General features: G+C 35.9%; 2 protein-coding genes across 2 annotated transcripts; both read left to right on the top strand.

Moving 5' to 3' along the window:
• The first annotated feature begins 5,419 nt into the window (after positions 1-5,419).
• LOC140855812 (cuscuta receptor 1-like) lies at positions 5,420-6,067 on the top strand. The gene has a single exon (XM_073252721.1). The coding sequence runs from the start codon at positions 5,420-5,422 to the stop codon at positions 6,065-6,067; it is 648 nt and encodes a 215-aa protein (XP_073108822.1).
• A 37,305-nt stretch (positions 6,068-43,372) lies between these two features.
• Positions 43,373-63,796, top strand: LOC114913573 (uncharacterized). The gene is made up of 8 exons (XM_073252719.1): positions 43,373-43,818; positions 43,937-44,083; positions 58,806-58,952; positions 59,530-59,676; positions 59,879-60,025; positions 60,242-60,388; positions 60,605-60,699; positions 61,747-63,796. Exons 1-8 carry the CDS (start codon positions 43,434-43,436, stop codon positions 63,793-63,795), a joined length of 3,264 nt encoding a protein of 1,087 aa, XP_073108820.1. The 5' UTR covers positions 43,373-43,433; the 3' UTR covers position 63,796.
• Positions 63,797-72,089: the final 8,293 nt, after the last annotated feature.

Here is a 72,089-nt window from a genome sequence, read left to right as displayed (position 1 = left end):
CCACCTCCCCTTTCTCTCCTTGCTGGATCGAGCCCCCCATGTGCCACCTCCTAGTTCTTCCCCCACCCCTCCCCTTGCCGAATCGGGACCCCCATTGCCTCCTCCTTCTCCCCTTATCCCTCCCCTTGTTGGACCGGACTTGCAGCAGCCTTTTCCTTCTCTCCCCACCCCACTCTTTGCAGGATTAGATCGCTCACCGTCTTCCCCTTCTCCTCCTGCCCCTCCCTTTGTTGGACATGACTTGTAGCCCACCTCCTTCCTTCGGAGTGCCTAGCTATCGGAGCATTGTGCCGCTGGATCCACACCATCGCACTGTGAATATTAACGATGCTATCGCCATCACTAAATTTTTTTATTTTAATATATTAATTAATTTTAATTACATATATAATTAATTAATTAGATATTTATTTATTTAATAAATTAAATATTTTATTTTATTATAATATTTAATTAATATTATTAAATTAATAATAATATTAATAATATTATTAAAATTAATATTATTCTCGAGAGGTGGAATCATTCTGTGAAGCTCTCTAGTGAGAGTAGCCTACTGCCTTCGATGGCAAGGGTTTGAGGTTGGGCCATCACCAACGGACTGGCTTTGGCCCGCTTATCTACTCCGATGGCAGTTGGAGGAGCATTTCTCTAGGTTTCAGGCTTGGCTCAAAGTTCGATCAATGAACGAGTTTTCCAACTGACCATCTGGAGCTCGCAATGCATCCTAAGAGATATTTCAAATAAGTCAGAAATATTTAATTTTTAAATTTATAGTATATTTGTATTCTACTTATCAATACACGCTTCGATTCTATCTTGTAGGAGTACTATTGATTCGAGACTCCCCAAGATGAGGAGGCTGGCCATCGGATATTTGTTGAGGTGGCCATATGAAGGTTTCGAGATGGCCTTTACAGCCGCAAGTAGTCCACCATCAAGCATTTTCGTTTCCAATCACCATCAAACAAGAGGTCCTAGATGGATTACTGGATGCGATGGATGATGGGAGGCCCTCTATGATTAGTGGAGCAGCAAGAAGGACTCAAGTAGGTGATAGAGGGTCTGACAGAACTGGACCACCCAGCAGGATCCAATTAGGCACAGAGCGGCTCCGTCGGTATATATATTATGGCTGACAGACTGGTAAGAAATCTATACCAAAACTCTTTACTAGAACTATAAAAGTTCTTATATTGTATGTATTAATTAATTTAATTTTATTATTTACTTATTGTAGATACCACAGCTAAGTCATCCACTAGGCTAGCTACGGTTGTGGGAGGCCACACACTAGTCTATGATTGGTGATTACTTAGATTCTAGATCATGACAGATCATGGTAAGAATTTTAAACTGTATTTATTAAGTTGTTATAGGATCTGATATGTATATTAGAACCAATATATTTCTAAATTATATAGGTAGATTATGCGGAGTATATCGTTATGCGGCATGGTGATGATTCGTCCACTCAACCCCTCCTTGACCTTGAGGGATAGCTTTTGTTATGATATCACCTGCTTTGATACCACTTGTTGGGGATGTTTGAACAAAACACCACCTTCACGGAATCTTTTTGATACCATGTATCACAGTAAGAAGAAAGAAGAAATAAAATAGAAATAATCAAATATATGGATCAGCCAAATGGCTCGCCTCCATGGGTCATGCAGACTTTATTATGAAAAAAAAAAAATTATAAAAGGAGATTACATCTTCAACCCTCGTACATCCAATCTCTCTCACAAGAAGCTTTTTCTCATAAAAGCACTCTCTTTAGAAAGACCCCCGAACCTTTGAAGTTATCACTATTTGCTGCCTGACAGTATGCTTGAAGCATCTTGCTCCTACTTTCTGTCGGTGCCTCTTCAAGGCCTCCTGCTATTGCCCCTGCTTGTGGCTGCTGCTCAGGTTCTGTCGAACTCTCCATGCCACGAATCTTCTAAGCCCTCTGCTTGCCACAGGTCTTTTAAAGCTTCAATCTGAGTCCCAATCCCACCAAAATTCCTGATCACATAAAAATAATGTCTCAGACCATTAGATCAAGACCGCATATGATCTGGACCATTAGATCGCGCAATCCCACATGTGAAGCCACCTAGAAACAGCCTCTATTCATGGTGGACGACAAGAATTACATGAGAAATGAATTCTCGATCCATGCTCCCCTCATGGACCACTTGATCACATCTTGATCCATGAAACCCATCATGGACCATGAGAAACAGGCCTTGAAACGACCTCGATCCATGGTAGACCATGAGAATCGTGCAGGGAACCAGGTAGTAGTCCACGCCTCCTCATGTGGACCAACGGTCCATGAAAGACTGTGTGAAGAGCTAGGGTAGTGCCTGCACATGCGCTGGCTTGGGCCTGGGCTGCGCATCATGCGTCTGCACCTGGGCCACACGCTCGCTCCACCATGGCCTCTGCCGGCATCCATTGTTCCGATCTCCATGCTAAATTCTCTCATGCATAACTTCATCATCTAGACTCTGTTTCGACTGATCTTGGGCTTGTTGGACTCCGTTTGTCGTTGCAGACCTCGTTGTGGATTTTTTAAGATCGAATCTTAAGATATATTTTCTAACAATCTCCATTTTGACTTGACATTCAGCTTCTTAACTCTGAGAGCTTCTAGATCTCCTTGCCCCTATGCCCTAGGGTAATTGCCTACTGATCATAGATGGACAAATATGAGAGTCGAGCTAGGTCGCACGATCCCATCTCCATCAATGTATGCTCCTTTTGACCTAAGACCTGCTTGGGGTGTCCTCCTATGGCAATAGAAATTTTACTCTACGATATCGCCTCTCATCCTCCTGAGTCTCACGTCTTGTTTCTGATCCACCTCCATCTGGAGCTCCACCTCACTTTGAACTCCTCTTGGTTCCTAAAGTTTTGCCTCACACTGGGATCCCTATCAGATAGTAATTCTTTTTCATCCTCTTCTTCCCTCCAGAATAATCCTATCACTATATAACACCTTTAGAATTCTTCCACCAGCTACCATCTTATAGCCTCTCGAATTCAGTCTGCTCAGTGCGATAAGATTTTGCCAAATATCGGGTATATATCGGACATTCTTCAATCTTCTCACTATACCATCATATGTCCTCTAGCTGACCATTCTGATACGTCTGATCATATAGTTCCATCTATTCGGTAGTAAACAGTACCCTCACTGCTCTTCAGAAAGTCTAACTGCTCCTCTTTGTAACATGCATAATAGATGCATGCAGAATCTAAAATCCACTATTGAAAAAAATAGATACTTTGTTAGATATCTTCAGGATATCATCCTCTGACTCACTACCAACCATCGCTGTAGTAGCCCTCATCTGATCCCTGAGTTGAGAGCTATTTCTGTCTAGATGCTCCAACTTGTTACATTGGTAACATCTCATCTTGCTCAAGTCTCTTGTCTTGAACTTGGATCGCCCTTATTGTGATCTCCTATCGCTTCATCTACCACCTCCTACTCCTCTAGAAACCATCAAAGTTGAGCTACTATCTGAGCTTGAAGCTGGATTCTCCCTCCTAAGAATCTCATTTCGGAGAATCGTTGTGGTGACCTCATCAATCTTGATGGTACTCTTTTCCATTAGAAAAGCAGTCATCAAGGACTCATATGAAAGAGAAAGTGATACTAGCAACACTAGCACCCTGGTGTTCTCCTTAACTTTTTCGATGTTGAGGAGATCGGTGAAGATCTTCTGAAAATGGTTGAGATGCTCCTACACTCTCTGTCCCTCAGTTATTTGTAGCCGGTAGAATACCTCCAGAGGAAGAGAGTGTTGATGAGAGACTTCGTCATATACAACTCCTCGAGCTTCAACCATAACACCATCAAAAAAGTCTCGCCAAGTATATGGATCACTACCTTATCCGCTAGGTACAAATAGATCGTACTCACTACTTGCATCTGGAGCTGCATCCAAGTCTTTTCTTCCATGATATCTGATTTTTTCTTGCACAAGAGAGTATCGATCAGTCCTTGCTGGATGAGCACATCCATCATCCTTGCCTGCCACAAAAAGAAATTATTTTTTTCATCAAACATATTGATCTTCATCTTGATTGAGCCTGTCTTCTCCATCTTCAATCTTGCTCACCACCGCTGCAACCTGCACCCCAATACCGCCTCGCTCTGATACCAATTGTTATAATATCACCTGCTCTGATACCATTTATTGGGGATGTCTGACCAGGATACTATCTCCATAGGATCTTTTCAATACCCTGCATCGCAGTAGAAAGAAAAAAAATAAAATAAAAATAATCAAATATGTGGATCAGCCAAAAGGCTTGCCTCCACAGGGTATGCAAACTTCACTATGAAAAAGAGAAAATTACAAGAGGAGATCACACTCTTAATCCTTATACACCCAACCTCTCTCTCATGAGAAGCTTTCTCTCATAAAAGCTCTCTCTATAAAGATCTCCTGAACCCCTAAAATAACTGTTGTCTGTTATCTGACAGTCTACCTGAAGCATCCTGCTCCTGCTCTCTATCAGTGCCTCTCTAGGGCCTCCTGCTGCTGCTTAGGTTCCATCAAACTCTCCACACCATGGATCTTCTAAGCTCTCTGCTTGCCATTGGTCTTTTAAAGCTTCAATCTGAGTCCTAATCCCATCAAAATTTTTGGTCGCATCAAAATAGCATCCAGACCATCAGATCAGGATCGCCTGCGATCTGGACCATCAGATCATGCAATCCTGCATGTAAAACCATCTCGAAACGGTCTCGGTTCATGATGGACCGTGAGAACCACGTGAGAAATGGGTTCTCGATCCACGCTCCTCCCGTAGACCACTCAATTGCACCCCAATCTAGAAAACCCATTGTGGACTTTGAGAAATGAGCCTAGAAATAGCCTCGGTCCATGGTAGACAGCACAAATCGCATGGGGGAACCGGGCAGTGATCCATGCCTCCTCGTGTGGACCGGCGATCCATGATGGACCACGTGAAGAGCTATGGGCCATGCCTGTGCACATGCCCGCCTGGGCTTGGGCTGCGCACTGTGTGCGTCCGCACGTCCATGTGCTAGGTGGCGCACTTACGGCCGGCCTATGTGCTGCCGCACGCTCCACTCTCCAATCTCCATGCTAGCTTCTCTCACACGTAACTTCACCATCTGGACTCCGTTTGGACTGATCTTGGACTCGTTGAACTCCTTCATCATCGTGGACCTCATTATATCTTTGGAGATTCTTGTTCTCAATGGAAATTCATTTGAAGGTCCTAACCAATTGAGTTATGCAAGCTACAGTCTTTGCATATTCTAGACCTTTTGCAAAGCAATCTTTCAGGATCAATACCCTCTTGCCTTGGCAAAATGCACTTCAGGAAATCTGATTCATCACATTTAGATTCCCTTTACTATATATATTGGATGTATCCTCATAACCATATGAGTGTGGAGGTTGACTTATATGCGATAACATTGGTAGACCTCATCACCAAGGGCAACTTATATACTTACGCAATAGATCATTTGCTTCTGATGTCTGCAATTGATTTGTCCGTAAATAAGTTGATAGGAAACATCCCATCAGAAATTGGAAATCTGCATGAGCTTGTACCATTGAATCTATCACACAATCAGCTAACAGGTCCTACTCCTGAAACTTTCTCAAAACTCAATCAGATTGAGAGCTTGGACATATCACACAATCAGCTGAGTGGTGTGATACCCGGGCAATTGACTCAGCTAATATCCTTGGAGTCCTCTGTTGCTTACAATAACTTATCTGGATGCATACCGGAATTCAAAAACCAATTTGCCACATTTAATGTGAGTAGCTATAAGGGTAATATTGGATTACATGGGCCACCACTGGAGAAGACTTGCACCTCTGACTCAAGTCCAACTATCGAAGTCAAAGAAAACCAAGATGGTAGCAGTGTGGATGCATGCCATCTTCTTTGCAATAATTGCAGCGACATTCCTGGTTGGCTTATGGGGTTGTATTGCTTTCTTGTTATTTCGTCACACTGGACAACACATTCGCATTATATTGGATGGTTATGTGGACTCCTTGACTTGAAAAGATCTTAATGGCAGCACATAAGTGGACTTGCATGCAACAGAATCGCAAGATAAATAGTATCTTGTGCATTTCAGAGAAGCCTTTTTCAGCACTTTGTAATAAAACAAAACAAGCTTTTGTTCAATGTAATATTTTGAAATCTTTGGTGAAATCAAGCTTGATATAGTTTTTTGCTTCTTCTTCCCTCATTGTTATCTAGGTACCAGTCGTATGCATTTTTTTTTTGTAATGATTATATCATTCATATGCTCTTCAGCAGTCAATTGTAGGTTGTGATGAAGTTGTTTATATCCAATTCTGTTCCATTGTCTCTGATAATTCCAGATCTACCACACTGTATGGCTGTGGAGCTTTTAGAAACTTTCTATCAGACTTGTGATCAATGATTATGAACCTCGAGTTTCTGTCACAAACCTATCACCCAAAATTGCCTATGTCATCTCCATGGTGGGAGCAATTAAAATTGACCCTTGACGATGAGACCACCACATTGTTGTGTCTTGTGTAAATCTTGTGCTCGCACAACTACAAGTTGGGAAGGAATTGAAAATAAACCTGAATTTAAAAAATTTCTGCAAAATGGGAATTACTATGCTACCATTGACAAATTTTTGGGTTCTAGGTATAATTCATCACTGAAGGAAATTTAATTTTTACCGATAAAGGCGATGTATTGCATTTGATGATTCACTTTGGTTTTTTTTTCTTTTTTTCCTTCCTTTTTCCTGTCCAAAAAAATATTGAGCTATTAGCAAACCACTCATAATCAGCTTGCTTGATCAACTGACAAAACTATTATCCATTTGGATCAGTTAAGAAACCTCAATTTACAATTGATTGAACATAAGCTATTGTTCTTTGCAACAGTATATTTGGACAGATCAGATTTTTAGGGATTTATCTTTTGCTCGTCTTGTTAGGAACAGTAATTACCCTAATATATCTATGAGAAAAATAATTAAAAATATTTGTTGAACTAAATTTTGGTTATTGGTACTAATCCTTGTTTGGTACATTTCATGTCTATGTTGGGTCCAAAATATAGGTTTGCTAGCGACCAACTTCAAGGACACATAACCAACTGATGCGGGGCAAGTCAAAAGGGATTGGAGCATTCCATGTGAATAAAGTCAAAAGGGATTGGAACATTAAGAAGAGGAGCTAAATAGGTCAACTGATGCGGGGCAAGTCCACTTTAAGGGCCGGACGGCTGCCTAACTCTAGAGATTTGGAGCCTCTAATAATTGATTTAAGTGCTTTATAAAATATTAATAATATATTATATTAGTATGTTGTCCTCTGCAAACAAATCTTTGCCATCTAATGACATCAAATAAGCCACCTCTTAGATTGCAGCCGGTCCTCTGTTGGGGTCCTACACCTAAAAGAGTATGTTTTAAAGTTCGTCATGTGTCCTGGAAGTTAGTCGTTAACAAACCTATATTTTGGACCCAACGTAGACATGAAATGTATCAAACAAGAATTAGTACCAATAACCAAAATTTAGTTCAACAAATATTTTTAATTATTTTTCTCATAGATATATTAGGGATACAGATAGGTTTTAGACAATGAAAGGGGAGATAAAACAAGGCTGCGAGCTAAATGGAACAAACAATCAGATCATTCTCCATGGACGATAACGGCAAAGTCTGAGGAAATACAATCAGACGAAGTCATCACACTACCTGGCACCTAACCAGCATCAAAATTGGCAAGCCAATCTGTAACCTAATGAATTCCCTTCCTATGGGTATAATAATTCTCACTTGCAGTGCATCTTGCAACACCTATCACCAGCCAGCCACCCAGTAATTAACAGTTAATGAGTCTCGTTCATCTAAGGTGGTCTTGGTCTGTCAAAATGATTTTCCACTGCACATGCTCCTCCCCGAATTGCTCATAGTTGTACTGAAGGAACAATAATTTCATGAAAGGTTCTTGCTTATAGTCCCCCAGATTACATCACCTATCCTCTATGATCACTTATTAAGAAACCAGATCCTGCTTTGTCAATTTCCTCTTTTAAGATTGAGGTATCAATTGAGGACTGTTGGCAATGCAATTTCCCATGCATTTACGAGACAAGGTTGAGTCATGAGAGAGGATTTATTGCTCCACCTCCTGGACCGGCTCTTCTTCTTGTTGTTGTTTTTTTGATAGGAAAAGTATAAACAAAGAGAATGACGCTCAATCTGTGGTCATGATATGTCACGCCCCCGACCCGAGATTGTGAATCGAGGATCGCGGCAACCACCGCATACTCATGAAGAACTCTCTCCATAAGCATGCAAGGCATCTCATCACGATATCAAATGCATCGCAGCGGAATAAATTCAAATAATTATTATTCAACTGTAATTCAAGTAATTAAATCAAATATCTTACATCCAATAAAATTTTTCTAAAACAATAAAAATAATAGATCTAAGTTCAATGAAGTTGACAATGCTAATCTCGCTTCTAAAAGCTCTGTCCCAATATTTCATCCCACGCTCGAAATTAATTATCTGAATCTGAAAAATAGAAAGAAAGGTAATGAGCTAGACAGCCCAGTAAGTAACAAGCATCTCTACCAGATATTTCAAATATTATATAATTTTCAAGAATAATGCTGCAAATAAACATAAAAATATATTTCATACTGATTTAATGCAAATCCAATATTTTCAAATATTCACATATAATAAATCCGATTCGATTTCAAAACACTCGAAACTCAACAGCCTCGACTATGACCAACGTTTAACCCCCATTGGCGGGGTCCACAGAATACCAGCGCACAACCCCCACTGGCAGGGTCCACAAATACCAGCGCACAACCCCCACTGGCAGGGTCCAGAAATACCAGTGCACAACCCCCACTGGCAGGGTCCACAAATACCAGCGCACAACCCCCACTGGCAGGGTCCACAAAGTACCAACGTATAATCCCCATTGGCGGGGCCCACTGAAACATAGTTATGCTGAGAGCATAAATCCGATCTATATCAAAACACTTAGTACCACAATATATATTATAATCTTTCACTAAACATGTGCATAAATCGATATACCATAACATTTCAAAAGCACTTTTCTTTCAAAACATAATTTCATAAATCATGCATAATTTCAGAGAATAATTATTTATTTTCAGAATAAATATGGACTATCTTGAGAAGATGAATCATTACTTACCTTTCACGGAGCACTGAATGAACGGATCGACTAACTTCTAAGAGATTCTTCCGTGCCTATTATCCAAAATTATATTTTTACATTAATTTAATTCAAAATTAAATCTAATAAATCCCAAAATCAAAATCTCGCTTAAAATCAGACTCGTCTCTAAACTCGATCAGAATCATCAGATGAAGCCTTCCCCTACGCTAATCTTAGAAGGGTAACTTTAGAGAGAGAGGAATCCATCAAGAGAGAAAAATATTCTAGAGAGAGAAAATTCTAGAGAGAGAAAGTAGAGAGAGAAAGTCCAATTCTAGAGAGAGAAAATCATAGTTCAGACTGAGACAAGAGAGAGAAGAGAGAGAAACTCTCTCTCTCATCAATTTCAATTTATTTATTTATTTATTTATTTATTTATTTACTTACTTATATATATATATATATAAATATACATATATATATATTTATTTATTTTTATTAATATTATTATTATTTTCTTTTCTTTTCTTTTTCTTCTTGTTTTTTTTTTTTCTTCTTCTTTTTCTTTCCTTTTCTTTTCTTTTTCTTCTTTTTCTTTTTCTTCTTTTCTTTTCTTTTTCTTCTTTTTCTTTTTCTTTTTCTTCTTTTCTTTTCTTTTTTTTTTTTTTTCTTCTTCTTCTTCTCGGTTCTTCCCGCACCGGAACAGGGGACCGGCGTCCCCTCGGCCTTGACCGACCGTTCGGGCCACGGCCGCCGCGGCGGAGGCCGGCGGCCGACGGGGGTCACTCCCCCGGTCACGGAGGAGACATGGCCGGCGATCAATTCCGATCGCCGGCGCTGGAAATTCAAGGAGAAGAAACCCAAAAACAGGGTCGCTTTCCCGACGGAAAAATCGGCGACTCTCGTCGCCGGCAGCCGCGCACAGGAGCATGGGAGGAAGGAGAAGAAAGAGGGGAGGAAGAGGAAGACTTACCTCAGCCTCCGGAGACCTCGTCGGCGGCAATCACGGCGAGAAATCAACCGGTGTCCGCGGCTTAATTTCAGGAAAATCGGAGGGAAGGAGAGGAAGAAGAGGCCGATGATCGGTCTCAAGGGGAAGGGGTCTTCTTATAGATCACCCTAGGACTCCGAGGGGTCCTAGGAGTCCTATTTTGCCCGGGAATCGCCGGAGAAGAAGACTCCTACCGGGAGTCTTCTTCCCGGTTTCTCTGTTTTTTTTTTTTTTTTAGTTTTGGGCTATCACATTCTTCACCCCTAAAAAGAAATTTCGTCCTCAAAATTTTTCATACCTGTCACCATTGTATTGGAAGCCTGTGGATTCTGTTGAGTAAGTGCATAAACTCTTCCCTGGGTTTTAGAAATCGGTCCGCCACCCTTATGTTGTCCTTCATGAGTTCTTTTGCCAGCTTGATTTTCAGTATTTAGCGGGCAGCTAGCAATTTTATGATCCTTCTGTCCACATTTGAAACAAGCACCTGTATTCCAATAGCAATCCTTGTCTGCATGATTCTTGCCACATCTGGAGCACGGCTCACCATCAATCTGTTGAGTCTTATTGTCTACTGCTCCCTTAGCTGATCTTTTGATGTTCTTATTATTCTGCCCTTGTGTATCATTTGATTGTGCTCTTTTTCTTTGCCTTCTTTCCCTTTCCATGCGTTCTTCATTGACTTCCCTTTCAATTATCAGTGCTTTGTTTACCACATCTGCATAAGTTGTCAATTCATATGGAACCACTTATTTTCGAATCTCAGTTCTCAGTCCCATCTCAAACTTGTGAACACGTTCTTGCTCACCATCCACTAATCTCGGAGCAAATTTTGCTAACTCTGTAAATTTTGCTTCATATTCGGTCACACTCATACCCTTTTGCTTCAAATAAATAAACTCTTGCTCTTTCTGGATCCTTATACTCCGAGGAAAATACTGATCATAGAATGCAATCCGAAATCTTTCCCAAGTAAGTATTTCGCCGTCTTGTTCATGCTTGCGCTGTAGACGCTGACACCAGTTGTATGCTTCTCCTTGTAGTAAATAAGCTGCATATCGAATCTTTTCTTCATCAAGACACTCTTGGACAGCGAAAGCCTTCTCCATCTCTATTATCCAGTTGTCAGCCTCCAAAGGTTCAGTAGTCCCCTTGAAAGCTGGAGGAGCAAGCTTTTTAAATTCTGAAATGCTGTTCCGTTGTACTGGTTGCTCTCCATGTTGTGGTGGTGGATGCTGATGTTGTTGTGTATCTCGTTGTATCTGTTGTTGTTCAAACATTTGCTGCTGCATTTGTTGTTGCGCTTGTACCATCCTGATTAGGGTCTGCATTAACTGAGCCATATCTGGTTCTTGACGTGCTCTCGAAGTACTCCCATTAGGATCTACGACTCCCTCCTCCTGAGGGGTGCCACTGGTCAGATGGGGAGTGCTACCATCCCGTGGTTGTGATATCCCTCTTGCAATTCTTTGAGTAGTTCTTGTCATTCTACGGGGAGGCATGGTAACCTTGTAGTAGTAAAACCTTATTAGAGTCATTTATCTATTTGTTAGGATGGGTTTATTATGGTGTTCATACTCTAACGTCCCAATATTCCTAATGTTTACCCACCTACACTCATACTATGTCAAATTCTATGTGTCATAATTTATCCACTTATGCTCTGATACCATATTAATTGTCACGCCCCCGACCCGAGATTGTGAATCGAGGATCGCGGCAACCGCCGCATACTCATGAAGAACTCTCTCCATAAGCATGCAAGGCATCTCATCACGATATCAAATGCATCGCAGCGGAATAAATTCAAATAATTATTTCAACTGTAATTCAAGTAATTAAATCAAATATCTTACATCCAATAAAATTTTTCTAAAACAATAAAAATAATAGATCTAAGTTCAATGAAGTTGACAATGCTAATCTCGCTTCTAAAAGCTCTGTCCCAATATTTCGTCCCACGCTCGAAATTAATTATCTGAATCTAAAAAATAGAAAGAAAGGTAATGAGCTAGACAGCCCAGTAAGTAACAAGCATCTCTACCAGATATTTCAAATATTATATAATTTTCAAGAATAATGCTGCAAATAAACATAAAAATATATTTCATACTGATTTAATGCAAATCCAATATTTTCAAATATTCACATATAATAAATCCGATTCGATTTCAAAACACTCGAAACTCAACAGCCTCGACTATGACCAACGTTTAACCCCCATTGGCGGGGTCCACAGAATACCAGCGCACAACCCCCACTGGCAGGGTCCACAAATACCAGCGCACAACCCCCACTGGCAGGGTCCAGAAATACCAGTGCACAACCCCCACTGGCAGGGTCCACAAATACCAGCGCACAACCCCCACTGGCAGGGTCCACAAAGTACCAACGTATAATCCCCATTGGCGGGGCCCACTGAAACATAGTTATGCTGAGAGCATAAATCCGATCTATATCAAAACACTTAGTACCACAATATATATTATAATCTTTCACTAAACATGTGCATAAATCGATATACCATAACATTTCAAAAGCACTTTTCTTTCAAAACATAATTTCATAAATCATGCATAATTTCAGAGAATAATTATTTATTTTCAGAATAAATATGGACTATCTTGAGAAGATGAATCATTACTTACCTTTCACGGAGCACTGAATGAACGGATCGACTAACTTCTAAGAGATTCTTTCGTGCCTATTATCCAAAATTATATTTTTACATTAATTTAATTCAAAATTAAATCTAATAAATCCCAAAATCAAAATCTCGCTTAAAATCAGACTCGTCTCTAAACTCGATCAGAATCATCAGATGAAGCCTTCCCCTACGCTAATCTTAGAAGGGTAACTTTAGAGAGAGAGGAATCCATCAAGAGAGAGAAATATTCTAGAGAGAGAAAATTCTAGAGAGAGAAAGTAGAGAGAGAAAGTCCAATTCTAGAGAGAGAAAATCAGAGTTCAGACTGAGACAAGAGAGAGAAGAGAGAGAAACTCTCTCTCTCATCAATTTCAATTTATTTATTTATTTATTTATTTATTTATTTACTTACTTATATATATATATATATATAAATATACATATATATATATTTATTTATTTTTATTAATATTATTATTATTTTCTTTTCTTTTCTTTTTCTTCTTTTTTTTTTTTTTTTTTTCTTCTTTTTCTTTCCTTTTCTTTTCTTTTTCTTCTTTTTTTTTTTTCTTTTTCTTCTTTTCTTTTCTTTTTCTTCTTTTTCTTTTTCTTTTTCTTCTTTTCTTTTCTTTTTTTTTTTTTTCTTCTTCTTCTTCTCGGTTCTTCCCGCACCGGAACAGGGGACCGGCGTCCCCTCGGCCTTGACCGGCCGTTCGGGCCACGGCCGCCGCGGCGGAGGCCGGCGGCCGACGGGGGTCACTCCCCCGATCACGGAGGAGACATGGCCGGCGATCAATTCCGATCGCCGGCGCTGGAAATTCAAGGAGAAGAAACCCAAAAACAGGGTCGCTTTCCCGACGGAAAAATCGGCGACTCTCGTCGCCGGCAGCCGCGCACAGGAGCATGGGAGGAAGGAGAAGAAAGAGGGGAGGAAGAGGAAGACTTACCTCAGCCTCCGGAGACCTCGTCGGCGGCAATCACGGCGAGAAATCAACCGGTGTCCGCGGCTTAATTTCGGGAAAATCGGAGGGAAGGAGAGGAAGAAGAGGCCGATGATCGGTCTCAAGGGGAAGGGGTCTTCTTATAGATCACCCTAGGACTCCGAGGGGTCCTAGGAGTCCTATTTTGCCCGGAAATCGCCGGAGAAGAAGACTCCTACCGGGAGTCTTCTTCCCGATTTCTCTGTTTTTTTTTTTTTTTTTTTAGTTTTGGGCTATCACATGATACCTCTCATGTTTTATTGCTTACCTTGTAGACTAGTTCTTCCTTTTTTTTCTTCCTAGTAAAAAAGCAAAAAAAAGGGAATGGCACTTTGTGGTCGTGGTCCAGCACAGGAGCGTCATGTTTTATTGCTTCACCTTTTAGACTAGTTCTTGCTTTTTTTTTTCCCTCCCAGTAAAAAGGTAAAAAAAAAAAAAAAAAAGTGAATGGCACTTTGTGGTCATGGTCCAGCGTTGGAGCGAAATGGTTGATGTCACATCTATCTCTAAAGATTTATTGCTTCACCTTCTAGACCTGCTCTTTTTTCTTTTTTTTTTTTCGAAAAAAAACAAAAGAATGATGTTCAATGTGGGTCATGGTCAGCTCTATTTTTATTTGTTTAAAAAAGATGAAAAAGAATGGCACTTAATGTGTGGTCATGGTCTAGCATCGGAGCTAAATGATAAATGTCTAATCCTACCTCTCATAATTTATTGTCTTACATTTTACACTAGCACTTTTTTTTTCTAGAAAAAAATAACAAAAAACGAATAGCACTCATTGTGTAGTCATGGTCTTGCACTAGAGCTAAATGGGAGATGGTTATTACTTCACCTTTTTGGCCCTCTTTTTTTTCAGAAAAAAGAGATGTGCGGTCATGGTTTAGCACTAGAGCTAAATGGTAGATACCACATAATACGTCGTATAATTTGTTGCTTCACCTTTTAGACTAGTCTTTTTTCTTTTATTAAAAAATAAAAAATAAAAGAATAACACTCAATGTATGGTCATGGTCAGCGACCGAAAGCTAAGTGGTAGGTGCCACATCCCACCTCTCATGATTAAGATTAGAATTGGATTGAGTTAGGTTAGATCATATCTCTATCTAAACTTAATCTGAAATAATTTTTTAGACTTTAGGCCAAATTTAAGCTATTTTTTTTAAAAAAAAATTCAGCCCATGCTCAGTCTATGCCTGAATGGGCCAGCTCGATTGGGCTATGCTCATTTAAATTCCTCTGCATGTACTAACTATAGTTCATCCTATAAAACTCACTAATCCCTAACGACTACATGATTATAGAAAAAGGAAATCCTATGTAGGAAATGGAACCAAGGAATCTCTATAGCAGAAGGCAAAGCAATAGAAGGGGAATTTAGAGAGAGGTGTGCACCAATTAAATATCAAGAGAGGATCTACATGACTAGCTAGTTGCTCTCCCTTTCTATCACGCACCAAATCTGGAACATAACACAGCCATGCTACCGAAGGATAGGACCCATGATAATACAAAGCCAATCCATCATAATCATTTAAAATCCATCAAATAAAAAGATTCAATTCCATTATTTATCAAATAATTAAATCAATATTGGTTCAAAGCATCTAAATCCAAAATCAAATACAAATCAATATCTCAAAATTCATAATTATTTACTATAAGTTCATGATCATCATATAACAAAACTTCATTTACAAAATTTTCAAGCTTGCATCGCAGATCTCCAAACCTGAATTTTTTTACCGATCCTAACCTTATTCCTTTGTATAAATAAAAAAAATAAAAAGAATATGAGCTACACTAGTCCAGTAAGTAAAACCTACACTTCCTTACCGGATTCAACATAAATTTTTCATGATAATATAATATTTAAAAATAATAGATAATATAAAATAAAATATTTTATAGAATATATAATAAAATAAGTCATAAATCAATCATGCAAGTATAAATTATGAACATTTCATAAACATGCTTCATAAATTATTCTTGTCATATGTCCATATCATATTTCTAAATTTTACTTATAGATATTCGTGCTATGGTCACTTTATATCCATGATAGGGCCAGTATTCTTAATCGACAAGTTCATATTTTGTATGTCAATTTTATACTCACTGACAGGGCCTGTGTTCTCATGGATGCTAGCTTTAGATGTCGACCTTTCCAAAGAAATTTGTTCATAGCTATCTAACAGCTTTTGAAATCTTTATATATATATTTTAAAATATACACATACATGATAGAAAAAATAATGAAATTTATACTTCAAAATCATGCTATTTTCATGAGATATATTTATAAAATTAATGCTAATAATAAATATATTTTTTCATACCACACATACTGATCTTTATTTTATGAAAAATATGATTTCATCAATAAAAGATTACATGCATGAAAACCATGAAAGTTTAAAAATAAATAAGGAGTGTAAGATCCATTTACCTCGATCACCCTAGATCTTTAGTCTTCTTTAAATAAATTAGATAATTCTATTTAAAATATTAAATCAAGATCAATTTTTATTTTATAAATTTAATAAAATTAAATAATAATAATAATAAGTGATTGATTGGATGTTCAGTTCGATAAACCATCTAGGTACTGAATCGATTCGAGGTCATAGGTCTCTAAAAAGAAAAAGGATGGCCTAATAGGAGATCCATTGATCTTTTTAGAGAGAGAAAAGAGGAGAGAAAAAATTTTTTTAGAGAGAAAAAATTTTAAAGAGAGAAAGTAGATTGAGAAAGTGGAGAGAGAAAGAGGGAGAAAAAGGAAAGAGAGGAGAGAGAGAATCCTCTCTCTACTTTTCTTTTCTTTTCTTTTCTTTTCTTTCTTTTCTTTCTTTCTTTCTTTTGTTTCTTTTTCTTTTTCCTTTTCTTTTCTTCTTCTTTCTTTTCTTTTCTTCTTCCCTTCCTGGCAGAACAGAGGATGGACTGAGGGGAGGGGCTCGATGGCTCAAGCTCCGACGAAGGGCAATGACATGGCCGGAGGTCCAGTGATAGATGAAGATGGCAGTGGAGCCGAGGACGGCCAGTGACGAGGTTCGATCGGTAGAGATCCGAAAATAATGAAAAGTAGGGGACCTGCCCCTTTTTCTCATATTTTTTGGTTGTTGGCCGGTCGTCGGCAGCCAAGACCTTTGGGGGAAGGAAGATAGGGGGATGGGGGCCTATCCTAAAGGTGAGATGCTGCAAACAGTGGCATCGATGGCCAGAAAGGAGAGGACAAGAGTTCGGCCAAACAGAGCACAACAAGGCCGCCCCCTTTTCATACATTTTCTCACGATTTCGATGGCCAACGAGGGTGTGCGAGCCACGAAAAGAAGGAGAAGAGGGAAAGGAAGAAAGAGAGGGCTTTACCTCAGCTTCAGTGGCATTTTTGGCATCGATTTTCGATGGGCAAAAGCAAAAAGATGCTGCAGCTTCAAAGGAAGAAAAGAGGGAGAAGGAAGAGGGGGACCATTGTGGATAACCGAGGGGGAGGAGAAAATTTATAAGAGTCTTCTCAAGATTTTTCAATGGCCCTGGGAGTCCTTTTACTGGTTGGACATGGGAAGAAGAAGACTTCCGCTGGGAGTCTTCATTCTCCTGTTTCTATTTTTTTTTGACAGGGTATTAGATTCTACCTCCTTAAAAAAAGTTTTATCCTCGAAATTTGGTATATCCTCCCTCTTTTATTAATAGAAATCTTCATACTATCTTGACTATACTCTTAAATCAGATTCCATAAATCCTAACTTCCTTTTAAAATGAGATTTTTTTTTTTAAATTTGAAAAACGTAAAGGAATGAGAACATTCATAACTAAATAGCATATGAGCATCTATGGAGTGACTAGAATGGTACCTATAACTACTTGATTGCTTGCACTAGCATCTTGTTGGGTCAAAGCGAACACCTGTGTATTTTTTTATTATTTTTGATATGCTAGTTTGGAAGTCTTTGAACTATCTTTTTCTTAATAGGACAATCTCACACCATATGTCCTATTCTATCGCATGAAAAGCATGCTCTCAACTTTTTAAAATAAGGTTCATAATGATTTTTACCATAATATTTGTAGATCATAGCTTCTTTATTATTCTCTGTAATATTAAAAAAAAAATTCTGTTGATCATTTAAATTTTTTATTGATCTCGATCTCTTTTTGTTACTTCTCTCCTGTTTTGATCTTTTGATCATGGATTTCACTTTCAAGGCTCGTTCTAACATATCTTTATAATCATTAAAAATATGAAAAGACAATCGAGATCGAATTTTATATTTTAATCATTGCTCAAATGTATTAGCTTTGCTCCTTTTGGACTCCATAAGCTGGTGGTAGAAGCGGCCTAACTCGTTAATTTATAGGCATATTCCAATATTGTCATGTCATCCTTTTGCTTTAAGGCCAGAAACTCATTCTCTTTTATCAATCTCATTGTCCCAAGAAAGTACTAATTGTAAAATATCTTTTTGAACTCCTTCCAAGTCAGTTGGTCATTATTATTCATATAGGCAGCTTTTATTACGGTCCATCAAAACTCAGCATTCCCTTTTAATTAACATAGGCACGGGTAATCTAACCTTCACATTCTCAGAGTACTGTAGGGTATCAAACATCTTCGCCATCTCTCGAATCCATATCTCTGCAGTCATAGGATCAGGTCCACCCTCAAATAATAGTAGATTAAACATTCTAAACCTCTCATAATATGACTTTAAAGATGGTGCAGATTGAGGAGCAGCTTGTGTCTGCTGTTGTTGCTGAATAAGTTGAGCTACCACTTGACGTACTCTAGCAATATCTGTCTGAGTGGCTGGTGCATAGGAGCATGCTCAATAGACTGATTGGCATCTCTCCTCATAATTCTTCTTGCTCTTTTTCTACTGGTAGGATTCATTGAAATTTCATTCTCTCTGTTGCTCATTGTCATTTAAAAATACTACTATTGATTAACTTCCTTAAATGAGCAACAAGAATTTTTTTAAAAAAATATTTATTTTTATTTAATTAAATATAATCTAGCTAAACGAGATCTATCTATCCATTTCTAGACTTTAAGTCTACCCATGATCAAATTATTACTTTGATACCATAAAATATCATGCTCCAAATTCGAAACATAACACGATCATGCTACCGAGGAATGGGACCCACGATAATTCGAAGCCAATCCATCGTAATCATCTAAAATCCATCAAATAAAAAGATTCAATTCTATTATTTATCAAATAATTAAATCAATACTGGTTCAGAGTATCTAAATCCAAAATCAAATATAAATTTATATTTTAAAATTCATAATTATTTACTATAAGTTCATGACCATCATATAATTAAACACCATCTGTAAAATTTTCAAGTTTGCATCGTAAATCTCCAAACTTGAATTTTCTTTATCGATCTTAACCTTATTCCTTTGTATAAACAAAAAAAAAACAAAAAGAATTATGAGCTATACTAGCCAGTAAGTAAACCTGTACTTTTTTATCAGATCCAGCATAAAGTTTTCATGATAATACAATATTTAAAAATAATAAATAATACAAAATAAAATATTTTATAGAATATATAATAAAACAAGTCATAAACCAATCATGCAAGCATAAATCATGAGTATTTCATAAATATATTTCGTAAATCATTCTTGTCATTTGTCTATGTCATGTCTCTAAATTTTGATCACAGATATTCATGCTATGGTGTTTTATACCTATGACAGGATCAGTATTTTTAATCAACAAGTTTATATTTTATATACCAACTTTACATCCGCTGGTAAGGCCTGTGTTCTTAAAGATACTAGCTCTAGATGTCGATCTTTCTGAAGAAATTTATTTATAGCTATCTGAGAGCCTTTAAAATATTTATATATATTTTTTAAAATATACATATATATAGATAAAAAAATAATAAAATTCATGCTTCATAATCATGCTATTTTTATGAGACATATTCATAAAATCAATGCTCATAATAAATATGCTTTTTCATGCTGGACATGCTGATCCTTATTTTATAAAAAATATGATTTCATCAATAAAAAATCACACACATGAAAACCATGAAAATTTAAAAATAAATAAGGAGCATGAGATCCACTTACCTCGATCATCCTAGATCTTTAGTCTTCCTTAGATAAATCAGATAATTCTATTTAAAATATTAAATCAAGATCAATTTTTATTTCATAAATTTAATAAAATTAAATAATAATAGAAAGTAATTGATTAGGTGCCCAGTCCGATAGATCACTTGGGTACTGAATCGAATCGGGATCATAGATCCCTGATAGGGGAAAGGATGGCCTAATAGGAGATTCATAGGTCTTTTTAAAGAGAAAAATTTTTTTAGAAAAAAATCGAGATAGAGAAAGTAGAGAGAGAGAAGGAAAGAGGGAGAAAGAGGGAAGAGAGGAGAAAGAAAATCCTCTTTTCTTTTTTTTTTCTTTTTTTTCTTTCTTTTTTCTTTTCTTCTTTGTCTTCTTTCTTTTCTTTTCTTCTTTTCCTTCCTGGCCGAACAGAGGACGGACTGAGGGGAGGGGGCTCGATGGCTCCAGCTCTGATGAAGGGCGATGGCATGGTCGGAGGCCGATGATAGGTGAAGGTCGCAGTGGAGCCAAGGATGGCCGGTGATAAGGTTCAGTTGGTAGAGATCTGAAAACAATGGAAAATAGGGGACCCACCCCTTTTCCTCAAGTTTTTCGATTGTCAGTCACCAGTGGCCAAAATCTCTAGAGGAAGGAAGATAGGGGGATGGGGGTCCTATCCTAAAGGTGAGACGCTGCAAACGGCGTCATCGGTGGCCAAAAAAAAGAGGACATGGGTTCGACCAAACATAGTACAATAGGGCCACCCCCTTTTCATGAGTTTTTTGATGATCCCGATGGCCAACGAGGGTGTGCGAGCCACAAGAAGAAGGGGAAGAGGGAGAGGAAGAAAGAGAGGGCTTTACCTCAGCTTCAATGGCATCTTTGGCATTGATTTTCTATGGGTAAAAGCAAAAAGGGGCTGTGGCTTCAAAGGAAGAAGAGAGGGAGAAGGAAGAAGAGAGGGAGAAGGAAGAGGGGGAAACACTGATGATCCTTGTGGATAACTGAGAGGGAGGAGAAAATTTTTAGGAGTCTTTCCAAGATTTTTTGATGGCCCTGGAAGTCCTTTTTCTGGTGGGACACGAAAAGAAGAAGACTCCCACTGAGAGTCTTCATTCTCTTGTTTCTCTCTTTTTTTTCACAAGGTATTACACTTTCTATATTTCAGACATCTTTGGCAGTTTATATTTTCATCCAGAGTTTGCTTCTTTAATCAGCACATATTATTGCCTTCTTTTGCATCAATTTAGACCCAAAAAAAATTACAAAAGTAAAAAGATATAGTGATCAAATAACATTTGGACATCGATGAATTATATTTTTAGATAATTAAACAAGGAGGTGACTTTGCAATAAATTTTTTGGGGAGAGAATCAAATCCAATCTAATGTATTAGATGATTCAGATCACACCTAACAGCTAAAACTGAATCACATCGAGCAAATAAAATTTTGGAAGTGGAAAACATAAGCTAGGGCTAAACTGTGAAAAAGAGAGGCCATGATACCTTTAGAGAACTATTAATGGAGGTGACCGACGACTGGCAATGATGATTGATGACCTGGAGTACCAATTGGCGAATGGGGATGAGGGACCACCAGGTTGGACCTTAGAGTGGCCGAATAGTGGTGGAGGTAGAGATAACTTTAGAACTCTAGAGAGAATGAGAGGAATGAAAAATTAGGAATTCTATGATTCCATCGGACACTTAAGTCCATCAAAATCGATTAAACTCGAAGTTTCTAAGTCTCTGACTAGCTAAGCTATGATCCTAATCAAGCCTTATATCCGACATTTTCGAGCTATTAAATAGGCCTGAATATAGGCCCGAGCTCGGGCTCAGCCAATACCGAGCCAAATGTATACTCGAGTCTGACCTGAAAGACAAACAAGTCCTATAATTGAACCCAAATCTAGCTTGAACTATATCAAATCTTGTTTGAAGTCTGACTTGAAGTGGGGCCAGCTTGAGCCCAATTCTCATCTTACTCATAATTTATTGCTTTATCTTTAGATTAGATTTTTTTAAAAAAAAAATGGCACATAGTCTAGCACTAGAGCCAAATAGTAGATGTCACATCTATGTCGCATGATTTATTGCTTCACCTTTCACATTAGCTATTTTTTTTATAGAGGAAAGTAAAAAGGGAATGGCACCGGATACTCATCGGTCTAGCATCAGAGCAAAATGGTAGATATCACATCCTACCTCTAATGATTTGTTGCTTCACCTTTTAGACCAATTTTTTTTTTAAGAATAAATAAAAAGATTTTATTAACCCGTGCCCTTAGGGCACTGGTTAAGAAATATTTAGCGGATATCTTGAGTATATTGTGTTTATGTTACTTTTGAGTTGATATTTTTTTTTTTGAAAAGTAAATTTGGTGATATTTATGAAAAAGAATATGCACTAATAATAGTTAGATAATGTACTTGTGATGGATATTTTTATTTTGTAAAGAAAATAAAGCTAACATTAATGAAAAATGAGACGTTGACTCATGTGATGGATATAATTCTCATTTTTGATATCTTAAATAAAAATTTTATTAATTTTTAAAAAATATTAAATTATAAAAATGATTATTTAATAGTTATAACATCATAATTAATAGCCTTGCTTGTTATCTTTCATACGGACCATACTTTGCCATGTGCATACTTTACCCAAGTAATTTATGTACTCCTACTTCGACAAAACTAACAGGATCCATGTGCTCTCCTGACTACTTATCGAGCTGGCCGTCCATTGTATTTACCAGTCCATGGATTCAAGATAAAAAAAAAAATTTATTGGGACATTTTACGTTATATATATAATAGTATATAGGAAAAATAGCTCTCATTTTAGGGCATATATGATTTATATTTGTTGGGACAATTGGATTTGCTCTCCGTGATTCTATATCCATTCCCGTATTCGAGATTAATCTTTGTTCTGTACCTATATAAGAAGAGCCAAGAGATCTCAAGAGGAAAGACTCTGGAAGGGAAGAAACTTTCAACCTTCAGCTCTCATGAGAGTCATCAAGCTGAAGTAGAGTCATCAAGCTGAAGCAGAGTCATCATAGTTAAACTTGAGTCATCATGGCCGACTGACCATCTTCATGTCATGACCGACAAACCGTCTTTATGGCCAACTGACCATCTTTGTGGCCAACTCACCATCTTCATATCATGGCCAACTGACCATCTTCATGATTGACTCATCATCTTCATGTCATGGCTGACTGACCATCTTCATGGTCGACTGATCATCTTCATATAATGGTCGACGGACCATCTTCATGGCCGACTGATTATCTTCATGGCCGACTCATCATCTTCATATCATAGCCGACTGACCATCTTCATGATCGACTCATCATCTTCATGTCATGGTTGACTGACCATCTTCATATCTGACTGACCATCTTCATGTTATGACTGACTGACCATCTTCATAGCGGACTGATCATCTTCATGTCATGACCGACTGACCATCTTCATGACTGACTGTCAGATGACCGATTGCCAAATATATAAACATGATACTATAATCATAGGTAATAACTACATGCCATGATTACTAGGGGGCATAAACTGTCTACTAACTCTATGATTTTGACCCAATAATCAGGATAATTATCCCTTAGTGCCATAAAAAGTGAGACCACATGCTCGACAGTTGCACCTGAATCACCTATAACAGAGAGGTAAATGAACAGCATTGGTAAGATAATTCTAGACTGATACTCTGCCATTCTAAATACTTATCTGCTATTAATTACTCTCCACTGACTCAAGCATCGAAGGGTCTCCATTGGATACAATTTCGATCAGTGTAGACTTCATTTTGCAGGTGCTCTTCACTGACAATAGGCACAACAGGAGATTGACTGCAATAGATTGGCATGTTAGGAAGGAGGAGAATACGAGCAATTATGGCAGAAAGCTAGTTATCATGGTGAAAATGAGAGCCCAAAATATTTCCACCGACTCTATTCAGTAATCTTTCTGCTAGAAAAATCCTCCACCTCCACCGACAGAGCCCAGTTCTTCGCATCCGATCATCACCATGGATGCTCAGCAATTTGCTGCTTCTTATAGCAAGTAAAGATGCTGATAGAGGCAATCCACATCTTCTAGCAATAGCAAATACAACTAACACTTGATGGTGGTGCAACCTCAACAGTGGTCTCGTTAGTAGGATGGGCCACACCACTCAGCCCATCACTCTCAATGCACCGATCGCCACCTATCCCCCACAAAAAAAAGCTGATAAGGAAAAATAATGATGTTCTTTTCCTTCCTTATCCTACAAAGTTCTACTCTTGGGTGTTTCCTCCTAGAGGATTTCTAGCATGTGAACAACTACGAGTGGAAGCTTCAAGAGCTAGATCGTCAAATTAAAAAGCTTCAAAATAACTAAACAATGAGACTTCGAGAGGTCGACATTTGGAAAGCTTCTCTAAACAATGAATCGATCCTGATCGACGATTTGAAAAGTTCTTCCAAATAATGACTACTTCTCTATAATAGAATGGAACACAATGTTCCTCTATGACGGAATGATTGTTCTTTAGACATGGAATGCCAACAATCAACGACTGTATTTTCAGTAAAGTTATCCTTATGATATAATATATTCGAACGACAAGTTCAATTTTTCAACATACTTTCAACTGAAATATGATACAATGAACTCTGGCTCAAGATGATTTGATGACAAATACAAGCTCCGGCTCAAGTCTTGAAGAGCCAAAGAAGAAAAATATCGATCTCCAGATAGAAATGAGTCCCAAGAGGACTATTATGCTAGCTCGACTCTGGTCAGGCAGAACATACCCACTCAACTACGGTCGGATGGAACAACATGTCGACTCGGCTCTAGTCGGATGGAATAATATACCGACTCGGCTCCGATCAGATGGAACAATGTCGACTCAGCTTCAGTCGGATGGAACAATATACTAACTCGACTCCAATTGGATGGAACAATGCCAACTCGATTATGGTCGAGTAGAACAACATGTTGACTCAACTTCGATCAGACAGAATAATATGCCGACTCGATTTCGATCAGGCGAAAGATGCCAACTCGACAACGGTCAGGTGGAACAACATGCTGACTTGGCTATGGTTAGGCAGACATACTAACTTGACTACAATCAAGCAGAACAACATGTCGATTCAGCTCCGATCGGGTGGAAGAATATTTCGACTCGACTACGATCGAGCAGAATATTTCGACTCGACTATGATCGAGAAGAACAACATGCCAACTTGACTCTGATCCGATGGAACAATATATTGACTCGACTCCAGTTGGATGAAACATGCCGACTCGACTACGATCGGATGGAGCAACATGTCGACTCGACTACGGTCGGGCAGAACAACATGCTGACTCAGCTCTGGTCGGGTGGAACAACATGCAGACTCGACTATAATCGGGCTGAATGGTCTGTCAACTTGACTACAATCGAACAGAACAACATACTGACTCGACTACGATCGGTCGGAGTAACATACTGACTTAGCTACGAACGGATGGAACAATATGCCAACTTGACTACGAGCGGATAAAATAATATGCCAACTCAACTTCGATCCATCAGAAAATATTCAATAAATATCTATGATGAATGATGATCATATTCAAAGAGACAACATTAAAAAAAAAAATTCTTTCACTATAAACTGAAGGCTAAAAAATCGGACTATGGTTCGATAACAAAAGAAAATTTTCTTTCATTATCAACCGAAAAGACCAAAAAATCGAGATTCAAAGTCATGGCAGAAGATATGTTGATTCCTATCCTCCAATGCATCAAGCCACCTTGGACTTAAAAGTAAGGGGCAACTGTTGGGATAATAAGATTTGCTCTCTCTGATTCTATGTCGGCTCCTATATTCGAGATCAGCCTTTGTTCCATACCTATATAAGAAGAGCTAAGAGATCCCAAGAGGGGAGGCTCTAGAAGAAAAAAAACTTTCAGAATTCAGATGAGAGTTATCTGGCTGAAGCAGAGTCATCATGGCTAAACTTGAGTCATTATGACCAACTGACTATTTTCATAGCTGACTGACCATCTTCATGGCCGACAGACCATCTTCATACCATGGCCGATAGACCATCTTCATGCCATGGCCGACTGACCATCTTCATTAGCTGTTCGATGGTTACACCTAAATTACTTATAAAAATGAGATAAATGAATAGCATTGGTAAGATAATTTCGGGCCGATACTTTATCATTCTAAATACTTGTTTGCTGTTCACCACTTTATACTGACTTAAGTATCAAGGATCTCCATCAGATATAGTTTCGATCATTGTGGACTTCATTTTGTAGGTGCTTTTCACCGGCAACAGATGCACTAAGAGATTGATTGAAACAATATTTATAATAATTTATTTATATAAATAATACTCATTTACTATTCACTTATATTTTTCATAAATAAAATATTAATTTTTAAAGTTCAATTTTTATATTATTTTTTTTCTAAAAATTATTGTGTGCTTAGAAATAATATTTTGTGTTTGAGAGAAAGTGAGGGAAAAGATAAAGTTGTTATTTTCCCATTATCTCATTCACCCTTTTTTTTTTTGGTTGACGTGTCCCTTGTCAGCCATCATCATTGCTTGCTAGATCATTTTTGTTTCTCCTTCTTTATTTGGAGATTGAGGAAGGGAGTCTTGTTGTAGGAAAAGACAAGGGACCTAGAAATCAAGATTCTTTTTTTTTATTATTTGTAAAATTTTTGAAAGGCTGGATATCTTAAAAAATAATGCTGCTCAAGACCGAGCCTTTGACACCTCACTTCCACACAAAAAGGTGGAAGCACGGAACTCATGCTCAGTTTACAAATAGATTCCATTCACCATGGCTAGAACATGCACGGTAAGCCCAAATGTGCCAATACTACAGTACCCTGTCCATATAGCTATCAGTCAGCTCTATTTTGATACTATTTACAATAATTTAAAATTTTATAACTTAAAAACATTAGTGCTGTGACCAAAAAAAATAAAGAGGTAAAGTACTGTGACCAAACAATTCATGAATATCAAGTGAAATATTAGATTGAATGGCCATTCCTTTCAGTTAACCTAGAGCCTCTAGAGTTTGTCTCAAAGCCATTAATCACGATTAGGTATTCTTACTTGGAATTCAATTTTGATCACCTAATTTCTTTCCCTACCTATGGATATAAAAGATGAACATAATTAATAAATAAAATGTCTAACTACACTATTATGCTGGGTTATGTCACAATTTACTTTAGGGTCACATTAGTATCTTCCATAACTTAGCATATATAGAAGGCTAGTAATTAGATGGTATTTTTGGTTTAGCGTCTAGAGTAACTACCTCTCATTGATCTTCAACATAGCAAGAGAAATACTTTTAAAAATGGGTATGGCCATTATCTTCATGGCATAATGAACCCTTATAATACTAAATATCATGTTGTAATGATTATTTGCTCCATTATTATATATATAACATAACCCCAGCATGAGAAATATGTTTATTTACTGAATATCAAATAGGCACCATAGACTTCACGATAGCTTGGGAGGGAGACCAGAAATGTGTTGGGGTTTTAGTACTTGGGTTCCTAGCCATGTTCAGGTGTAGCTTCTTTAGCTAGAGATGAGCTGGAAGTTCGAGATTTGACAGCCTCTATCCAAACTCACTATGATGATCCCGGAGCAAAGCGCCTCCATGAAGCTTCCCCTGATTTCTCAGTCCATTGGGAGGTATGTAGAGGAGCAAGCTGGTCTTCCTCAGGTGTCCATCTTGGAGAGGCTAAGTGAAAAGGGTAAGATCTCCCGTATTGATGCTAAAACTAATTAATAAACCTTTAGAAGAGTTAAGTGCAACTTGAAGAGGTTTTGAGCTGATGGAAAATATATGCTTGATTTGTGCCTAATTAACATCCATGAAATCAAGTGCAACAAATCATAGATTTGCCAATAGATTTCTATCTCTTTACTGATTCTTACATGGTACATTCGAATATTACACCTCTTGAATGGTGGCTAAAGATAGACTATATGGTGGTTTACAGACATCTAGAGTCAATTGCTCTATGGAAAAACTTTTAGTCAAGAGTTCGTGGAAAAGCTCACGATAGCTTTTCTATGAAAAAGAGGTTCTATACAAATCATGACGAGTATATTTTTTCCATATAGACTTGGAGTTGCTAGTCTTTACATTCTGTCAGTGCATGTGGAAAGATTAAAAATTTTATTTAGAAGTCAAGTATGATGAAGTCTCTACCACAAAACTTTCTAATCATTAATAAGTAGATTCTAGATCTTACAAGAAATTGTTCCTTCACTGATTCTCACATGGTACATTCAAATATTACTCCTCTTGAATGGTAGCTAAAGATAGATTATATGATGGTTTATAGACATCTAAAGTCAATTGCTCTGTGGAAAATCTTTTGGTCAAGAGTTAGTGGGAAAGCTCTTGATAGCTTTCCTACGAAAGAGAAGTCCTATACAAATCATGACAATTACTTTTCTTCCATATAGACTTGGACTTGCTGGTCTATACATTTTGTCGGTGCATGTGGAAAGATTAAAGTTATGAAGTTTCTACCACAAAACCTTCTAATCCTCAATAAGTAGATTCCAAATCTCACAAGAAATTGTTCCCCACATTTTTCTATTTTTGCTTTTCTCCTTTAACTTTTGTGAGTTGCTCACTTGTCTTTGATTTCTTTTTTTTTTTTTTTAGTTGATATCCATTCTCTATATCACTCTTCACTCGCTTTCAATTTTAATAATTATTCTCGGTCTAGAGTCCACACCCATCTCCTTTCCCCAAAAAAAAAGTTTGAGCATTGAAGAATTGAACACGATGTTTTAGGAAGCTATGCAGTCTACCTACTAGTTCATTGACTTCAATATAGATTCAGATTTCCATACTTCTGTGCTTTTATATGAATTATGCAAGGACAAAATGAGAAGCAAATGTGTATTTGACCTCTCTTCACCACCTACATGGGGAAGAGGAAGAGACTGCTGCCTCTAGGAGGGAGTAACTTGCAACAATAGAACACATCAAGTGATGAAACTCATGTTATCAAGCTAAGCATAATATATGTCATGCTCGGAATCCAGCATTTGGGTTGGCCATATGACACAGCTGCACAATCCCTAGAGCAATACCCTACAGATCATATAAGGCCTAAATAAATATAAACTCAGATATTTTTAAATAATTAGATAAATATCAAACATGTCAACCGAGTCGCTCGTCCAAATCAAATAGTAAACTTGTTCAAATATAATCATTCAAATGTTCACTGGTATCAAAAAATTTGAACTAGCTAAATTACTAAAAGCTCTAATACTTAACTTCTCTTGCCCAACCCATCCAAACTAAGCATCCTATGTTTCTGAAAAAAATAATAAAGGAATATGAGCTTCTTCAGCATAGTAAGAATCACTGTACATCTATATTAGAACAATGGATGAAGTGAAAAATATATAAATATCAATACAATATTATGAAAACTCATAATATATATATATATATATAAAATAACTCAAATACTGGCATAAAAATGCATTGAATACATAATAAATCATCATATACCATCAAGTGAGATCTTTATTCAACATTAATCTATATGATCTTCATGTCTAATTCATCTTTTCACAACTTTAGTTTGATAACCTTCATCTTTTTTGATTTTAGACTAACCAAGACTATGTCTCAGTCTCTATCTGATCAAATTTTTACTCATAAGCCTATCAAAGCTGTCCCAAATATGAGCTCCTGACTGGTTGTCCTACACATAAAAGCCCATGAGGGCTATCCCAAGTACAAGCTCCTAGCGAACTATCCTAGGCATAAGCTCCTGACTAGTTGATCTAAGTATAAGCCCATAAAGACTATTCTAGGCATAAGCTTCTAACAAGCTATTTCATAATGAGGCTCGTCCAAACCATATATTCTTCATCCTTTTATTTCACATTAATTTCATGATGTTTTCATCAAATAATTTTAAATTTTCAATATGATCAAAAAAAGGTCATATCCATATAACTGCAATATCAACCACTAATACATATGTATAATCAATAAATGATACAAATCATATCGAAAAATCATTCAAGGAACAATTATATCTCAACCCTGGTAAATCCATCAATACAAGCAAATCCAACAGTAAAATGGTAAATATCTATATTTAGTAATCATGTACAGGGATTCTTACCTCAATTAGTGATAATTTAGACTCGTTGTTTTATGCTCCAGATGTCAAAAGCCTACTCGATGCCCTCTTGTTGGATGGACTGTTCTCCTATATATATTGAATCAATATTATAAAATAAATCAAATTAATCAAATCAATTTTCTAAAATCTTCTATTGAGGTTTATCGGGATCCTCACCCTTGTCTCCAATATTTTTTCTTCCAAATTTTTCTAAACAATCTAAAATAAATAAATAAATAAATAAATAAATTTAATTTATTAATTATTTGAGAAGAGAGAGAAGAAGCTTCTTCTTCTCTTCTCCTCATCAAAAATAGGGGCCTCCATCCCCTCCTTCTCCTCTCCCCCTACATGTAGCCAAGGAGGGCCGATGCTAGCCACCATGGTGGTTCCTGATGGTTGTGAACACATAGCCCCGACAACAGACCTAATGGCAGCTGTTGCCGATGGCATGCGGGAAAAAATAAAATAAAATAGGGATGCCCCTATTTAGTTCAAATCTGGTGGCTTGCTGTCGCTCGTCGCAATAAAAAGACAACCAAGAAAAGAAGGGGAGGGAAGGAGCTTACCTTGCTCTGACGGTCGAAAAGAACTCTGACAACCCTCTTTTTCTATCCAAAAACTCATGAAAAATCCTTGAAGATGTTTTAGTGAGTTCCCAAAATCTTTGATGAAGATTTAAAAGAGGATAGGGCTTTTTATAGGGGATTTTTCTGACCTAATCGGGACTCCATCCAGATCTCATCGAAGATTAGAGGGAAGAAGACTCTGATTAGGAGTCTTCTTCCTTCCCTCTCCTATGCACTATGCATGACCCAAAGTTTTGGGCCGATCCAAAATGCTCTAAGAGCTGAGTCGTTACATTCTCTCCTCCTAAAAAAAAAAATTCATCCTTAAAATTAGCATACCTGACTTTTGAAGAGCTGTGGATACTTGACTTTTATCTCCACTTCAAGTTCCTACATAGCCTCCCTTTCACTATGGTTGCTCCATTTCATCTTCACATAAGGGATAGTTTAATATCACAACACTTGATCCTTTCTATTAACAATCTGCACTGAATATTCTTCATAAGTCAGATCCTTCTAAAGATGGAAGGGCTCATAATTCACCATGACCAGGATCTAGAATATACTTCCTTAATATTGACACATGAAACACATTATGCACACCAAATAAAACCGACGGTACTGCCAATCGATATACAACCTCTTTGATTCTATCTAAAATTGCAAAAAGATCAACATATCTTGGACTCAATTTACTACGAACTCCAAAATCCATTACATCTTTAGTGAGAGAAACTCTCAGAAAAATATGATCACCTATTTGATGCTCCAGCTCCCTTTTTCTATTATCAGCATAACTCTTATGTCTGCTCTAAGCTGTACGAAGCCATTCCTGGATCATGTATACTTTATCCATAGTTTGTTGTACTATTTTTAATCCCAATAATTTTTTTTCTCCAACATCATTCCAATAAATAGGAGACCTACACTTTCTTCCATATAATACCTCGAAAGGAGCCATCTAGATGCTTGGTTGATAACTATTATTATAAGCAGATTCAACCAATGATAAATGATTATCCCATGCACCGCCTAGGTCCATGACACAAGCCCTTAGCATATCTTCTAAAATTTGGATGGTCCATTCTGATTGTCCATTATTGGGGATGAAATACGGTATTGAAGTTTAACTTGGTGCCAAAAGCTTTGTGAAGACTCTTCCAAAATTGTGAAACAAATCTGCTATCTTGATTAGACAAATAGTAATTGGTCCCCCATGTAATCTCACTATTTGGTCTATATATAAAACTGCCAATCTTTTTAAAGAAAGTCAAACTCAAAAGAGTAAGAAATGAGCTGATTTTGTGAATCACAAAATCCATAGTAATACACTCCCATTTCCATTAAGGGATAAGAAGAAATTGTAATAGTTCTGCTAGTCTTTGATGTTGGGCTTTTACTTGTTGACATACCAAATATTGAACCGCAAATTGTGTAATATCCTTTTTCATGCCAGACTACCAAAAGTTTCCTTCAAATCTTAGTATATTTTAGCGGCTCCTGGTGTTTGGTGTAAGTCGAATAGTGAGCCTCCTCCAAGATCTTGTTCCGTAATTCAGGAGCCTTGGGAACACATAGCTTATTATCAAATCTCACGAAACCATCCTTATGCATCCAGAAATCAGATTATAAATCGGATTTCACTATTTCTCTAATCTCCTATAGCTCTGAATCCTCTTTTTGAGCGGACTTAATGCTCTCCATTAAGGTAGGCTATATTATAAGATTTGCAAGTTGAACTGAAGGATCATATAGTCGTATTTTAATTCTTGATCTCTTTAGATCTAACGTAATATGCTTTTGTAAAGTAATCAAAGCTGCTAATACACTAAAAAATTTTTTTCTTAAAGCATCAGCTACAACATTCACTTTTTTTGGATGATAACTTATTGTCAAGTCATAGTCCTTTAGTAGCTCTAACCATCTTCTTTGCCTCGAGTTTAACTCGTTCTGAGTAAAGATATACTTTAAACTTTTGTGATCTGTGAAAATCTTGCAATGCTCTCTATATAAATAATGCCTCCATATTTTTCGAGCAAAAACCACAGTTGCTAACTTTAAATCATGTGTAGGGTAATTCCGCTCGTTGGACTTTATTTGCCAAGAGGCATAAGCTATCACTTTTTCATTTTGCATCAGAACACAATCAAGAACCTTACGAAATGCATCACTATAGATAGTAAAACCTCTTGTTTTAGATGGAATATTTAATACTGGGGCGGTTATTAAGCATATTTTCAATGCCTGAAAACTTTACTCACATTCATCTGGCCATTCAAACTTTAGTCATTTCTTGGTTAAGCATGATAGGGGCATAGCAATACAAGAGAAATCTTCCACAAACCTTCGGTAAAGCTAGCCATCCCCAAGAAACTATGTACTTCTGATACAATAGAAGGTTGGCTCCATTCAACTACTGCTCCACTTTCTTTGGATCAATTGATACACCATCCTTAGAGATGACACACCCAAGAAAGGCAAATCTATCCAACCAACACTCATACTTTATAGTTTTGCATATAATTTTTAAGAGTTTGCAATACTATCCTTAGATATTCTTCATGCTCTTGTAGGCTCTTTGAGTAAATCAAGATATCATCAATAAATACAACTACAAATTGATCTAAATATGGTGTGAACACTCGGTTCATGAGATCCATGAAGGCTGCAAGTGCATTAGTCAGACCAAAGAGCATGACTAAAAACTCATAATTTTCATATCTAGTTTAGAAAGCCATTTTTGATATATCCTCGAGCTTTATCTTCAATTGGTGGTATCTGGAATAGAGATCAATTTTTGAGAAGACCTATGCCCCTTGCAATTGATCAAACAAATCATCGATTCTTGATAAAGGATATTTATTTCATACTGTAACTTTATTTAATTCTTGATAGTCTATACAAAATCGAAGACTACCAACTTTTTTTTTCATAAATAGTATCTAAGTACCCCAAGATGATACACTAAGTCTAATAAATCCTTTGTCCAACAGCTCTTGTAATTGCTTTTTTAATTCCATCAGTTGTGCTGGAGCCATCCAATAAGGAGTTTTAGAAATTGAGCTAGTGCCAAGAATCAAATCAATAGAAAACTCAATCTCTCTATCAGAAGGTAACCCGAGTAGATCATCTAAAAAAAATCAAAAAATTTCTCAGAATAGAGATATCCTCTAACTTGAGCTTTTTATTATGAGTGCCTAATACAATGGCTAGAAATCCTTCACATCTTTTTCTAAAGAGTCTCTTAGTATGAATAGCTGAGATAAACTTTTGGTAGAAGAAGAGTTTATTACTCACAAAACTAAACTTTGACTGATCCGAGATTTGAAACCTTACTATCTTTTCAAAACAATCGATTGTAGCATGATATGCCACTAACTAATCCATCCTCAAGATCAAATCAAAGTCTTTCATCTTTAAGACTAATAAGTCTGCTTTCATCTCTCTATCCTCAGTACTCAAAATATAATTTTTGCAAACTAAGTTAACCAAAATCACATCCCTACTTGGCGTGGAGACACAGAGGTCATTTTCTAAAGATATAGGAGACAACTTATTATTTCTCTTAATAAAATCAGTTGATATAAAGGAGTGGATAGTACTAGAATCAAACAGAGCATAAGAATTATTGGATGATATTTTAATCATACCTGTCATATAATTACATGCTACACATTCATCATCCATGGCTATATGTCTATATATTGAAGTATATAACTCATAATATTCCATGGCATGTATACTAAAAAGAATTAGGGGTCAGTTCAATACTATCACCACTGAGTTAGAGAAATTAGCGTCCTATTGCATAAGTGTGTAGACTCGTCCTTGGATCCTAAGCTATTGATGTCCCCCATCATGTTGTTGTCCATCTTGAGGTGTCTGATTTGTAAGGATATTTTAAAAATATTGAGGCATCTACTGTCTCTGAGATTCTTTCCCACTACGACATATAATTGCCTTATGGCCATCCTATCCATATTTATAACACTATCCTCCAAGCCATGTACAATTCCATTTAAGATGGGGTCCTCCACAACTATAACATTTAATGCTCCTTTGAGGTTGTGCTTTACCTTCAATGGTAGCTTGGTTTGGTTGCAGGATCTTTGGTTTGAAGATTTCACTACTTTGATCTTGAGAATCATTTGTTCAGCTTTTTTTCTTCATACTTTTCCCTCTTGCTGCTTAAGCATCATTAAGTCCTTTTTCTATTATTAGAGATTTGTTAACAACTTCTTTATAATGGGCAGCTCAAACATAGTCACTAGTTGCTGGATTCAATCTTTTAATCTATTCTCAAATTTTTTGGCTCGAACACCTTCCTCAGCTATTAGTGCAGGGGCATATTTGGATAGTTCTTTAAATTTGACCGTATATTAAGCAACTGTCATGTCCCTGCTTCAGCCAATCAAACTCTCGAACCTTTTGAAGTCAGACACTTTGAGAAAAATATCTCTCATAAAATTTTTTTTTAAATTTTTCTTTAGTAAAAGGTGCATCACTCGGCCCCATCTTTTAGATCTCCATCTTCCATCAATCAACTACCTCACCTTGTAACATGAAAGTGGCAAAAGTGACCTTCTCATTAGCAGGACATCTCAGAACATGGAAATCTTTTTCTATTGCTTTCGATCAACATTCAACTTCCATAGGATCTGAGGTTCCTGTGAATACTAGTTGTGCATATTTCTTAAAATCTCTCAAATTGCTTTGATACTCTTGTTGGTTTCCAGCTCCTATTGCTACTGAGACTACCGCTCCTGAAATAGTTGTTGCATGATCTATTGTTATTGTCCTTGCTGCATCTCCAATATCTTTCTCATATCTCCCCTCGCAGTAGCTTATTGTTGAACCAATACTTACATTAATTGGGATGCAGTAACTTCTTCTCTAGATTGAATTTCAGATTCACTTGGAGTTTCTATCTCGAGAGTGACTTCAGCAAGCTCGTTAAGATGTTCTTGTTGCGGTGCATCATTAACCAATGAGGGTGGGGCATCTTCTTGCTGCATAGAAGGATCCTAAATATTAGAGCCATCAACAAATCAAGTAGGTCTCTAATTACGCCCACGATCAGTTTCTCACGTAATATCAACCTACATAGATTCTTATTAGTATCATAATTTACTTTAGTCAAAAATTTATTTATATGCATGTCAAGAATGTGCCTCACATCAGTTTACTCCAATCTAAAGGTCTACCTATATACACTCTCTCTGAAGTGAATCCTAGGATTCCTAAAATCTAGGCTCTGATACTACTTTGTCACACCCCGAACCCAATACCTAAGTTGGCCATGTGACACGATTGCACAATCTCTAGAGTAGTGCCCTAAAGATCATGTAAGGCCTAAATAAATATAAACTTACATATTTTTAAATAACCAAATAAATACTAAACATGCCAACCGAGTCACTCCTCCAAATCAAATAGTAAACTTGTTCAAATACAATTATTCAAATATTCATTGGTATCAAAAAATTTAAACTAGCTAAATTACTAAAAGCTCCAATACTTGACTTCTCTTGCCTAACTCTATCCGAACTAAGCATCCTGTGGTTCTGAAAAAAGATAACAAAAGAAGATGAGCTTCTTTAGCTCAGTAAGAATTACTGTAAATCCATATCAAAATAATGGATGAAGTGAAAAATATAGACATATCACTACAATATCTTGAAAGCTCATAATATATATTAAAATAGCTTGAATACTAGCATAAACACGCATTGAATATATAATAGATCATCATATACTATCAAGTGAGGACTTTATTCAACATTAGTCTATATGATCTTAATATCCGATTCATCTTTTCACAACTTCAATTTGATAACCTTCATCTTTTTTGGCTTTGGACTAATCAAGACTATGCTTCAATCTCTATCCAATCAAATTTTTACTTATAAGTCCATCAAGATTGTCCGAGGTATGAGCTCCTATCTGGCTATCCCATGTATGAAAGTTCATGAGAGCTGTCTCAGATATAAGCTTCTGGTAGGCTATCCCAAGCATGAGCTCTTGACCGACTGATCTAAGTATAAGCCCGTAAAGGCTATCTCAAGCATAAGCTCCTGATAAACTATTCCATGACGAGACTAATCCGAACCATATATTTTTTATCCTTTTATTTTACATTAATAGCTCCTGACAAACTATTCTATGATGAGGCTAATCCAAACCATATATTTTTTATCCTTTTATTTCATATTAATTTCATGTTGTTTTCACCAAACAATTTTAAATTCTCAATATGATCAGAGAAAGAATGTCATATCCATATAACTATAATATCAACCACTGATACATATGCATAATCAATAAATGATGTAAATCATACCAAAAAATTATTTAAGGAATGATTATATCTAAACCCTCGTAAATCCATCAATACAAGCAAATCCAATGGTAAAATGGTATATATCTATATTTAGTAATCATGTATAGGGATTCTTACCTCAAGTAGTGATAAATTAGACAAGCTGCCTATGCTCTGGATGTCAAAAGCTACTCGATGCCCTCCTATTTGATGGACTGTTCTCCTATATATATATATATTAAATCAATGTTATAAAATAAATCAAATATATCAAATTAATTTTTTAAAATCTTCTATTGGGGTTTATCGGGATCTTCACCCATGTCTCCAACATTTTTCCTTCCCAAATTTCTCTAAACCATCTAAAGGAAAAATATAAATTGATTAATTAATTATCTAATTTAATTTATTAATTATTTAAGAAGTGAGAGAAGAAGCTTCTTCTTCTCTTTTCCTCATCCAAAATGGCGGATGTGATCCCCTTCTTCTCCTCTCCCCCCACATGCAACCAAGGAGGACCGACATCGGTTACCCGTGGTGGTTCCCAACATTAGTGAATACACAACCCCGACGACAGCCTCAATGGTAGCTGCTGCCGGTAGCATGTGAGGAAAAACAAAATAAAATAGGGATGGCCCTATTTGGTTCAAATCCGATGGCTTGCCGTCACTCGTTCGAGGATGGAAAGACAATCAGGAAAAAAAGAAAGGGGAGGGAAAGAGCTTATCTGGCTCCAGTGGCCAAAAAGAACTCCGATGACCCTTTCTCCCCATTCAAGAACTCGTAGAAAATCCTTGAAGATGTTTCGGTGAGTTCCCAAAATCCTTAATGAAGGCCTAAGAGAAGAGAGGGCTTTCTATAGGGGGTTTTCCTAACCTAATGGGGACTCCGCCCCGATCTCGTTGGAGATTAGAGGGAAGAAGACTTCAATTAGGAGTCTTCTTCCTTCCCTCTCTCATGCACTATGCACGACCCAAACTTCTGGGCTGGTCCAAAATGCTCTAAGGGCTGGGTCATTACAATATGATGAATTGGTGAATTGGCAATTGAATTTCAGCATTTTTTCCTTCTTTCACGAGCTCCAACTGCTTAACTTGTTCGACAATCATATTGGAGGATTGCAATCACAAATAGGTTAACCTCTTGCTCATCTACTTTGTTTCTATAATTTCAATCAATTCATGTTTTCTATCATTTTGTCATAAATATGTTTGATTTAGATTCACTTTCTTTGGGAACTTATTTGACAAACATATCAGAATTGAGAAAGTTAGAAATCCTTGATCTCAATAATAATTGGCTCAATGGAGGTATTCTATTATATCTTAAGAGCCTATCTTCCCTCCGTGCCTTATATCTATGAGACAACATGCTAAATGGCACACTTGGTATAGAAGGTAATAACTTGCAGAGTCATGTACAACTATTTCTCTATCATAAGACCATTAACACACTGAATATAATGGTTTGTATATTTTCTTAATTTATATTAGTCTATCCCTCATCTAATTTGCTTTTCTAATTTTGTCAGTCTTTTCATATTTTCTATCCTCTTGCTATAAATATTTTTTTAATTTAGACTCACCTTTCTTTGGAAACTTTGTATTTAACAGATATATCAGGATTCAAAAAGATAGAAATCCTTGATCTCAACTATATCCAGCTCACTGAACCATTCCATTATCTTTTAAAAATCAATCTTTACTTAGGATTCTATATTTGCAATGCAACTATCTAAATGGCACACTTGATGCGCAAGGTAATAACTTAAAGATTCTTGTGTAATTATTTCTCTATTACAAGACTATTAATACATTGAGTATGATATGTTATATATTGTCTTCTTGGTTTATGTCAGCCTCTCTTTTATCCAATATGCTTCTCTAATTTTTCAGTCTATTCATATTTTCCATCTTCTTACTATAAATAGTTTTGATTTGGATTCACTTTCTTTGGGAACTATGTATTTGACAGACATATCAGGATTCAAAAAATTAAAAATCTTTAATCTCAAGTATAACAGGATTATAATTAGGACTACTCTGTTATCATTTAAAAATCTATCTTCACTTTGTGCCCTATATTTAGGAACAACATGCTAAATGGTCCACTTGATGTGCAAGATAATAATTTAAAGGCTCTTATTTAATTATTTCTCTATTAGAGACCATTAACACATCGAGTATATATATTGTCTTCTTGGTTTATGTAAGCTTCTCCTTCATCCAACTTATTTCTCCAATTTTTTTAGTCTATTCATATATATGTTCCATCATCTTATCGTAAATATTTTTCATTAGGTTCACTTTTTTTTTGGAAATTTTATTTTTGATAAACATATCAGGATTCAAAAAAGTTGAAAATCATTGATCTCAGCTATAATAGGCTCATTGGAACACAAGTTTGTATTATTGAGATTTGAGAATATTGGGTCCGTATCATTATGGATTCAGATCTATTCAAATCCAATAAGTATTGTAAATTCCATTACAAGCACTATGATTAGCATATAGTCAGCCCAAATGTGTCAGTACTGTAGTTATGCACATGTCAGCTCGAGTAGAAGTTTTGTACGTGTACTCAAGGCAGATCAATTGGTTTTTTCAGCAGCCAACAATTTGGCAAGTACAAAATATCCATCATGGGCTTTAATTGATCCAACAACTAAATTTAACATTACCCTTAAAGTCATTAGTTACTCTAAGTTGATCATGAGTCAGTTTTGGAATCCTGAAAAACCAAGAGACCATGTCAAAGGCACCTTATTCTTTGGCTGAAAACCTTATTAAAAGTCTGAAGAGGTCAAATTCAAAGTATGCACAGAGAGTAAAAAACAAGTTAGCTTGAGCTTCGGCTACGTCATTGAAAAGTCTCAACCATAATTTCTTGAAACACATCATAACACCACACAGGGCCAAGAAGAAGCTGCACGATGGTGACTACTTTGGCTCATAAAAATTCTAACTGGAAGCTTCTGGTTGCATGTGAATTATTGCCATACGACCAACTTTATTCAGTCACAACCACCATACTTATCGTAGAAAAACTTCCATCATTCTAGATAAAGGTCAAATTTATGCCGGTGTTTGATCGCAGATGAATGCTTACATGGTGGCCTTCCAAACAATCTCGTGATAATTTTTTCTATATGGTTTTTTCTTAGAGTTTAAGAGATTTCAAACCTAAAATAGTATTAAAGAAAAAAAAAAGAGAGAGAGACATAGAATTCAATGATGAAACAATTCATGAATATGAAATGAAATGTTAGATTCAAATGGTCATTGCTTTCAGCTAACCGAGAGCCTCTAGAGTTTGTCTCAAAGCCATAAATCATGATTAAATTCCTTCTCAGAATCCAATTTTAGTCACCTTAGTTTCTCTTTACCTATGGATTTAAAAAAAGAAGATAATAAATAAATAAGATGTCTAACTAACACTACTATAGTTGGGTGATGTGACAATTTACTTTAGGGTCACATCAGTATCTTCAATAACTTAGCATAGAAGACTAGTAATTAGATAGCATTTCTGGTTTATGGTCTAGAGGTACTGCCTTGAGTTGGTCCTCAATGCAGAATGAGAATTGCTTTTTAAAATAGGGATGGCTGTTATAACTTTGTTAGTTTCTTACTGTATTCCACTATAACACTGTTATAATGACTATAATTATTATTTAAATATTAAAATTATGGAATGTTACTATTTGAGGCAAATAACCATTATGACGATCTTACACTAGTCAATAACTATTAAGGTGAGGGTCCTTTCTAATGCTATAATGTGTTACTTTTGGGATTAATATTGGCATGCATCATTGCTTGTTAGATTTTTTTTTTTCTTTTGTCTATTTTTGAGATAGGGGAGAGAAGTCTTACTATTGGAGAAGAGAAGGTACCTAAAATTCTAGGATTTTTTTCATAAAGATTTCTGAAATAATATCCTAACAAATAATACTACACAAGTCTAAATCATTTTGACCTCTCCCTTCCAAACAAGAGGGTGCAACCACTGAGTTCAAGCTCAAATCACTTGCTAGATGTTTTAAAGTGATTAGATTGATTGCCACAATTCATGCATGACATTCTGATATGATAGTGTCATAGGTTATGGCAACTGATATTAAGCTCATGCACACTCATGCCCACATGAGTTAAGTAATTGGTTAATGTTGGATGGGTCAAAGCAAGGAGCCATCAATTTTAGGTCATTTGTTAATTTGGGGTTGGGTTGGGTCAAAACATGGAAGATGCTCATGTGATCTTCGTTGATCATCATATCTATAATTTGACCCAAGCTGGACTAATGTTTCATAAAAATCAGCTGTTAATCAATGTTGAGATTTGTTAGGTCGGACAGGTTGGAGAGCAATGCAACCAAGGTTAGGCCATACAATAATTAGATTCCATTGAATTAAAATAAGGAAGATCTGAGTGAAATTCCAAACAATCATGAAGCCTAGAAATTGGCCCATCCTAACCCAATACTTCATACAAGTTGTTCAAGGCTCAATCCATTTGCAGCAACAATGTTGATTTCCAGTCACAATAATCCATTGTCATTCGGCTTCATGCTCTATAATCTCCTGTTATTTCGCCAACATTCTTATATATAAACTCTCATGTGCGTTACGCAGAGATCTTTAATCTACTCCCAGAATTCCTTAGTGACTATCCATCCATGAGCCTTGTCTAAATTTCTGTGCAAATAAAAAAGATTACGTATATTGAAATGAGAAAGCTGTGAATCAGCCAAGACCCAAATAAACCTTATCGCAAGGCTCACTATGGACCAAGTATTGTTGCTTCTCTAATTAACAACAAATGTATGTTTCACCGGCACGCAAGAAAACTCTTTTGATTTATTCATGGAAGCCACAAACATGTTAATTACATGCGACATTGAGTCTGAACGATGAAGATTTATCAAAGGACCAAGACCATGTCAAAGGCATCTTATGTTTTGGCTGAACACTTGATTAAAAAAATAAAAAGTCTTAAGAGGTCATCGAGGCAAAAGCCTCTGCCTTTGGAACGGGGTTGGAAACTCGGAGCAAAGAAAGTGTTCGGAATAGGAAAAATGAAATCTAGTGAATTCTGGGGGAATTTCAGGCAAAAGCAGGGTGATGAGGATGATTTTTAGAAATCTCGAGAATCCAAGAGAGAAGAAAAAAGGGATTAGGAGAATTGGCTCATCCTCGAGGGATGGTGGTAACCTTAAATAGCCAGGAGGCTAGCTTTCCTAGCACCCATCGAAGATCGAGAAGAGGAGTGGCCCCTTTTCAAGCCAGGCCATGAGCCAAAGTCCAGGCCATGATCCGAATTAAACATCAGGCTGGTGAAGTGGACCAGACCCAGTTCATTTTTTGGGCTAGGCATTATATACTGCATCTATCAGAATTCACTCGGACAATCCTGAAGCAGAGTACCTCAATGAAGCTTTCCTCGATTTCTAGATCCACTAGCAGGTAGGCAAAGGAGCAAGGTAGTCCTCCTCAGATGCCCATCTTATAGAGGCTAAGCAGCGAGATTAAGGTCTCCCATATTTATACTAGAACTAACTAATATACCTTAAAAGAGTTCATTGCAATTTAAAGTGATGCTGAAGTAATGAAGGCATACAATGCCTAATTAACATCCATGAAATTAAGTACAACAAAGAATGGATTTACCAACAAATTTCTCTCTCTTCACTAATCTTCACATGGTACATTCAAATATTACTCTTCTTGAATAGTAGTTGAAGATAGACTATTTGGTCTATAGATATCTAGAGTCCACGGTCATAGAGCTCTCGTTATTCGAGAGTCAAATCCTCTTTGGAAAAAAGTTTGATCAAGAGTAGAAAAACTCCCAATAGCTTTTCTCCAAAAAAGAAGTCCTACATGGATCATGATGCATACTTTTCTTCCATATAGACTTAGACTTGCTAGTTTACGCATTGAGTCAGTGCACGTGGAACAATTGAAGACTTTATCGAGAAGTCCTAGTTTGTAAGGAAAGTTTCTACCACTAAATCTTCTTAAGTTCTTAATGAGTGGATTCTAGATCTTACAGGAAATTATTCCCCATATCTTCCTATGACTCTCTTTTACCTTTTGTGAGCTGCTCGCTTGTCTTTAATTTTTTATATTTATTTTTACTAGTTTCTTCCATTTGGTGAATTACACTTCACTCACTTTCAATTCTAATAATTATTCTCAAGCTGGGGTCCACCTCCAATCTTCTTTCCCAAAAAAAATCTTACCATTGAGGGATTGAACATGATGTTATTGGAAGCCATGCAGTCAACCTAGCAATATGTTGACTCGGCTATAGACTCAAATCTCCTAACCTCCATGCTTTTATATGACTAGTACAAGGATGAGATGAGAAGCAAATACGCATCAGATAATTACCTTACAACAGTTACCCCATTATGAGGAATTGCTACTACTTTGTCACCTACTCAAGGCTAGTAATTTTGTTATGGACTTCATTGATTGTAGTCCTATGCAACTGCAGCTCTAGCTTCGGATGTCCTTCAGAGGAGTACAAAGCTCTATTAGAGCTTAGATCTTCTCTCCTTCACAATGACTATACTTCACCACCCACATGGGGAAGAGGGAGAGACTGCTGCCTTTGGAAGAGAGTAATCTGCAGCAATAGCACAAAACAAGTGTCAAAGCTCATGCTTTCATGGCTCGTGGAATATGATCGATTTAAGCAATGGCGATTGGATTTCAATATTTTTTCTTCCTTTCATGAGCTCCGACAACTTAACTTATCCGGCAATCAAATAGTAGGATCGTTATCACAGATGGGTCAGCTAGCCTTTCTCTCATCCAACTTATTTCTCTAATTCCATTATATTCTATTCTTTTGTTGTAAATAGTACTTTTGATTTAGATTCTTTTTTTTGGGAAATTGCATATTTGACAGATATATCGAGATTGAGAAAGTTGGAAATTCTTGATCTAAGCGATAACATGCTCACCGGATCTATTCCGTTATCTCTCAAAAATTTATCTTCACTTAATATCCTAAATCTAGGAGGCAACTATCTGAATGGCACACTTAACGGGGAAGGTAATTACTTACAAAGTCATCTGCAGCTTTTTTCCTAGCATGAGACTATTAACATATGGAGTATAAAGGTTTATATTGTCTTATTGCATTGTGTTAGCCTCCTCTTCAAATTTGTTTGTGCAATTTCGTTCTATTAATATTTTCTAGTCTCTTGTCATAACTATTTTTGATTTTAATTCTTTTTTTGGGAACTTTGTATTTTTTTTTATTTTGATAGAAATTTACAATGGGGTTCGATCACAGATGAATGCTTATTGGGTGGCCTTCCAAGCATTCTCATGATGACTTTTTCTAGGTGGTTTTTTAAAGAGTTTAAGAGATTTCTAACCTAACATGGTATTAAAAAAAAAAAAAGAGCAGGTGTCCCTTTCTATTAACCTGGGCCCTATACAGGCTGTCTAAGAGCCATTAATGATAATCAAGTATTCCTTCTTAGAAGTTAATTTTGGTCTCTTAATTTTTTCCCTACCTATGGAAATAAAAGAAGAACATAATTAATAAATATAATTTGTCTAACTCCTCTAGCTATCATGATTGGCTAATGTAACTATTTACTTTAGGGGTCAGGTTATTTAGTCTTCCACAACTTAGCATGGAAGGCTAGTAATTAGTTAGCTTTTTTGGCTTAAGATCTAGAGGTACTATCTTGAGTCGGTCTTCAAGCAGCACGAGAAATATCTCAAAAAATAGGGATGATAGTTAGTTTTATTGTATAATGAATGCTTATAATACTAAATATCATGTTATAATGATTATTTTCTCTGTTATTATATATATAACAAAACCCTGGGGAGGGGGCTATTAAAAAAATTGTTAGAATGACTATTTAACAGTTATAACATCTTATTTTTTATCCTTGGTTATTATCTCTCATATGGACCGTAATTTGCCATGTGAATACTTTACCCAACCGCTTGGTGTAGTCCTATTAGAATACAACTAACCGGACCCATATGTTCTCCTGAAGACTTGCCGAGCTGACCGTCCATTGTATTGACCGGTCTTATGGATTCAAGACAAAAGTCTTGTTGGAACACTTAATGTAATATACATAACAATATGTAGAAAAATAACTATCATTATAGTGCATATGTGATTTATATTTATCATCATCTATTTATATAAATAATGCTCATTACTATTTACTTGTACCTTCCATAAATAAAATATTAATTTTTAAAGTTAAATTTCTAATATTAAGATTTTCTCTAAATGTTATTGTATGCTCTAGAAATAATATTTTGTGTTTAATAAAAAGTGAAGGGCAAAGTAATGTTATTATTTTCCCATTGTTTTTCATTATAACATTGTTATAAAAACTATAGTTGTTATTTAAATATTAAACATATGAAATGTCATTATTTGAGGTAAATAACTATCCTGATGACCTTATAATACTAGTGAATAATGATTTTGATGTGGGCCCATTCTGATGCTATGAAAGCCATTGACGGAGGAGCATCCTGTGAGAGAGCACTTTATTAGGCACAAGTATAAAAATTAGAAAAATTTTATTTTATTTAGAAAATAAATAAATTTATTTTTATTTAGACTATAGGAATAGAGTTTTACAAGTATTTAAATATTTTAATGTAAATTCCTATTAATTTTTTGAGTCTATATATATGTATATCTATATATCCACTACTATGTAATTGAGAACACAAGTCTGTATTATTGAGATTCAAATATCGAGTTCATATTATCATGGATTTAAATCTATTGAAATCTAATAAGTATTATAAATTCAATTACAAGTACTGTGATTAGCATATAGTCAGTCCAAATGTGCCTGTACTACAGTGCCCTCTAATTTATATGAGCTATAGGTTACTTCTATTTTAATACTATTTGCAATAATTTAAAATCTTACTCAAAAAAAATAGTTAGATGGTATTATTTGAATTTTTTGACCCTCTAGGTATCTAATTAAAATTTATATAATGCATAGTTGCTACGGGACTATATACAAGCATGTATAGATCCTTCCATAGCTATACATATGTCAGCTTGAGTGGAAGTTTTGTACGTGTACTCAAAGCAAGTCAACTGGTTTTTCCAGCAACCAACAATTTGGCTAAGTACAAAATGTCCATCATGGGCTTCAACTGACCCAACAACTAAATTTAACATTACTCTCAAAGTCATTAGTGACTCCAAGTTGGTCATCAGTCAATTTTGGAATCCTGAAAAACCAAAGGCACCTTATTCTTTGGCTGAAAACCTTATTAAAAGTTTGAAGAGGTCAAATTCAAAGCATGCGCGGAGAGTAAAAGACAAGTTAGCATGAACTTTGGCTACATCTTTGAAAAGTCTGAACCATAATTTCTTGAAAGACATCATGACACCACACAGGGCCAAGAAGAAGCTGCACGGTGGTGACCACTTTGGCTCAATAAAATTCCAACGGGAAGCTTCTGGTTGCATGTGAATTGTTGCCATGCGACCATGTTTATTCAATCACAACCACCATACTTATCATGGAAAAACTTCCTTCATTCTAGATAAAGGTCAAATTTATACCGGTGTATGATCACAGATGAATGCTTTCATGGTGGCCGTCCAAACAATCTCGTGATAATTTTTTCTATATGGTTTTTTCTTAGGGTTTAAGAGATTTCAAACCTAAAATAGTATTAAAGAAAAAAAAAAGAGAGAGATAGAGGTAGAATTCAATGATGAAACAATTCATGAAAATCAAATGAAATATTAGATCCAAATGGCCATTGCTTTCAGCTAACCTAGAGCCTCTAGAGTTTGTCTCAGAGCCATAAATCATGATTATGTATTCCTTCTTAGAATCCAATTTTGGTCACCTTAGTTTTTCTCTATCTATGGATATAGAAAAAGAAGATAATTAATAAATAAAATGTCTAACTGCACTACTATAGTTGGGTGATGTGACAATTTACTTTAGGGTCACATTAGTATCGATCTTCCATAACATAGCATAGAAGACTAGTAATTAGATAGCATTTTTGGTTTAAGGTCTAGATGTACTATCTGGAGTTGGTCCTCAATGCGGCATGGGAATTACTTTTAAAAATAGGGATGACTGTTATCTTTATGGTACAGTGAACCCTCGTAATACTAGAAAGTGAAGGGTAAGATAATTTTGTTACTTTCTTATTATATTTGACTATAATACTGTTATAATGAATATAATTATTATTTAAATATTAAAAATATGAAATATTACTATTTGAGTCAAATAACCATTATGACAATCTTACACTAGTCAATAACGGTTAAGGTGAGGGTCCTTTCTAATGCCATATTGTGTTATTTTTGGGGTTAATACAAGTCATGCATCATTGTTTGCTCGATTATTTTTGTTTTTTTTTGTCTATTTTTGAGATAGGGGGAAAAGTCTAACTATAGGAGAAGAGAAGGTACTTAGAAATAAAGGTTATTTTTACTTAAAAATTTCTAAAATAATGTTCTAAAAAATAGTACTACACCAGTCCAAATCACTTTGACCCCTCACTACAAAACAATGGGGTGCAACCACTAAACTCAAGATCAAATCACTCGCTAGATGTTTTAAAGTGATTAGATTGATTGCCACAATTCATGCATGACATCCTGATATGATAGTGTCATAGGTTGGTTATGGCAACCGATATTAAGTTCACGCACACTCGTCCATGTTAATTAGGTTGGTTAATGTTGGATGGGTCAATCAAAGAGCCATCAATTTCAGGTCATTTGTTAATTTGGGGTGGGGTTGGGTCAAAACATGGAAGATGCACATATGATCTTCATTGATCATCATGTCTATAATTTGACCCAAGCTGAACTAATATTTCATAAATATCAGGTGTGAATCAATGTTGAGATTTGTTAGGTCGGATAGAATTCCTTAGCGACCATCCATCCAAGAGCCATGTCTTAATTTCTGTGTTAGTAAAGATTATGTACATTGAGATGAGAAAACTGGGAATCAGCTAAGACTCAAGTAAACCTTATTGCAAGGCTTACAATGGACCAAGTATTTTTGCTTCTCTAATTAACAACAAATGTATGTTTCACTGGCACACAAGAAAACTCTTTCGATATTTATTCATGGAAGCTGCAAAGATGTTAATTACATGCAACATAGAGTCTAAAAGATGAAGATTTATCAAAGGATCAAGACCATGTCAAAGGCATCTGATGTTTTGGCTGAACACTTGATTAAAAAATAAAAAGTCTGAAGAGGTCATCGAGGCACCCTGGCTGGAAATGGTAGAGGCAAAGCCTCTGCCTTTGGAACAGGGTTGGAAGCTCGGAGCAAAGAAAGTGTTCGGAACAGGAAAAATGAAATCCAGTGAATTCTTGAGGAATTTCAGGGTAGTACATAGTAGTGGCCTTGTGCGAGGACAGTAGTAGGGAGAGGAGGAAACTAAGAGGTGAGGAGGTGGATCTGGCAAGTTTGAAGTCATGATTTCGGCAAAAGCAGGGTGATGACAATGATTGTTAAATCTGGAGAATCCAAGAGAGAAGAAAACAAGGATTGGGGGAATTGGCTCGTCCTCTTGAGGGGTGTGGGAACCTTGAATAGCCGGGAGGCAAGCTTTCTTAGCGTCCATTGGAGAATGGGAAGAGGAGTGGCCCCTTTTCAAGCCAGGCCATGAGCCAAAGTAAAAGCCATGACCCAAATTAAACGTTAGGCCGGTGAAGTGGGCCAGGCCGGTTCATTTTGGGCTAGGCATTATCTACAGCCTCTATCAGAATTCACTTGGACAGTCTTGAAGTAGAGTGCCTCAATGAGCCTTCCTTGATTTCTAGAATTGAGAAAGTTGGAAATCCTTGATCTCAATAATAATTGGCTCAATGGAAACATTCCATTATATCTCAAGAACCTATCTTCCCTCCGTGCTCTATATCTACGAGACAACACGCTAAATGGCACACTTGGTATAGAAGGTCATAACTTGCAGAGTCATCTACAACTATTTCTCTATCATGAGACCATTAACACATAGAATGTAATGGTTTGCATATTTTCTTAGTTTATATTAGCCTCTCCTCGTCTAATTTGCTTCTCTAGTTTTTTTAGTCTTTTCATATTTTCTATTCTCTTGGTATAAATATTTTTATTTAGACTCACTTTCTTTGGGAACTTTGTATTTAACAGATATATCAGGATTCAAAAAGTTGGAAATCCTTGATCTCAGCTATAACCAACTCACTGGAACTATTCCGTCATCTTTTAAAAATCAATCTTCACTCAAGGTTCTATATCTGCAAGGCAACTATCTAAATGGCACACTTGATGTGCAAGGTAATAACTTAAAGACTCTTATGCAATTATTTCTCTATTACAAAACCATTAATACATTGAGTATGGTAGGTTATATATTGCCTTCTTGATCTATGTTAGCCTCTTCTTTATCCAATGTGCTTCTCTAATTTTTCAGTCTATTCATATTTTCGATCCTCTTGCCATAAATAGTTTTGATTTGGATTCACTTTCTTTGAAAACTATGTATTTGATAGACATATCAGGATTCAAAAAGTTAAAAATCCTTAATCTTAGGTATAACAGCTTATAACTAGGACTACTCTATTATCGTTTAAAAATCTATTTTCACTTGATGCCTTATATCTAGGGGACAACATGCTAAATGGCATACTTGATGTACACAGGTAATAATTTAAAGGCTCTTATTTAATTATTTTTCTATTAGAGACCATTAACACATTGAGTATATATATTGGCTCCTTGGTTTATGTAAGCTTCTTCCTCATCCAACTTGTTTCTTTATTTTTTCGATCTATTCATATATTCCATTATTTTATTGTAGATATTTTTCATTTAGATTCACTTTTTTTTGAAAACTTTGTATTTGACAGACATACCAGGATTCAAAAAGTTGAAAATCTTTGATCTCAGTTATAACAGGCTCATTGGAACACAAGTTTATATTATTGAGATTCGAGAATATTGAGTTCGTAATATTATGAATTTAAATCTATTCAAATCCAATAAATATTGTAAATTTCATTATAAGCATTATGATTAGCATATAGTCAGCCCAAATGTGTCTGCACTGTAGTACCCCCTAATTTACATGAGCTACAGGTTGCTTCCACTTTCATACCATTTACAATAATTTAGGATTTTACTCAAAAAATTAATTAAAAAATATTATTTGAATTTTTTAACTCTCTATTAGTATCTAATTAAAATCTATATAGTGCACAATTGATGTGGCACTATATACATGTGTATATAGATCCTCCCATAGCTATACACATGTCGGCTTGAGTGGAAGTTTTGTACGTGTACTCAAAGCAAGTCAATTGGTTTTTCCGACAACCAGCAATTTGGCTAAGTACAGAATGTCCATCATGGGCTTTAACTGAACCAACAACTAAATATAATATTACTATCGAAGTCATTGGTGGCTCCAAGTCAGTCATCAGTCAGTTTTGGAATCCTGAAAAACCAGAGGACCGAGACCATGTCAAAGGCACCTTATTCTTTGGCTGAAAACCTTATTAAAAGTTTGAAGAGGTCAAATTCAAAGCATGCACGGAGAGTTAAAAACAAGTTAGCATGAACTTTGGCTACGTCTTTGAAAAGTCTCAACCATAATTTTCTTGAAAACGTCATAACACCACACAGGGCCAAGAAGAAGCTGCACGGTGGTGACCACTTTCGCTCAATAAAATTCCAACGGGAAGCTTCTGGTTGCATGTGAATTGTTGCCATGCGACCATGTTTATTCAATCACAACCACCATACTTATCGTAGAAAAACTTCCATCATTCTAGATAAAGGTCAAATTTATGCTGGTGTATGATCAAGATGAATGCTTACATGGTGGCCGTCCAAACAATCTTGTGATAATTTTTTCTATATGGTTTTTTCTTAGGATTTAAGAGATTTCAAACCTAAAATAGTATTAAAGAAAAAAAAAGAGAGAGAGAGATAGAGGTAGAATTCAATGATGAAATAATTTATGAATATCAAATGAAACATTAGATCCAAATGGTCATTGCTTTCAACTAACCTAGAGCCTCTAGAGTTTGTCTCAAAGCCATAAATCATGATTAAGTATTCCTTCTTAGAATCCAATTTTGGTCACCTAAATTCATGATTAGATTGATTGCCACAATTCATGCATGACATCCTGATATGATAGTGTCATAGGTTGGTTATGGCAATCGATATTAAGTTCACGCATACTCGTCCATGTTTGTTAGGTTGGTTAATGTTGGATGGGTCAATCAAAGAGCCATCAATTTTAGGTCATTTGTTAATTTGGGGTGGGGTTGGGTCAAAACATGGAAGATGCACATATGATCTTCATGATCATCATGTCTATAATTTGACCCAAGCTGAACTAATATTTCATAAATATCAGGTGTGAATCAATGTTGAGATTTGTTAGGTCTGATAGAATTCCTTAGCGACCATCCATCCAAGAGCCATGTCTTAATTTCTGTGTTAGTAAAGATTATGTACATTGAGATGAGAAAGCTGGGAATCAGCTAAGACTCAAATAAACCTCATTGCAAGGCTTACAATGGACCAAGTATTTTTGCTTCTCTAATTAACAACAAATGTATGTTTCACCGGCACACAAGAAAACTCTTTCGAGATTTATTCATGGAAGCTACAAACATGTTAATTACATGCAACATAGAGTCTAAAAGATAAAGATTTATCAAAGGATCAAGACCATGTCAAAGGCATCTGATGTTTTGGCTGAACACTTGATTAAAAAATAAAAAGTCTGAAGAGGTCATCGAGGCACCCTGGTTGGAAATGGTAGAGGTAAAGCCTCTGCCTTTGGAATAGGTTGGAAGCTCGGAGCAAAGAAAGTGTTCGGAACAGAAAAATGAAATCCAGTGAATTCTTGAGGAATTTCAGGGTAGTACATAGTAGTGGCCTAGTGCGAGGACAGTAGGGAGAGAAGGAAATTAAGAGGTGAGAAGGTGGATCTGGCAAGTTTGAAGTCATGATTTCAGCAAAAGCAGGGTGATGACAATGATTGTTAAATCTGGAAAATCCAAGAGAGAAGAAAACAAGGATTGGGGGAATTGGCTCGTCCTCTTGAGGGGTGTGGGAACCTTGAATAGCCGGGAGGCAAGCTTTCTTAGCGTCCATTGGAGAATGGGAAGAGGAGTGGCCCCTTTTCAAGCCAGGCCATGAGCCAAAGTAAAGGCCATGACCCAAATTAAACGTTAGGCCGGTGAAGTGGGCCAGGGCCGGTTCATTTTGGGCTAGCATTATCTACAGCCTCTATCAGAATTCACTTGGACAGTCTTGAAGTAGAGTGCCTCAATGAGCTTTCCTTGATTTCTAGAATTGAGAAAGTTGGAAATCTTTGATCTCAATAATAATTGGCTCAATGGAAACATTCCATTATATCTCAAGAACCTATCTTCCCTCCGTGCTCTATATCTACGAGACAACATGCTAAATGGCACACTTGGTATAGAAGGTAATAATTGCAAGTCATCTACAACTATTTCTCTATCATGAGACCATTAACACAGAATATAATGGTTTGCATATTTTCTTAGTTTATATTAGCCTCTCCCTCATCTAATTTGCTTCTCTAGTTTTTTAGTCTTTTCATATTTTCTATCCTCTTGGTATAAATATTTTTTATTTAGACTCACTTTCTTTGGAAACTTTGTATTTAACAGATATATCAGGATTCAAAAAGTTGAAAATCCTCGATCTCAGCTATAACCAGCTCACTGGAACTATTCCATCATCTTTTAAAAATCAATCTTCACTCAAGGTTCTATATCTGCAAGGCAACTATCTAAATGGCACACTTGATGTGCAAGGTAATAACTTAAAGACTCTTATGCAATTATTTCTCTATTACAAAACCATTAATACATTGATTATGGTAGGTTATATATTGCCTTCTTGATCTACGTTAGCCTCTTCTTTATCCAATGTGCTTCTCTAATTTTTCAGTCTATTCATATTTTCGATCCTCTTGCTATAAATAGTTTTGACTTGGATTCATTTTCTTTGGGAACTATGTATTTGACAGACATATCAGGATTCAAAAAGTTAAAAATCCTTTATCTCAGGTATTACAGGCTTATAACTAGAACTACTCTATTGTCGTTTAGAAATCAATTTTCACTTGATGCCTTATATCTAGGGGACAACATGCTAAATGGCATACTTGGTGTACAAGATAATAATTTAAAGGCTCTTATTTAATTCTTTTTCTATTAGAGACCATTAACACATTGAGTATATATATTGTCTTCTTGGTTTATGTAAGCTTCTCCCTCATCCAACTTGTTTCATTAACTTTTTCAGTCTACTCATATGTTCCATTATTTTATTGTAGATATTTTTTATTTAAATTCATTTTTTTTAGAAACTTTGTATTTGACAGATATACTAGGATTCAAAAAGTTGAAAAATCTTTGATCTCCGTTATAACAGGCTCATTGGAACACAAGTTTGTATTATTGAGATTCGAGAATATTGAGATCATAATTTATAGATTCAAATCTATTCAAATCCAGTATGTATTATAAATTTCATTATAAGCATTATGATTAGCATATAGTCAGCACAAATGTGTTTGTACTGTAGTATCCCCTAATTTACATGAGCTGTAGGTTGCTTCCACTTTCATACCATTACAATAACTTAGGATCTTATTTAAAAAAACTTAGAAAATATTATTTAAATTTTTTGACCTTTCATTGGTACTTAATTAAAATCTATATAGTGCACAATTGATATGGCACTATATACATGTCTGTATAGATCCTTCCATAGCTATACACATGTCAGCTTGAGTGGAAGTTTTGTACCTGTACTCAAAGCAAGTCAATTGGTTTTTCCGACAACCAACAATTTGGCTAAGTACAAAATGTCCATCTTGGGCTTTAACTGACCCAACAACTAAATATAATATTACTATCGAAGTCATTGGTGACTCCAAGTCGGTCATCAGTCAGTTTTGGAATCCTAAAAACCAGAGGACCGAGACCATGTCAAAGGCACCTTATTCTTTGGCTGAAAACCCTTTTAAAAGTTTGAAGAGGTCAAATTCAAAGCATGCGAAGAGAGTAAAAAACAACTTAGCATGAACTTCGGCTGCGTCATTGAAAAGTCTCAACCATAATTTCTTGAAAGACGTCACAACACCACACAGGGCCAAGAAGAAGCTACACGGTGGTGACCACTTTGGCTCAATAAAATTCCAAGGGGAAGCTTCTGGTTGCATGTGAATTGTTGCCATGCGACCATGTTTATTCAATCACAACCACCATACTTATCGTAGAAAAACTTCCATCATTCTAGATAAAGGTCAAATTTATTCCAGTGTATGATCACAGATGAATGCTTACATGGTGGCTGTCCAAACAATCTCGTGATAATTTTTTCTATATGGCTTTTTCTTAGGGTTTAAGAGATTTCAAACCTAAAATAGTATTAAAGAAAAAAAAAGAGAGAGATAGAGGTAAAATTCAATGATGAAACAATTCATGAATATCAAATGAAATATTAGATTCAAATGGTCATTGCTTTCAGCTAACCTAGAGCCTCTAGAGTTTGTCTCAAAGCCATAAATCATGATTAAGTATTCCTTCTTAGAATCCAATTTTGGTCACCTAAGTTTCTCTTTACCTATGGATTTAAAAAAAAGAAGATAATTAATAAATAAAATGTCTAACTAACAATACTATAGTTGGGTGATGTGACAATTTACTTTAGGGTCACATTAGTATCTTCACTAACTTAGCATAGAAGACTAGTAATTAGATAGCATTTTTGGTTTATGGTCCAGAGGAACTACCTTGAGTTGGTCCTCAATGCAGCATGAAAATTACTTTTAAAAATAGGGATGGCTGTTATCTTCACGGTATAATGGACCCTCCAAATACTAAAAAGTGAAGGGAAAGATAATTTTGTTAGTTTCTTATTGTATTTCACTATAACACTGTTATAATGACTATAATTATTATTTAAATATTAAAAATATGAAATGTTACTATTTGAGGTAAATAACCATTATGGCGATCTTACACTAGTCAATAACTGTTAAGGTGAGGGTCCTTTTCTAATATATAATGTGTTGCTTTTGGGGTTAATACTGGCCATGCATAATTGCTTACTAGAACATATATATTTTTTTTCTTTTGTCCATTTTTGAGATAGGGGAGAGAAGTCTTACTATTGGAGAAGAGAAGGTACCTAGAATTTTAGGATTTTTTACTTAAAAATTTCTAAAATAATGTCCTAAAAAATAATACTACACAAGTCCAAATTATTTTGACCCCTCACTTTCAAACAAGAGGGTGGAACCACTGAGCTCAAGCTCAAATCACTTGCTAGATATTTTAAAGTGATTAGATTGATTGCCACAATTTATACATGACATTCTAATATGATAGTATCATAGGTTATGGCAACCGATATTAAGCTTATGCACACTCATGCCCATGTGAGTCAGGATGGTTAATGTTGGACGGGTCAAATCAAAGAGCCATCAATTTCAGGTCACTTGTTAATTTGGGGTTGGGTTGGATCAAAATTTGAAAGATGCAAATATGATCTTCATTGATCATCATATCTATAATGTGACCCAAGCTGGACTAATATTTCATAAAAATCAAGTGTTAATCAATGTTGAGATTTGTTAGGTCAGACAGGTTGGAGAGCAATGCAACCAAGGTTAGGCCATACAATAATTAGATTCGATTGAAAAAGTTTCTACCACTAAATCTTCTTAAGTTCTTCATGAGTGGATTTTAGATCTTACAAGAAATTGTTCCTCATGTATTCCTATTGCTTTCTTTTACCTTTTGTGAGCTGCTTGCTTGTCTTTGAATTTTTTATTTTTTTATTTTTTACTAGTTTCTTCCATTTGGTGAATTACACTTCACTCACTTTCAATTCTAATAATTATTCTTTGGTTGGGGTCCACTCCCAATCACCTTTCCCAAAACAAAATCTTAGCATTAAGAGATTGAATATGATATTATTGGAAGCCATGCAGTCAACCTAGCAATATGTTACTTGGCCATAGACTCAAATTTTCAAACACCCATGCTTTTATATGATAGGTGCAAGGATGAGATGAGAAGCAAATACGCATCAGATAATTACCTTATAATATTCACCCTATTATGAAGAATTGCTACTATTTTGTCATCTACTCAAGGCTAGCAATTTCGTTATGGACTTCATTGATTGTAGTCCTATGCAACGCAGCTCTAGCTTGGGATGTCCTTTGGAGGAATATGAAGCTCTATTAGAGTTTATCATTGTTTTATAAACTTCTAGCAATCTTGATGAATTATTTGCTTCAGCAAAATGTGTTGTACAAAAGCATAAACACACTTAAGGTTGAGTATACTCTACTGTTGATTTAGCAATTAGCAAGCCTCTCGCTGCACTAGGGCTGCTTGACTTCTCCCAAGAGATGTCATGTCGGCCAATAGGTAGTTCCTTTGCTCTCTTTATGAGTGGAGAAAGCTCTATTTCCACATAGGAAGAAAGGATCTTCTCTCCTTCACAACAACTACACTTCACCACCCACATGGGAAAGAGGGAGAGACTGCTGCCTCTGGAAGAGAGTGACTTGTAGCAACAATACAAAACAAGAATCGAAGCTTATGCTTTCGAGCCTTGTAGAATATGATCAACTTAAGCAATGGCAATTGAATTTTAGTATTTTTTCTTCCTTTCATGAGCTCCGACTACTTAACTTATCTGACAATTAAATTATAGGATCGTGATCATAGATGAGTCAGCTAGCTTTTCTCTCATCCAACTTATTTCTTTAATTTCATTCTATTCATATTTTCTATCCTTTTGTTGCAAATAGTGCTTTTGATATAGATTCTTTTTATTTGGAAACTTTTATTTGACAGATATATCGAGATTGAGAAAATTGAAAATTATTGATCTTAGCAATAACATACTGGAACTATTCCATTATCTCTAAATTTATCTTCACTTAATGTCAAAAATTTAAGATTCCACATGCTGAATGGCACACTTCATGGGGAAGGTTGTAACTTACAAAGTCACTTGCAGCTATTTCCCTAACATGAAACTACTAATGCATCGAGTATGATGGTTTATATTATCTTATTACTTTATGTTAGCCTCTTCCTCATCAAACTTGTTTCTGTAATTTCACTCTGTTCATATTTTATAGCAGCTTATCGTAAATATTTTTGGTTTTAATTCTCTTTCTTTGGGAACTTTGTATTTGATAGGCATATTAGGATTGAGAAAATTGAAAATCCTTGATCTTAGCTATAACAGGCTCATTGGAACTTTTCCATTAACTCTCAAAAATCTATCTTCACTCAATATCCTCAATCTAGGATCCAACAAGCTGAACGGCACACTTAATAGGGAAGGTAATAACTTATCTGAGTCATCTACAACTATTTTTGTATTACAAGACTATTAAAACATTGAATATAGTGATTTATGTTGTCTTATTGGTTTATGTTACTCTCTCCTCATCCAACTTGTTTTTGCAATTCATTCTATTCTAGCCTCTTGTCATAACTATTTTTTATTTTAATTCTCTTCTTTTGGGATCTTTGTATTTGACAAATATATCAAGATTCAAAAAGTTAGAAATCCTTGATCTTAGATATAACAAGCTCACTAGAACTATTCCGTTATCTTTAAAAATTAATCTTTACTTAGTGGCCTCTATTTACAAGGAAACTATCTAAGTGGCACATTTGATGTCCAAGGTAATAACTTAAAAGCTTGTTTATAATTATTTCTTTTTTACGACATCATTAGCACATTGAGTATGATGAGTTATATATTGTCTTCTTGGTTTATGTCAGCATCTGTCTCATCCAACTTATTTCTCCAATTTTTTTAAGTGTATACATATTTACTATCATCTTATTTTAATGTGCAAGGTAATAACTTAAAGGTTTGTTTGTAATTATTTCTTTATTATGAGATTATTAACATATTGAGTATAATGGGTTATATTGTCTTATTGCTTTATGTCAGCCTCTTTCTGATCAAGCTTGTTTTTGCAATTCCATTTTTATTGTAGATATTTTTCATTTAGATTCACTTTTTATTGAAAATTTTGTATTTGACAGACATACCAGAATTCAAAAAGTTGAAAAATCTTTGATCTCCGTTATAACAGGCTCATTAGAACACAAGTTTGTATTATTGAGATTCGAGAATATTGAGTTCATAATATTATGGATTCAAATCTATTCAAATCCAATAAATATTGTAAATTCTATTATAAGCATTATGATTAGCATATAGTCAGCCCAAATGAGCTACAGGTTGCTTCCACTTTCATACCATTTGCAATAATTTAGGATCTTACTCAAAAAAAATTAATTAAAAAATATTATTTGAATTTTTTGATCCTCTAATAGTATCTAATTAAAATCTATATAGTGCACAATTGATGTGGCACTATATACTTGTCTATATAGATCCTTCCATAGCTATACACATGCCGGCTTGAGTGGAAGTTTTGTACGTGTACTCAAAGCAAGTCAATTGATTTTTCCGGCAACCAATAATTTAGAATCCTGAATATTTCACTATTATAATACCATTAACACATTGAGTATGATGACTTTAATATTGCCTTCTTACTTTATGTTAGCCTACCCTCATCCAACATGCTTCTTTAATTTTTTCAATCTATTCATATTTTCCATCATCTTTCTATAAATATTTTTGATTTAGATTCACTTTTTTTAGAAACTTTGTATTTCACAGATATATCAGGATTCAAAATATTGGAAATCCTTGATCTCAGTGATAACATGCTCACTGGAACTATTCAAATATCATTTAAAAATCTATCTTCACTCAATACCTTATATTTAGGGGACAACATGCTGAATGGCACACTTCATATGCAAGGTAATAACTTAAAGTCTCCTGTGCAATTATTTTTTGTTATGAGACCATTAGCATATTAAGTATAATGGGTTATATATTGTTTTCTTGGTTTGTGTCAACCTTTCCCTCATCCAGCTTGTTTCTCTAATTTCTCAGTCTATTCATATTTTTCATCCTCTTGTTATAAATAATTTTTATTTAGATTTATTTTTCTAAGAAACTTGATATTTGACTGATATATCAGGCTTCAATAAGTTGGAAATACTTGATCTAGACTATAAAAGCCTTATTGGAACTATTCCATTATATCTTAAGAATCTATCTTCACTCAGTGCCCTATATCTAAGAGGCAACATGTTAAATGGCACACTTGACATACAAGGTAATAATTTAAAGGCTCTTATGCAATTGTTTCTCTGTTATGAGACCATTAACACATTAAGTATAATGGATTATATATTATCTTCTTAGTTTATATCAGCCTCTCCCTTATCCAACTTGTTTCTTCAATTTTTTTGGTCTATACATATGTTCCGTTCTCTTATTGTAAATATTTTTTTATTTAGATTTATTTTCTTAGAAAATTTATGTTTGACAGATATATCAGGTTTCAGAAAGTTGGAAATCGTTGATCTTAGCTATAACAGTCTCAGTGGAACTATTCCATTATATCTCAAAAATTTATCTTCACTCAGTGCCTTATATCTATCAGGCAACATGTTAAATGGCACATTTGACATGCAACGTAATAATTTAAACACTCCTATGCAATTATTTCTCTATTATGAAAATATTAACATATTAAGTATAATAGGTTATAGTTTATGTCAGCCTTTCCCTTATCCAACTTGTTTCTTCAATTTTTTTAGTCTATACATATGTTCCATTCTCTTGTTGTAAATATTTTTTATTTAGATTTATTTTCTTGAAAAATTTATATTTGACAGATATATCAGACTTTAGAAAGCTGAAAATCCTTGATCTTAGCTATAACAGCCTCAGTGGAACTATTCCATTATACCTCAAAAATTTATCTTCACTCAGTGCCTTATATCTATCGGACAACATGTTAAATGGCACACTTGACATGCAAGGTAATAATTTAAAGGCTCCTATGCAATTAGTTCTCTATTATGAAAACATTAACATATTAAGTATAATGGGTTATATATTGTCTTCGTGGTTTATGTCAGTCTCTCCCTCATCCAACTTGTTTCTTCAATTTTTTTAGTCCATACATATGTTCCATTCTCTTGTTGTAAATATTTTTTATTTAAAATTAGATTCTTAAAAAACTTTGTATTTGACAGATATATCAAGATTCAGAAAGTTGAAAGTCCTTGATCTCAGCGATAACAACCTCACTAGAATAATTCCACTATCTTTCAAAAATCTATCTTCACTCAGTGCCTTATATCTATCGGGCAACATGCTAAATAGCACACTTGATTTGCAAGGTAATAACTTAAAGACTCCTATGCAATTATTTCTCTATCATGAGACTATTAATATATTAAGTGTAATGGGTTATATATTGTCTTCTTGGTTTATGTCAACCTCTACCTTATCCAAGTTGTTTCTTCAATTTTTTTAATATATACACATGTTCCATCCTCTTGTTGTAAATATTTTTTATTTAGATTCATTTTCTTTGGGAACTTTATAATTGATAGATATATCAAGATTTAGAAAGTTGGAAATCCTTGATCTTACCTATAACAGTCTCATTGGAATGATTCCATTATCTCTCAAAATCTGTGTTCACTTAGTGTCCTGAATTTTAAAACAAAACTAGCTAAATGGCGCACTTAATATGGAAGGTAATTATTTATAGGGCCATTAATTTGCAATTATTTCTCTATCATGAGACCATTAACACATTGAGTGTAATGCTTTATATCATCTTCTTTGTTTATATCCATGGCCATATACTTCAGGCCTTCTAGAAATGTAGAAGCTTAGAGTGGTTGATCTTGGACAAAATCAGCTCACAAGAGGGATACCCATAGCTTTTGAAAATTTATCTTCGTTTAATTCCTTAGATTTGGATCAAAACAATTTAATAAGTTCAATGCCTTCACAAGGTATAATGTTGATTCCTTTAACTAAGAATTTCACATATTTTTTCTTTGAGCTCACAAAGTACCCCATATCGAAAGGTAAAAAACCTACACATGTTGACGATGGCTTGGCCAAGCTGAATCATTTTTTTTCATTCTAGTTGGTCAAAATTCATATCAATTGCAAAGCTTTAGAGCAGGATTATGACTAAATCAGGTTTGGCCTGTGTCTATCCTGAGTTAGTTAACTCGACGAAATTAGAAAACTCACCAAACTTATGTTCCCCGATTTTAATAAAATGATATTTCTATGTTGGCTTCATCATATCAAGCATTTAAGCATGCATTTTGCTTGTTTCATTTTCTTGTAATTTTAAACATTAATTCTATCAAATACTCCAGTAAGCTCACATCATGTGTTCTATATTTAGTTGGTTGTCTAGAACCAACGAATGAAGCATATAAAATTTAAATGGATAATGTTTCATCATAGTTTTTAAATTTTACTTCCCTTGAATATTGGGTAGGTTTCACCTCTTTTTTATTTTATTCTATTTTTGTATTTCTTTTATGGTATTTATTTAGCATCCAGGATCGACCTAAGTTACCAAGTTGAGTCACGGAAGTCCAAAAAATTATGAGCTGGCAAGTAGTGGGTCACAAGTTTTCTAACCTTATTCATATTATGGAGAAAAAAATTTTATTTTTTATTTTCTTCCTTTTTTTTTTTTTTTGCAGCGCTCAATCGACTGCAGAACCTACGTGAGTTGGATCTTTCTTACAACCAATTTGATGGCAATTTCTCATTTTCTTCCTTTGGTAATCTTTCAAAGCTAGAATATATCGACTTGTCAAACAATGAGAAATTATTTATACATCTTGATAGTGGGAAGTTTGTTCCATCCTTGCAGTTGCGGTTTCTTATCTTGTCACATTGTAACCTTGATGTGAACTCCCTTGCAACACCAGCTTTTCTTGCTTCTCAATTCAAGTTAGAAGCTCTTGATCTTTCTCACAATAACTTGACAGGAAATTTTCCCATTTGGTTGTTCGAAAATTTGACTAGACTGACATATCTCAACTTGAGAAATAACTCAATAGAGGGTGCATTTCAATTCCCAAATCATCTGAATGCAACCATGCTCTTACTTGATCTCTTTATGAATTTCCTCAGTGGATCGATCCCTACAAACATCGGCACAATATTTCCACATATGGCGGCCCTGTATTTGTCCTCAAATCATCTAACTGGAAATATTCCTTCATCATTAGGTAACATGAGTAATTTGCGACACTTGGATTTGTCCAATAATCTTTTATCCGGTGAAGTACCAAATGCCCTGATGATTGATTGCCCTAACTTGTCCTTCTTGAACCTTTCCAACAACAACTTACATGGGAAGGTTTATGGTACAAATCGTGGTCATGTTTCCCTTGAAGTTGTTGATCTTCATAGAAACAAGTTTAGTGGAACATTGCCCAGCAATCTGTCGGGCTACCAGCAACTACGGGTATTGGATGTCCACAATAACCAATTATCGGGTCTGGCTCCAGAGAGTGAAGGACTTGTTTCCGATCTATTGATCCTCAACCTCGCAGGAAATCATTTCCATGGCCAAATACCACATCATCTATGTAATCTATCAATGCTTGAAGCATTAGACTTGTCCAATAACAGCTTCTCTGGGTCATTACCTCATTGCTTGCAATCATCCAATTTAGCACTTCTCAAGATTTCTGGGAACGATTTAACAGGCACAATTCCAACTGGCTATTTCAATATTTCATCCCTTGCATCATTGGATCTCAGCAATAACCAACTTTCAGGCAAACTACCGAGTCAGATAAGAGACCAAATGCCTTTGGGGATTCTTGTTCTCCGTGGAAATTCACTTGAAGGCTCAATACCAATGGTGTTATGCAAGCTGTCGTCTTTACATGTTCTGGATCTTTCCCGAAATAATCTTTCGGGATCAATACCTTCTTGCTTTAGCAAAATGAACTTCAGGATATTTAATTTGACAGATGAACATTTGCCTCTAGATGGATTTATCTTGGAATTTAACATTTTTCTAGGGACATATCTGACGACTACAGGAAGTGTATCACACTTGGATGAGTTAGCGATGGGAATCCTTCCTGATGTCAACATAGACCTCGTCACCAAAGGCACCTTATACACCTACACAAACGATAAGTTGCTTCCATCTACAATTGATTTGTCAGAAAACAAGTTGACAGGAAACATCCCATCAGAAATTGGAAATCTAGATGAGCTTGTACAATTGAATCTATCACACAATCAGCTTACAGGTCCAATCCCTGAAACTTTATCAAAACTCCGTCAGATTGAGAGCTTGGATATATCACACAATCAGTTGAGTGGTATGATACCCTGGCAATTGACTCAACTAACGTTCTTGGAGTTCTTCTCTGTTGCTTACAATAACTTATCTGGATGCACACCGGATTTGAAATACCAGTTTGCCACATTTAATATGAGTAGCTATGAAGGTAATATTGGATTGCATGGGCCGCCACTGGAGAACACTCGCACCTCTGACTCAAATCCAACTGTTAAAGTAGAGGAAAACCAAGATGATAGCGGTGTGGATGATGTCATCTTCTTTGAAATAGTTGCGGCTTCATTTGTGGTTGGCTTCTACGGTTGTATTGCTTTCTTGTTATTTCATCCCATTGGGCAGCACATTCGCAGTATATTGGATGGTTACGTGGACTCCTTGACTGAAAGGTTCTTAATGGCAGCACAGAAGCAGACTTGCATGCAGCCAAATCGCAAGTGAGATAAACAACACCTCGTGCTTTTCAGAGAAGCCTTTTTCAGCTTTGTGATAAAGCAAAACAAGCTTTTGTTCAATATAGTATTTTGAAATCCTCAATGAAATCAAGCTTAATATAGTTTTTCATGGCTTCTTCCCTAATTTTTAATTTTTATCTAAGTACCAGTCCTATGTATTTTTTGTTGAACGATTATATCACTCATATGCTCTTCGGCAATCAATTGTAGGTTGGGATGAAGTTGTTTATATCCAATTCTACTCCATTGTCCCCAATAATTTCAGATCTACCACACTGTATGGTTCTATAGCTCTTAGAAACTTTCTATCAGACTCCTGTAGTCGATGATTATGAAGCTTGAGTTTTTGTGGCAAACTTGTCACCTAAAATGATTATGTCATCTTCATGGTGGGGGCAATCGCAATTGACCCTTGACCATGAGACTATCACACTTCTGTACATTGCATAAATCTTGTGCTTGGACAACTACAAGTTGGGAAGGAATTGAAAATAAACTTGAATTCAAAAATTTTCTGCAAAATGGGGAATTACTATACTCCCATTAACAAATTTTTGGGTTTGAGATTGAATTCATCACCAAAATTTAAGTTTTACCTATGAAGGCGATCGATGAATTGCATTTGATGATTCACTTCTATTCCTTTTATTTTTTCTGTCCAAAAAAAATTTTGGGTTTAGAGCCGGGTATCACATAATTGACTGAACATAAGCTATTGTTCTTCACAATTGCTTTGTTTGGATAGACGAGGTTTCGACGATTGGTGTCTCTCTTCTTGGTTAGAAATACAATCAGATCTTTCTCCATGGATGATGACGGCAGAGTCTGGAGACGTAATACGGTCAGACCAAGTCATCACACTACCTGGCACCTAACTAGCATCAAAATGGGCAAGCCAATCTGCAACCTAATTAATTCGGTTCGTATGGGTATAATAATTCTCACTTGCAGTCCACATTGCAACACCTGTCATCAGGCAGCCACCTAGTAACAGTTAATGAGTCTCCTTCATCTAAGGTGGTCTTGGTCTGTCAAAATGATTTTCTATTGCACATGCTCCTCCCCAAATTGCTTATAGATCTGCTGATGGAACAGTAATTTCATGAAAGGTTATTTCTTATAGTCCCCCAGATTGCCTCACCTGTCCTCTTTGATCACTTTTTAAGAAACCAGATCCTGCTTAGTCATTTTCCTCTTTCAAGATTGAGGTATTAATTGAGGACTGTTAGCATTGCCATATCCCATGCATTTATTGGTTCACCTCTTAGACCAGCTCTTCCTTTTTTTTTTTTTCATTGAATCTACTTATTATTTTTTCCCCCCTAAGTGAATCACGCAATCATTTTTCAAACCTGAAACAAGGTGCTTGACAAGAACAAACTGGATTTTCCATTTATGATTGATCACCACAGACATATATAAAGCATTCAAATATAATAGATGAACTGTTAAGCAATGTTAGAGATTTTTCCTTTTGACAGGCCAAATAGCACCTTATCTTTGCTTACGCCGACTTCTGAGGTGGAGAGCCTTTACAAGTGCGGAAGTTAGATAAACTAAGGCTTCTTGTAATTATTAGTCCTCTAAGATCTTTTGGTTTAAATTTACTGTCTGCTATCACTTGACTAGACTCTGGTATTGCATGAAATTTCATCAACTGATTTCTGATTAGAGGCATGATAATTATATTATGGCAATATATGAATCTTTTTCCTTTCTGACTTAAAATTTTGATTTGCTTGTTTCATTTTCTGGAATATATTTCTCAAAAGAAACATGTAATAGTAACTGATATTAAGAGCAACTAGTGAAAATAAGCGGCACAATAATTGATTCTTATGCAGGTACCTTTCAGTTGATTTGCCTTGGGAGTTATTTGGTATTAAAATAATGACTATTATAGTAGTAAACAATAGCAATACTGGCATTATTTTCTAAATCATTATTCAGTCATCAAGAAATTTCAGATCGTAGAAGTTATTTTAGGAAGGAAAATTAATATAACAATTGGAGATTCATAAATAATTATTTTATTGAGGATCAAAAAGGGCAACTATTAAATAACAGTTATTATTTATATATTGGCTGTCATAATACAGCAATGATCAAATAACGGCCATTATCTAAATAAGCATTGATAGATTCCCTTCAAAACCATTATAACGGCTGTTATAATGTTATAATAATTATTTTATATCCGCATGATTAGATATATAAGGTATAAATCTATTTGGTATATAAGGTACACCTCTAAACTCTAAATTTGTTATGCCAGTGATATTTGTTTCTTTCCAAAGATGATGAGAAGCAGCCTTTTGTGATCAGATAAAATAAACCCGTAATCGAATTACTTTTTATAACAATGATTACTATAACAAATATCTTGTACTAAAATAAATTACATCAAATATGCATACAAATAATGCCTTACAAGGCATATTGCGGATGAAATCACGTCTTCACTATGGTATTACTTTCACCATTTTAGTCATAAAGTAAAATTCTTTATTAAATCACACCTGAAATATGAAATATGCCTTATATTGTTAGGACAATACTTAAAATTAAGAAAACTAATAAGCATATTGTAAATAACTTACAAAAAATCAAGAATAAAAAATGATCAAACTGGAAGCATGCGAGGCACTACCTTAAGACATATTTCTATCCCTTGTACGGAATATATCCGAAAACACCATCCTAAGATACGACAAGCATGATTGTAGAGTAGTTTGATGAAGACACTTTCAATATTCAAGAAAAGAAGAAGTATTGCAGTAGAAAATAGAATTGGAGAAAGTTTACAAAGAAGAATAGGTTGAAAGGCTCTTGGATTGCTTATTAGATTAGGTTCTAAGAGGGTATTTTATAGCTAACCTATTCTGGCCGTTTGGACTAGTCTAATGTTCAGAAATTAAAAAGCCTAATGTTCACAATAATAAAAGCCCAACATTCAAAATATTAAAATGATAATTAAAACTTTTAAAGGTCACAAAATTATAACAAGGTTTTCATGTTGGCAAGGTGCTAAGCCTGCACTCGCATTTGGCCAAATATGGTTCGGTTCGTGCGCGTGTATTAAAGATTTTCTTTTAAACCTCCTCAAACATCCTTAAGGGAATGGACAAACCCTTTTCTCATATAAAAGGTTAAAAAGATCTTTCCACCCCCGATGTGGGACTAAAAAATCTCAATCAAGATGGTCAAAAGGAAATACATTTGGAGGCAAGCTCATTTGGAAAATTTTAAGTTTCCAAAATTCAAATTTGCCTCCAGCACTTTGCATGCATTAACTATATTTCATCATGTAAAACTCACTAATCCCTAATGACTAGATGATTATAAGAAAAAGGAAAAAAGAAATCCTATCTCAGTTCTACCTGTAATATAGGAAATGGAACCAAGGATTCTCTATAGCAAAAGACAAAGCAATAGAAGGGCAATCTAGAGATAGTTGTTTCCAATTAAATATCAAGAGAGAATGTACATGACTAGACAGCTACTCTCCCTTTCTATATTTCAAACATCTCTGGCAGTTTAGATTTCCATCCAGAGTTCACTTGTTTAATCAGCATACATTTCCTTATTTGGCATCAATTTAGACAAAAAAATGACAAAAGTAACAGGATAGGATATAGTAAGCAAATAACATTTGGACACCGATGACTTACATTTTTAGATAATTAAACAAGGCAGCGGCTTAGCAACAAATTCTTTGGGGAGAAGAATCAAATCCAATCCAATGTGTCAGATCATTCAAATCACATGAAACATCTAAGACTGAATCACATCGAGGAAACAAAATTGTGGGAGTGAAAAACATAAGCTAGAGCTAAACTGTGAAAGAGAGAGGTCATGATACCTTCACGGAACTATGAACAGAGTCATCTGATGAATGGTGATGATGATTGAGGATCCTAGAGTACCTATTGATGAATGGGGATGAGGGACCATCAGATTGGATTTTAGAGTGGCCGAATGATGGTGGAGGTGGAGAAAACTTCAGAATCTTAGAGAGAACAAGAGGAATATAAAATTAAGAATTCTATTAGACTCTTAAGTCCATCCAAAATCGATTAAGCCCCAAATAGCTAAGTCTCTAACTAGCTAAGCTATGATCCTAATTGGGCCTTACATCAAACATTTTTGGGCTATTAAACGGGCCAGAATATTGGCTCAAGCTCGGGCTCGGCCAGGGCTGAGCCAAAGTTATACCCAAACCTAGCTTGAAAGACAATTACATAAGCCCAAATCTAATCTGAATTGTATCGGGCCTAATTTGAAGCCCAACTCAAAATCAGGCTAGCTTGAGCCCAACTGCAACCCTACTCATGATTTATTGATTTACCTTTTAGACTATCTCTTTTCTTTCTTTAAGAAAAAAGAAAAGGGTATTGACACTCAATGTGTAGTCGTGGTCTAGCTGTAGAGGCAAATAGTAGATATCGCATCCTAAGTCGCATGATTTATTATTTCACCTTTCAGACTAGCTCTTTTGTTTTTAGAAAAAAGAAAAAGAAGAACGGCACCGAATGTCTCTTCATGGTCTAGCACCAGAGCTAAATGGTAGGTATCACATCCTACCTCTTATGATTTATTGCTTCACTTTTTAGACTAGCTCTTTTCTTTTTAGAATAAATAAAAAAGAGAATGGCACTCAATGTGTGGTCATGGTCTAGCACTAGAGGTAAATGATAGGTGCCACATCTTACCTCTTATGATGTTCAAGAAAACAATCAGACAGCCGTCTGAAGAAAAGTTATCTACAAAACAAAGTAAATTTTAGTACAGTATCCCATGAAAGAATAGTGAGCACACCACGTACGTGAAAAGATCACAAAGGTTACTCATTCATGTGTGATATTTGCACTAATTAGGCGCATGAGATGGAACAAAATGAGTAACGGCCTAGCATGACTAACCATTTTGAGTCTTTTGTACTCGAAAAAGGCTATGTGGCTCATGAATATTTGAACATCATTTAAAATTTAAATTTCTGTGGCCATTTGATTGCTAAGACTAAAAAATTAAGTCCGTCTAAGAAGGCATACCAATCCCAATCCTAAGTCGTCAAGCAAGGTCAGACTGGTGTCTTAGATATTCTCGAGCTTGCTTACCAAAAGAGAAAAATTCTCGAGTTTCTAATAGTACTGCCACATATTCCAAAAAATAATAAAATAAAATAAAACAACAAAAAGATAATCTATTATATGTCTACTGTTGGTGTTGTTTCATCAATCACGTAGATTCCAAGAGCATAACATCTACTTTTAGTTTTGAGGCCCATGTCGAAAGCTTTGAAAATCTTGTCACTCTTTTAGCACGAGGCTGTTGTATAGTTTACAACAAGAATAATTATATTTCAAAAAAATATTTCCATGCTTACTTACCCAAAAAATATATTCCCGAGTTTCTAATTGTACTACCACATATTCCAAAAAATAATAAAATAACATAAACAACAAAAAGATGATCTATTATATCTCTACTGTTGGTGTTATTTCATCAGTCACATAGATTCCAAAAGAGCATTGTTGCAACTAAAATCGATTGAGGTCGGAAGTTGAATGCCCAATTCTCATGTAGGGATGCTGTTGCTGGAGTGACCTACAAAACAAATTCAAAATCGAAGGTTGTGGCTCTGATAAAGATCTTCCGATGCTCAAATCAGAAAAGCAAAAAATAAAGGAGCAGCAATGGATTCTCTGAAAGAAATTTGATTGATTTACCTAGGTCCTCGGGGCTCTGGTTGTTTATATAGAAGGATGTCGGATAGCTAGGTTATTAGCTGTGAGATCGCATGATCTCGAGGTTGCCAGGCCATTGGTCATGCCAAACTAGGCGAGGTAATTCAGTCTTTAATCACTCCCATGAGATCAGGAGAGATGGTTATGCCCGATCCTTATTCACTCGGGATGGACAGCTGTCGTGTATGTTAAAGAGATAAGTCGGCTGAGGTGACGAGGACAGCTCATACATAGGTTAAATCTCGCGGACGCCTCAACTCAGCATAGAGATGAACTCCTTAGCTCATACAGTGGTCAGCGGTCATATTGATGATCTGAGAACTTGAAATACCTTGTGATGTAGTGCTGATCCGAGGTACTCAAGGTAACCACCGTAACACTAGCCCCTACTCCTGAGTCTGAGAATCAGGCAAAAAGAGTACTCTAAAAGTACCTCGGATCCAATGCCATGCACTTCCACTTCCACACCTACTTTTTATATTTAAAGTGCGTGACGTCAGCTTGACACGACTGACGCAGATAGGCATAACTGATGGGACCACTCAAATGATAGTTCCTTTGAGGTTTTAATTACTTTGCGATGGCTTTTCATTTTCTTCCTCCTTTAAATTTATACTTTAAAGGCTCGGATAGCTATAGATATCCTTTTGTGCTGATTATTCATCATGATTCCTTAGTGCAAGATGGATTCATAATGCATGAAGAGACTTGAGCAAATCCTGGTTCGTAAGAGGCAGGTCATGATTTCGATTGCTAAAATGGGACCCACGATTGGAGAAGAAGAACATGCCACTCCTACCGCTGAGCCCACGTCCCCATCATTAAAAGTCGTGATGTAGGATTCTCCAGAAAAAGTTTTGATTGATGGAGCACCAATGGAGATAGTACCAAAAATGAGCACCGAGGGGTGCTCCAAAAAAGATCTGATTGAGGTAGCATAGATGGAGAAGGTGGTCGACAATCTGGAGAAGGATCCGACGACGATAATGGAGATTGGGGGATCTCTGGAGATGGCCACTCCTATTGGGTGCTTTCTTGCATCCACTTCTCATGCGGGACCCTCAGATCTGATGCCTCATGCTCCATTTGTAGGAGAGAATCTCCAATCCACGACAGAGTACTTGAATAATTTTCTACCGCCAGCCAAGAGATTGTTCCTCAACGATCAAAGGGGCGAGAAGCGATCCGCCGATGCTTTAAGGTCCCTTGTACATATGGGCCAATATTTGGCAAGCTTTGCTAGTTCCAACCTCGATATTCTGATGATGGAGAAGGAGAAAATCGACTTGCTGAAGTACCAGTTAGAGCATCTAGAGAGGGATAATACTGAGCTGGCTAAGGAGCTCAGTTTTACAAAGGAGACTCTTCAGGAGGCCCAGGAGTTGATTCTCCATCGGGATGAAAAACTGTGGCAGGCCGAAAGATAGATTGAGGCCCTTGAGCAACAGAAATCCAGGGCCAATAGAAAGATTGAAGATCTCGAAGGGCATATTATCACCCTTGAGAGATAGAGGTCTGACGTTGAGAGAGACTGTTGCTAGACTCGTGATGACCTGGAACATTTGAGGAGGTCACTTGAAGTGGGAAGAGATTCTCCTTATCTTGAAACTTACTCTCGAAGGAGCCCCAGTGGTGGTCCATCCAAGAGAGCCAGAACCTCTGAAGGGACGAGGTGAGCTGGCCAAATAGATGAAGAAGTCTGGGCTCGAAGTTGAGATGCTCAAAAAAGCAAAAGAGAGGATCGAGAAGGAGGTTGGAGAAGTCTCCATGAAAGCCAACGCCACTGAGAGGAGAGCCGAAGATGTTGAAGTGGCATTGGGAAAGACTGTTGAGGAGAATTTTCGGTTGCTGGATAGAGCAATGGAGTTCGAAACTCAAGCAATGAGAAATGTGGCTGCTAGTGAGGAGAACTCTCACCTACAAAAGAAAATAAGAGAACTGAAGGCCCGACTGGAGGCTGAAGAGAAGCGAACAGCCGACACTACTTCTAAGGCTATGGAGGACTTTAGGGCCTCAGAAAAATATGAAAGAAAAAGAGCTGAATATTCTGCTGATACCTATGATACCAGAAGGCAGTCTAGCCAAGTCTGAGTTGCTGCCAAATATTCGAGTCTGGACTTGAATTTTTTGGATGAGATCTGAGATCCTACCATTGCGGATGTCTCAGTGGCCTGCACCTCAGTTTCAGGCACCGTCCTGTAATTTTTATATTTTTCTTTTTTATGTTTTGATCTTTTTAGGGTTATTGTAAGAAAATTTTGAAAGAAATAAAATGAGTAGAATCTTTTTTGTCATACCTCTGCTACGTGAACTTACTCATACCAATCTGAGGTAATTTAATTGAACGACAACCTCATTCTGCTCCCTTAAATATGGACAATTATAGAGAATGACGGTCAATGACTCACCCGATAAGGCTACATTTGGGAGATAGCATGGGGCCTATGAAGATGCACCATGTGGGCACATTCTGCTTTGCGAAGTGTTGCAGGGATTTATTCTCACTTTGGAGAAAGTGTGTCATTAACTACTT

This window comes from Elaeis guineensis, chromosome 1, assembly GCF_000442705.2.
Source record: "Elaeis guineensis isolate ETL-2024a chromosome 1, EG11, whole genome shotgun sequence".
In the NCBI taxonomy this organism is placed as follows: Eukaryota; Viridiplantae; Streptophyta; class Magnoliopsida; order Arecales; family Arecaceae; genus Elaeis; species Elaeis guineensis.
This window is presented reverse-complemented; position numbering and strand designations above follow the sequence as displayed.

Bases quoted from the DNA above. Each gene is read 5' to 3' on its own strand.
- LOC140855812 (XM_073252721.1), top strand. From the start codon at position 5,420: ATGAGTGTGGAGGTTGACTTATATGCGATAACATTGGTAGACCTCATC.
- LOC114913573 (XM_073252719.1), top strand. From the start codon at position 43,434: ATGAGGAATTGCTACTACTTTGTCACCTACTCAAGGCTAGTAATTTTG. The intron at 44,084-58,805 runs GTAATTACTTAC...TGTATTTCACAG, and splicing joins TGGCACACTTAACGGGGAAG to ATATATCAGGATTCAAAATA. The intron at 58,953-59,529 runs GTAATAACTTAA...TATGTTTGACAG, and splicing joins TGGCACACTTCATATGCAAG to ATATATCAGGTTTCAGAAAG.